A 72,089-nucleotide genomic window follows, 5' to 3' on the forward strand; every position below is an offset into this window, starting at 1 on the left:
TCATCCATCTAGCTGAAATGGTTGCTAAGATATTTAAGGTGGTATGCTCCACAAAAAAATGGCGACAATGATTTTTCGCGTGCAGGACATTTTTCGGAATTTAATTATTAATTAACCAAGAGGGATACGGAGAAAGTGAGCTCAAACGTAAGGGTAGAAGTACCCTTTACCGTAAAAAACCGTAAAAAACCGTAAAGGGTACGTTTTTCTAGGAGATTCCAAATTTTCACATGGCACATGTCTCAAGGCCGAAATCCGAATTTGAATATTCGCCCATTACGACAATGTAAAATCGAAATCGTTTATTCCTCGGAATTGTTTCGACATATGAAAATTCCAAGATAGCCAAAAAATCAACCAAAAAATTCTCTACCAAATAAGTCAAGGAATTTGTCGTACGATTATTGAAAGTTGGTCAAACAAATTCCTAAACTTTTTCCATAAGAAAAGCATAGAAAACGTTCAAAAAATAATAAAAAATACTGAATATCAATTTGTCGCTATGGCAACTATACCAAAGAATCGACCAAAAAATCTACTTTATGTCCATTGATTATCATGTTCCTCAGACGTTTAAAAACATAGAATGAAAGCGAAAAAGTTTTAGTCCCATAAGGCTCCCATGTTAATTCAAGTCGATATATCTCGAAAACTAATCGACTTTTTCAAGTTTTCAGATTTTTTCTCCCGATGAATTTTTTTTTACTTTTGCGTCCAATAAGCCAAATACCCACACCTATCACAGTTTGGGCTGCGAATATTGATGAGTCAGTCAGTGGTATATCGATTTGCCATTATATATTAGCTTAATATGTTTACCCATCCTTTTCTCCTATTCTGGCATCCGTTTTAAATTTCATCCAGTCACTAGGTAACAATAATAAGATAAACAAATCATAATTTGCGCCTGAAAATGAAGATAATTCATTGAAACCCGGGTCGCGCTCTGTAAAAAAGAATTGGTGTAAGTAAAAGAGTAGTTTCCTTCATCAAAGGAAACGAAAGGCATTGATTGCGATTCGTTACGCACCATTAGTGTATTCATAATATACAAATGATTTGGTTTTACAAATCACACTTTAGACGAATGGCAATGATCAATTTAACCTCATTTGAAAAAGGCCAGATTGGTGCCCATGCGATGCCACTCCACGTGACGTCACAGGGACCTAGTTTCTAATCGAGTAGATAGGAGTTTTACATCGTCTGAGATTACCAATGCGTGCACGAGGCACAGAGCTCAGGGAAACGTCTCTTAACCTCTTCCCTACGCAGGGCGTGATTTCACGGCCTGAATTTTCTGATGCTAAAGAAGGAAGGCCGGATTATCACGGCTTGACGTTTTCGAAGCAAAAGGCCAAAGGCCGTGTTTTCACGATTTCGCGGTCAAGCATGCCAAGTGGGTCCCAACCGCCATTAGGGTCTCTCGGCGTGAGAGGTCCAACCCTTTCCAATAGGGTGGTTTCCTATTATTTTTTTATTACCTAAATCCTGGTGGTAGTCGCAGGAGCTCGCTGGGTACGCCCGGCGCCAGCCGCAGGGCATCGGGCCATCCCATGGTTGCGACCGCCAGAAGCAGCCTGCCACGGTTATAGACAGCCTTTTTAAGTGGGTTGCTCAGGTTCTCCCAGTCCGCTGCCACCGTGAGGGTAAATTCAACATCGTGCATATCTCTGGACCTAAACTTAGTAGAATTCTTATAAGATTTGAGAGTAGTAAACAATTGTAGTACCTCGTCGTCTGCCGGCGGGTCCAATCCAGGTAAGGTTGTCGGCCGCAAGCCCTCCCACGTGTTGTTCTCTGCTGCTGGGGCTTGTGGCTGTAATGTTGCAATTGTTTCTACGAGCCGCTCGATTGTTTGACTCATCTGCTGAATTTGGGCTTCCATCTCAGGGGTAGATTCTTCGGACACTGTGGTTAATTCTAAAATGGTTCTCTCGTACTCTTCGTCAATGGCGAAGATGTCCTCAGATTGCGGGTCTCCTTGTGACCTGGTACGCATGAAGGCTTACGTAGCACTGGTTAATTTAGACTGAACACTTTTAAAACGCTGCTGCTGGCCCTGGAGACCCTCTCCCGCCTGAATTTCTCGAGCGACTGCCGTGCGCGAGCGCGCGCGCGCCTATATGCGGTGGTCGCCAACATGGCCGACTCCTACATATTAGGTTGGCACGGCCCGAGAGGGCAAGTCGGCAGGATTCAGGCTAGAGGGTATCCAAGACCAGGTCACGCTTTGTGACATAACTTCTTTTATTAAAACTTCACAGTACAGATCAATAAGAACAGGGTTTAAATGAAATACACAAGATTGACCTCGACGCAAGGCGTGTAGTGCCACTGTACTATCCACGTACATTTCTACCACTATGTTGGTTAGATTGAGAGCATTTAGTAAGTCTAGAGCTTTACGGAGACCTATTAGGGCTGCATAGATTTCACAAGCATTAATTGAGGATAGCACTGGTATAGGGAAATACTGATTGATATTCCATTCTGGAATCACAACACCGCCTTGCACTAATGTGGCATCTGTATAGACAATTACCGTGCCCGTAGGGCGCGGAAGTGACACCACTTTGTCGAAGAACTGTGAACTTAATAGTTTGAGCCACCATGAGTTGTCACGCCGGAACACCATAGTCACTAGTAATGTTGGGAGCCTTAGGACCCAACACACCCAAGCGAGATACCCCGCGGCCTTGGGGATATCTTGTTGTCGTAGTTTTGGCATGATCGGAATTAATTGGGACACTCTTTTCTTTGCACTGGTGGTTAGCTCTAAGGTTTGATGATCGGTGTCGATAAGCACCCCTAGGTATTTCAATTGCTTGGTAAGACCAAGGTGCGATTTCTTAAAATTAATAGTAATACCGAGGGTATTTGTCAGGAATTTAACAATGTCATTGGGGTAGAACACATCACACGAATAAAGCAACCAATCATCAAGGTAACAGATTACATGTACATTAAAATTTTCATAGATTATTGCGGCACAATCTTCTGCCCATCGTTGAAGGATGGCCGGGCTTAGTGAGTGGCCCATAGGGAGTCGCGTAAATGCATAGGTATCGTTCCTGTAGCGGATACCGTAGAATCGCCAGTGTTTACAATTTATTTGAATTTGGTAAAATGCTGAGGACAAGTCTAATTTGGCAAGATAAGCATTCACTGGGATTTTGGATAAGGATTTCCCCGGGCCCAGAAGGGAGAACTTCGGTGTCACATAGTATTTTGTCCAAGGGGACAAGTCGTAGATCATTCTCACTTCACTAATGGATTTTGGAATCAGAAAACATTTGAACGAGCATTTAATTACCCACTTCACAAGAATACCTGCATCTAAAAGGCCTTTAAGGTATACATTCATGGCTTCACTGGGCTTGGTTCGGAAGGAAACATACGGAGCGTCCGTTGGTTTGGGTAAGTGTGCACCGGTATAGGATATCACTGTGTTCACTTGGTTGTGGTAAGTGTGGGACTTAATAGGCTGTACTGCGGGTACAGAGTCAGGACTTACAGTTATTTCCGCGTCGATCTCGCCCGCTTCCGGCTCGGGTAGATTCTCGAAATCCTCCGGCTGCGGGTCGGGGATTCCTCGCGGGATCTGCCAGAGTCGGACATCACTGTCAAAGTCCTCTGGCTCCTCTTCTTCACCGTCGTCGAGGCCGCTGTCATCCTCCTGCGTGGAGACCTCTGACTGCGTATCGGGGATCGACTCGTTGTCCTCTGGTTCTGCGGAGTTGACCCACTGGAGCAGGGCATCTTCATCCACGCCGAGCTCCCTTTCCTCGAGTGCTCGAGCAGGTACCTTCCACGAGTGGGTCACTAAATGCCGGGATGGGCCGAGATGATCCCCACGCGGACAATAGGGTAGTTTACTTCATCAAAGAAAACAAAAGGCATTGATGGCGATTCGTTACCCACCATTAGTGTATTCATAATACACAAATTATTTGGTTTTAGAAATTCCAGTTTAGACAAATGGCAACGGTCAATTTTATCCTCATTTGAAAAAGGCCATGTTGGCGCACATGCGATTCCACTCCAGGTGACGTCACAGGGACCTAGTTTCTACACGAGAGGATAGGAGTTATGCATCGTCAGAGGCTACCAATGCATGCATGAGGCACAGAGCTCAGGGAAACATGTCTTAATAATCACCTATTAAAACTGGCTAAGGTCGGAAAGTTTTCTTCGCTTGATAAGGTATTAATAAACCTTTTTTAAGCCATGCGCTACCAGACAGGAGGGTACTCAGCTACCCGTTAGCATCCTGCGTCCTATCAGCGGTCAGAGCCTCGATCAAGGTCACCTACCAGGCGGGAGGGGGAACCAGAAATGCGTCGCACGGACTTTTTCCCTTCATTCCTACTTACGCGTCGCGTTTTCGCGCGCTGGAAATTTTTCACTTTTCATTTAATCGAGAAAAATAGATATCGTCATTTAAAAATCTAAAAACGTGAAATATGTACTCCAGGAGTAATAATCTTTCGATTTAGGTAATAAAAAAATAATAGGAAACCACCCTATTGGAAAGGGTTGGACCTCTCACGCCGAGAGACCCTAATGGCGGTTGGGACCCACTTGGCATGCTTGACCGCGAAATCGTGAAAACACGGCCTTTGGCCTTTTGCTTCGAAAACGTCAAGCCGTGATAATCCGGCCTTCCTTCTTTAGCATCAGAAAATTCAGGCCGTGAAATCACGCCCTGCGTAGGGAAGAGGTTAAGAGACGTTTCCCTGAGCTCTGTGCCTCGTGCACGCATTGGTAATCTCAGACGATGTAAAACTCCTATCTACTCGATTAGAAACTAGGTCCCTGTGACGTCACGTGGAGTGGCATCGCATGGGCACCAATCTGGCCTTTTTCAAATGAGGTTAAATTGATCATTGCCATTCGTCTAAAGTGTGATTTGTAAAACCAAATCATTTGTATATTATGAATACACTAATGGTGCGTAACGAATCGCAATCAATGCCTTTCGTTTCCTTTGATGAAGGAAACTACTCTTTTACTTACACCAATTCTTTTTTACAGAGCGCGACCCGGGTTTCAATGAATTATCTTCATTTTCAGGCGCAAATTATGATTTGTTTATCTTATTATTGTTACCTAGTGACTGGATGAAATTTAAAACGGATGCCAGAATAGGAGAAAAGGATGGGTAAACATATTAAGCTAATATATAATGGCAAATCGATATACCACTGACTGACTCATCAATATTCGCAGCCCAAACTGTGATAGGTGTGGGTATTTGGCTTATTGGACGCAAAAGTAAAAAAAAATTCATCGGGAGAAAAAATCTGAAAACTTGAAAAAGTCGATTAGTTTTCGAGATATATCGACTTGAATTAACATGGGAGCCTTATGGGACTAAAACTTTTTCGCTTTCATTCTATGTTTTTAAACGTCTGAGGAACATGATAATCAATGGACATAAAGTAGATTTTTTGGTCGATTCTTTGGTATAGTTGCCATAGCGACAAATTGATATTCAGTATTTTTTATTATTTTTTGAACGTTTTCTATGCTTTTCTTATGGAAAAAGTTTAGGAATTTGTTTGACCAACTTTCAATAATCGTACGACAAATTCCTTGACTTATTTGGTAGAGAATTTTTTGGTTGATTTTTTGGCTATCTTGGAATTTTCATATGTCGAAACAATTCCGAGGAATAAACGATTTCGATTTTACATTGTCGTAATGGGCGAATATTCAAATTCGGATTTCGGCCTTGAGACATGTGCCATGTGAAAATTTGGAATCTCCTAGAAAAACGTACCCTTTACGGTTTTTTACGGTTTTTTACGGTAAAGGGTACTTCTACCCTTACGTTTGAGCTCACTTTCTCCGTATCCCTCTTGGTTAATTAATAATTAAATTCCGAAAAATGTCCTGCACGCGAAAAATCATTGCCGCCATTTTTTTGTGGAGCATACAACCTTAAATATCTTAGCAACCATTTCAGCTAGATGGATGAAATTTTCAGGGTAATAGCATCATTAAAATAGTCAACTTTTGCAATGGTGATGATTCCGCTCGATCGATTCATGTGCGAGTTATATCGATACCAATCTCCTTGGATACGCTTTAATCGCTAATAACTTTTTTGTTAATCAAGTTTTGAACATGGAAGTCATACACAATTCAACTGATAATGTGTTTCATCCGACAAAAGTTAAATCAAGCGAATCGATTGATTAGACTCGAAGTTATGATTGATACAAGGTTGTATTCGATTGAGCCTTTTTTTGGGCTTATTTACATAGTTACGGGGATAAAATTTAACAATATGTAAGGAAAAGAATGAATTATGCGCACACATAAATTATTTAGATGAATTACGTTTCCTAATGAAGATACATCGATATGAATTTATACCTTTTTGTATTAGGCCCCCGTAAGAAATACACGCATCCCGTCTATCTACGTCACCAATATAAGAACATAGGCTAAATTTTGAAAGCGGGGATAGTAGAGAAGAGAGGGATAACATGTAGGATTTAACATCCAAGGACAGTTGACTAGGGATTAAATAGTAGATACCCATAGACTGGATTTCAAACCAATAGCATTGCGGATTTTACAGTACAGATGTCAGTATGATCGAAAAATCGATTCAATTATTATAGCAAATACACAAATTGGTATAACTTGAAAAGTATACCCGTTGGACCAATGAAATTTGGCGAATGTGCACATCTTGGTATTCCTCACAATGCCCAATAGAAATATGTTTTGTATGTAGTCTAACGTGCGATATATATCGAATCTACTTTTTCTTCAAATATATCGAACTGCTATAACATATAGGGTTTTACATCCAAGGGTATAGTTGACCAGGTATTACATAGTAGATACCCATAGACTGAAAGTTAAACCAATAGCATTGCGGATTTTACAGTACAGATGTCAGTATGACCGAAAAGTCGATTCGATTATTATAGGAAATACGTAAATTGGCATAACTTCAATAGTTTTTCCGTTGGACCAATGACATTTGGTGAATGGGTACATATTGGTATTCCTCACAATGCCCAATGGAAATTTCTTTTGTATGTTGTCTCACGTTCGATATATATCGAATCGACTTTCTCTTAAAATTTATCGAATTGCTATAACATATAGGATTTTACATCCAAGGACATAGTTGACCAGGAATCATATAAAAAATACCCGTAGACTGGAAGTTAAACCAATAGCATTGCGGATTTTACAGTACAGATGTCAGTATAATCGAAAGATCGATACGATCATTATAGCAAATTCGCAAATTGGCATAACTTGATTGCTATATAAGTTGGACCAAAGAAATTTTGGGAATGGGTATATCATGATATTTCTCACAATGCCCAATGGAAATATGTTTTGTATATGGTCTCACATGCGATATATATCGAATCTTCATTTTCCAAATTATATCGATTTGCCTTAACATTTGGGATTTTACATCCACAGGCATTGTTGACCAGGAATTATAGAGTAGATGACTATTAACTGGAATTATAATATACAGCATTGCGGATTTTACAGTGCAGATGCAGTTTAATCGAAAGATCGAATCGATTATTGTAGCAAATACGCAAATACGCATAACTTGAGTAGTATATGCGTTGGACCAATGAAATTTGGTGAATGGGTACAACTTGGTATTCCTCACAATGCCCAATGGAAACATTTTTTCTGTATAGTTTCTCATTCGATATATATCGAATCTGCTTTTTCTTAAAAGATATGGAATTGTTATAACACATAGGAATTTACATCAACGGGCAAAATTGACTAGGAATTATATGGTAAATGGCCATATACCGGAATTAAAATCAAAAGCATTGCGGATTTTATATTACAGATGCAGTATAGTCGAAATATCAATTCAATTATTATAGAAAATACGCAAATTGGCATAACTTGATTCGTATATCCGTTGGGCCAATGAAATTTGGTGAATGTGCACATCCTGGTATTCTTCACAAACCTCAATGGAAATATGTTTTGCATGTTTTGTCTCATTAGATATATATCGATTCAGCGTTTTCTTAAAATATGTCGAATTGCTATAACATGCAGGATTTTACATCCGCGGGCGTATTTGACCATGAATTATAGGGTAGATGACCAAACGGGAAGATAAATCAATAGGATTACGAAATTTTAACTTCACGTGTCAGTATACTTGATAATTCGATGATTACGGTAGCAAATATGCAATTTTTCGTATCTGTCTAACTATTGATGTTAAACCGAAGAAATTTTATGAATATGTTTATTATAGCATTGTTCATGCTGCACCAATGAAATATATTTGCTTTCCAAGCTCCCATTCGACACATATCGAATCTACGTTTTTGTAAAATATATCGAACTGCTATTACTTACCGAATATAACATCAACGGGGACAGTTGAACATTCTTCGGTTCTTTCTCCAATTCAAGTTTCATAACCGTATTAATATATTTATTGTAATCAATGCGTTTTGTTGTTATAAACCTTCCTTAGATCCAAAAATTGACACCATTGAGAGACATACATCGTCAGAGAAATCCGAACATTACTTCATTATTCGAGACATAATTATTGGGATAATCATTTCATTAGTCTCTGTTCGTTTATTTTCTAAAAATGCTGTTTTTAATTTCATTAAGTTTGCTGTATGCAAACATTATAAATCAAAAATAGTTGAGTAAATCAAGAGGTGATGCAATCCTAGGGTAATGGCTGAAATACGATAAATCGCTTAAGTTCATCTACCATACACTATATTTTTTTTATATTGCGTAAATCATTCATAATAAAACGGTTCCCCGAAGCATTGATCACCGTGGTTACTAAGATGGTCTTAAGTATTGTTGACAGTGAATGAGCGTATTGCCCGCATATTTCACTCATTTAAACGATATTTGGGGTGTTTCTTTCGCTTTTTGAACCACTTATGGGCACATGACTCGGAAACATGTGACACAACTTTGTTTCCCCCCCCCCCCCCTATTTACCCGCTTGATGAATTCAAGCGCCCAATCGACTCGTTCATTTATAAGAGTACTGTCCTTTCAATAATTTTTAAAATTTCCAACTGCTTCCTAGAGTCCTATTCATGGTAGTCATAGCAACATTTTAAAATACTCATTTTAAAATCGCTCCAATGGCAGTTGCATAATAAGTGTTTACAAAATTACTTTTTTCATCTTTGTTAATTTTTTTAAGCAATTAAACGTTCTTTCTTTCTGATTTTAAAAACTTCTTCCTGTCTGTCCCACGTATACACCAGTGCAATCGCTGCATTTCAATGAATACACTCCACACCTATCCAATTGGCCTATCTGATCCTTACATTTAGCAATCTGTCTGCTCAGGGTCAGCTATGAATTAAGACTGTGGGAGGGTTTAGGTGCAACTAACACCGGGGTGTGTGGGGTATGGTATACCCACCACGATAAGCGTTAGGTATGAGATTAATAAATAGGGTGGTTTCCTCAATGAAAGAAAACGAAAGGCATTGATTGCGATTCCTTACCCACCATTACTGTATTCATAATATACAAATTATTTCGTTTTAAAAATACCGGTTTAGACGAATGGCAAGGGCCAAATTTTATCCTCATTTGAAAAAGGCCAGATTGGCGCCCATGCGATGCCACTCCACGTGATGTCACAGGGACCTAGTTTCTATACGAGCAGATAGGAGTTATACATCGTCTGAGGTTACCAATGCATTCATGAGACACAGAGCACAGGGAAACATGTCTCAATAATCACCTATTAAAACTGGCAAAGGTCGGCAAGTTTTCCTCATTTCTATAGGAGAAGATAGGAGTTATACATCGTCTGAGGTTACCAATGCATGCATGAGGCGCAGAGCTCAGGGAAACATGTCTCAATAATCACTTATTAAAGCTGGCTAAGGTCGGAAAGTTTTCTTCGTTTGATAAGTTATTAATAATCCTTATTTAAGCCAAGCGCTACCAGCCAGTAGGGTACTAGGCTACCCGCTAGCAGCCTGCGTCGTATCAGCGCTCAAAGCCTCGCCCCAAGGTCAGCTCGCAGGGCGGTGACGGGAACCAGAAATACGTCACGCGGAGAGATTTCCCGGCATTCATACTTACGCGTTTTCGCGCGCTTGAAAATTTTCACTTTTCATTTAATCGCGAAAAATAGATATCGTCATTTAAAAATCTAAATGCGTGAAATACCTACTCCAGGAGTAATAATCTTTCGATTTAGGCAATAAAAAATAGTAGGAAACCACCCTATTGCGGAATTTTATAGATGAATGGTTCAAAATGGTGAGTTTTACGGCTTTCTGAGGGATATTTTATTAATCCTTACAATATTCTATTAGTAAATCAATCAAATTAAGTAAAATGGATTAAACAAAAAAAAATTCTGAGCTCTGGGGGGGGTTTATCCCCCAAAACCCCCCCTCGCTGCGCCACTGCGCAGGGTGACATAAGGTTTAAAAGCCATGCGGAATTTGTCCTTGGGTAATTGATGAGCCATTTTCCGAGGAAGTGCATTGAGGTACGTCACTGTGCACCACTTTTTCTTTTTATCCTCGTTCGCCGAAAGCATTTGGTTAACAGCCAATCTTCTCTGCGTGTGTGATATCCAGGTAAACTTATAATGGAATGCCATAAAGTTAATCAAGAGTTTGTGAATTTTGACCGTCAATTCGCTTTTTTATCTGGCCTCAAGAAACAGTGAAACCAAAAAAAAATCTTTCCTGGTGTACTTTTTTTTTTATTTTGTGTAGTGTAATTTACATGATATTGTAGTGTTTATTAGTTTTTGTGTAATTATGTTATTTGAATGGGATATTTTTAATACAGTATTATTCCTTAAAAGATTTTTTGTTAGTGCTCTCACAGAGTGTCATATTCCTTTCCTTTCATTAAGAGGCATGGATTCCAAATGATTTTCCGTAGGTGGCCTCATTTCATACATATGCCTTGATTGCCTCAAGTCAAGCCAAGTTGATTGGGTAAAATTAATATTGTTAAAATCGAAGGCCAACTATTTGCCGGGGACGCAATAGGGTGGTTACCTATTATTCTTTTATTGCCTAAATCGAAAGATTCCTGGTGTACTCCTGGCGTACGCATTTCACGCTCTTAGATTTTCGAATGACGATATCTATTTTTCGCGATTAAACGAAAAGTGAAAATTTTCAAGCGCGCGAAACCGCAACGGCTGAGTAGGAATGCTGGTTAAATCCCGTGTGACGTCATTCTGGTTCCCGCAGCCACCGTGTGAGGTGACATTGGGGCGACCATATGTGCGCCGCGGCGATGCAGGCTGCTAGCAGGTAGGAGACTACCCTGCTAGTAGGTAGCGCTTGGTTTAAATAAGGATTATTAATACCTTATCAAATGAAGGAAACTTTCCGACCTTAGGCAGTTTTAATAGGTGATCATTAAGGCATGTTTCCCTGAGCTCTGTGCCTCATGCATGCATTGGTAATCTCAGGCGATGTAAAAATCCTATCCACTCGTGTAGAAACTAGGTCCCTGTGACGTCACGTGGAGTGGCATCGCATATGCGCCAATCTGGCCCTTTTCAAATGAGGATAAAAATGGACCATTGCCATTCGTCTAAACTTGGATTTCTAAAACTAAATAATTTGTATATTATGAATACACTAATGGTGGGTAACGAATCGCAATCAATGCCTTTCGTTTTCTGTGATGAAGGAAACTACCCTATTCTTTCCCCGCCTTCTACATCTTTCTAACCACTACTTCACTCAACCCCCGCGTTAATAACACAGGCCAGCAAAAAAATTTTGTTTGAAAACTTTTTTTTATTTTAATAGCTGATCTTTATAGATTTTTATGTGCCGAATCCAAACCTGGCCTTAGTTTTTTGTATCACCCATATTTTCCAAGCAATAAGTATCTAATATCTAGTCTAATACCCCTATACGGTATACAGGGAAATCAATGAAGCACTGTGTTACATTATAAAATTGTTTGTATTTACTGTTCACTACATCGTGATAAAATTGTTTGTAATTACTACAGCGTGATAATACAGGGTTCACTTGTCAACTGGAATTAGTCTACATTTTCTTTCCCTTTTTTCCTTGAAGCTTTTTGTGTAGCTTTTTCTGCGATGAATCGCTTGCTGAACTTCTCGGTGAAGTACCAACGGTAATCCCCCATCGTCTTCGTTCATTAGACCTACCTTTTCAATTTTACTGTAACTATAAAAAAGCTGTTAAATTCTAAAAATATTGCTTGATTTCATAAATTTAACGGTAAAATATGAATAAATGGAGGGGGTGATACAACTTTAAAACCATCATATTTGGATTCAGCAATTTTAAAAACATAAGAATAAGGTATTTTCAGTAAAAAAGTTTTTTCATTGTTGGCCTGTGTAATCTTCGAGCTTCTTGCAATCCTATCTTTCCATCTCCCTCGCTTCCTGTCCCCACCCACACCTTTTCCCACAATATGGATTTCGATGATTGTTTCAATAATACTTGCCTCCCTCCCACCCTCCGCCTAACTGATAGAATGGGGTGTTGGCATAAATTTTTTTTTTGTGCTTAAATATTTCTTCATCGTTGAGAGGAAAGGAAGTGGCTTTAAAAAAAACATAGGTTTTAATGCAGTAAAATGGAGAAATATATTATTACAGCAGATACCGGTTAATTGGGTCACATCCGGACTTGTGCACTTTGCCTCAATTAAGCGGCTGTCCCAATAGGGTAGTTTCCTTCATCAAAGAAAACGAAATGCATTGATTGCGATTCCTTACCCACCATTAGTGTATTCATAATACACAAATTATTTGGTTTTTGAAATACCGGTTCAGACGAATGGCAAGGGTCAAATTTTATCCTCATTTGAAAAAGGCCAGATTGGCGCCCAGACTCATGCATGCATGAGGCACAGAGCTCAGAGAAACATCTCTTAATAATCACCTATTAAAACTGGCTAAGGTCGGAAAGTTTTCCTCGTTTGAAAAGGTATTAATAAACCTTTTTTAAGCCAAGCGCTACCAGCCAGCAAGGTACTCAGCTACCCGCTAGCATCCTGCGTCCTATCAGCGCTCAGAGCCTCGATCAAGGTCACCTCACAAGGCGGGAGGGGGAACCAGAAATGCGTCGCACGGACTTTTTCCCATCATTCCTACTTACGCGTCGCGTTTTCGCGCGCTTGAAAATTTTCACTTTTCATTTAATCGCGAAAAATAGATATCGTCATTTAAAAATCTACAAGCGTGAAATACGTACTCCAGGAGTAATAATCATTCGATTTAGGCAATAAAAAAATAATAGGAAACCACCCTAATAGGCTAACTATCCTGTACATGGGCATAAACAAGGTTGAAATGATAGATAGAAGACTAAGGAATGTTTATAATGCAACATAAGTTTGTCAAACTAATAATTTGATTAATAAATCAGCGAGTTTGGCTTATTTATTATCGTTTTAATGAATTATAACAATTTAGTTAAAAATATTTTACACAGCCTCGGGCGACGCCGAATGAATGTCTTTTACTAAGTCCTATTAAAGAAAAGTCCTATCCTCTTACGGATAGTTTAACAACAAGAGCTTTCAAAATAGGGAAAGCATAGGATCATTTATAAAAAATAAGAGTAAATCAAAGGAGGAAAATCTATAAAAATAGTATTCTGAAAACAAAAAAAATAATTTCGTCGCTAGTATGGAGTCTATGTCGCCGACTCATGGCCCAATAAAGCGGCATGCTGTCCCATTTAAGCGGAAAATGTTCTTGGATATTCCTCTATTGGGTTCTGTTCTTCAAGATCTGCTCCAATTAAGCGGCTGCCCCTAGTAACCGGTGGACCCATTAAATGGAATATACTGTACATGAATAATAACATCGCTAAATAGCCAATGAAATCAGCGGGAGAAGATACGTCCTGTGATTCGTCGATCGGTTGGTGACGTCATTTGCCCGTAGTTGCCCGTATGAGGCCTCATTGGGACTGGGAAACGAGTGAAAGTGTCGAAAACATGGCATTAGAGGTAACTTTTAATAAAGGAAATACAAATAATCTACCAAAAGTAGATTTATTTATCGTGGCTGAGTATTTGTGGGGAAATGACTGTTTCAGCATTCCGGAAGTTAGAGGAACGAAGGCACTTCAGTAAGTTACGTGATGATTTAATTTCCATAGTGCAATGTTACGTATGGATTTCATTCATTGTTCCGAATATTTTAAATGTAGCATTAACTATCTCGGAAAACCTCGGAGAGATCATGCATATGGCCAGTGGTGGGGGGGTCCGAACCCCTCCCCCACCCGAAATATAAAAACAATCATATTCCTTTATAAAATAAAATATTGAAAAATCGGGAATTTCCAAAATATCTCCTTGACAAATGAAGTTTTTTTCTATTATGAAAAGTGTTCCCCCCTGGTTATGGACCCCCCCCCCCCCCCCCGAACGAAATTCCTGGCTACACCATTGCATACAGCTACACCAAGCGTTCAAACTTCCTGGTCTTAACAGGGCCCACTAATTTTTATAACCCTCTCCTGTTTCCCCCCTCAACTCCCCACCCTCTCCCTCCCACTTTCTTATTCTTTTCTCCTCAGCCTCTGGTCATCTTTTGTCCTCCTCCTCAGTCACCGCATGTCTTCTTCCAGACGAAAATTCGAATCTTTACGTGTGAGTACTTATTTTATTTGTGTTTAAGTTTTTTGTAGCATTTCTATCGGCACTTATTTATATATCTTCATGGCAAAATATAAAAAAAAAACGATCATTATGAAGTTCAGGATTGTGAAAAAAAAATTTATACCTTATTTAATAAAAATTAATATTCTTATGATGCTTGGAAATTGAAAAATTACAAGTACAGTCAACCCGCATATACCCCAAACACCTGCGGCTCGACACAAGTAAATGTCTCTCACTAGCGGATATTGTCAATTTATTAACGGCTACGACGCTGGAGCGATTCTGATGCTATTTATTTTGATTTCAGCGCAGTTTCAAGGTACAAATTCACTAAATTGGAAATGCATTTTCAAATTTGTGACATTCTCAATTTTGAATGTATTCTCTCTTACGAGATTGCAATTTTTATTCACCGTTATCCAGTAATTAAGAGCCAGAATAGCATGAAATCAATGTTCGGGTATAAAATATTCTAAAATTTTCCCTATGAAGACCCCCGATTCCCGCAGTAAGGATAGCCAAATCAAGAGCGCCAGCCGAGGGCCCCCAATCCACCCACAACGATCCTGCAATGTTATCCCGTCCCTCGATGGAAAATAAAAATTAATGTTGTGATTTCGTAATGAATAGAAATCTTATTCCAACAAGGGATGCTAAATACTGTTAATTATCCTGTTATTTACATTTTTGCAAACTATTTATAATAATACAAATAGGGTACAGAAAAACAGTATTTTCTTTTGCGCGGGCAAACAAACAATGTACTGATAGTATGCGCATACGTTGCGCATATAGGTATTCGCTTCAACCCAAACATGGGGATCAAATTACGATTGTATGCGCGAGGCCCGTGGTGTCAACAACTGTATTTAACGTTTAATTCGGTGGTTATTTAGAAAGGAGTACCCTTAAAATACACTAAGAAGCATTAATTATTCTAAAAGGGAGGGCAGAGTGAATTGGTGTCCATATATTCATCGAGGAAATGTGATTCCAAAACTTCCTATTTGAACCTCAACGGCAGAGAGCATGACTTCAGAACTAGAATTTAAATTATGCAGATTGTGCCTATGCAAGAGCAGTCGTTTGATTGATATTTTCCAAGAAAATTGCACCAGCATTTTTTCCGTGGTAGAAACAATCAGAGATCTGCTGGCATTAAGAGTAAGTACCAGTGAGATTTTGTTGCGTGAGTTAATGGTCCCTTGTGTTTGGAAGTGTTTTGGCGTCTATTCTTCCTTAAGCGTGGGAGTGTTCGACTTTTCTCCTTAGTAATACACTTAAAATTGCTCTTCGGCCATGTGAATTGGCGAATTTTCTTAGGACATTCCCGATAATCGCATCATTTCACTGATGTACACAATTATATTTTTCGTCTAATTTATCGTTTAGAAAACAAGTAGATGGTAGAATTACAATGCTGGGTTTCTCTTTTCAGTATATTTTGTTCACGAAGTAAATTATTTTTATTATTTTGTACGGAGAAACAGGGTGTCTAGTATACGTGATGATTTATGATCAAATAAATGAAATTGGCATTTATTATACTTCACAAATGACTTGGAGATATTTCTATAACTCTCCGTAATTTCATTAATGCCTCGGAGTGAAGCGTGTACTAGTCACCTGTATGACAGGCGGTATCTTAGATATGATAAGTAATTCCCTGAATATTTCCGGAAGGATGTCTCATTAAGAAGAATTCTCTTGAAGTGCTCAAAATGTACCAATATTTAATTTTCAGGCCTAGGTTTTAGGATTTAAGTTGCTATGGCCGTTTAAGTTTACGCATCGAAATTTGCCATTTCACCGAATATCTGGTACTTCCTTGAAGCATGTAATTGTTTGATCAAAAATTTGCGAAGGGCAATCTTTAATCCACAACCTCTAATTTTAGATCAAACTTGCTCTCAAATGTTCTCATTTTCACCGTGGATTATCACCTACTACATAGATTTTCTTTTCGTGTGAAATTTTTCTTAGTCCTTTTAAAACATTCAAATAACTCGGACGTCCTAAAAGGCTGTCTAATAAATAACTTCTAGTGCCAAAGTTTCACAGAGAAAAAATCATTTTCCTCGACCAGGATTCGAACCTGGATCGCTCGAATTCGCGATGTTTGCTATTCCATCTTAGCTTCAATTGCATTTTATTTAGCTGTGGAGTTTTGTTGCCTTTGGATTAAAATGCTTTGAATAAAATTGAGAAGGCTTCAAATAAAATTGAGAAGGCCTTGAATGTCATCATCATTATTCGTCAACAATCCTAAGATAGGTTTGACACAGCTCTCCAATCTCCCTCTCTCCCATCCGCTAGCATTTTCATAGCGACGTATTTCTTCTCTTTTACACCCTGTATTACTCAGTGTCCTATGTAACTCATTTGGGGCCGTCCCTTGCCCTTTTTCCCTTCTACTTGTCCTTCAACGATTGTCTTCATCAGACCATCGTGCCTCAAAATGTGGCCAACTAAGTTGTCCCTTCTTCTGCTTAATGTTTTTAGGAGGCTTCTCTTTTATCCCACTCTCCGTAGCACTTCCTGGTTACTCACACGGTCAATCCATTTTAATCTTCATCATTCTTATGTATAGCACCACATTTTGAATGCTTCCACTCTTTGACTTCTCTGCTGCTGTCAGCATCCAAGCCTCGCTTCCAAAGAGAAACTCCATGTGTGGCATCTGATGAATTGTTTCCTCACTTCTATGCTTGTATTCTCAGCTGAAAGAAGATTCCTCTTGTTGTAGTAAGCCTTCTTCGCCTGCGCTATTCTACTGACTATTTCTTTCTTGCTTCGTCCATCATTGGTAATTCGGCTTCCCAGTTATGAAAACTCTTTCACCGCTTCAAGCTTATGCTTTCCTAGGTTGATCTTTGTCTTTGCCTCCTCTCTTTTACTGCAAACTAATATCTTAGTCTTCTTTTTGTTGATTTTCAGCAGGTATCTGGCCATTGTCCTCTCCATATCTGTCAAAGTCTTCTTCAAATCCTTCTCTGACTCGGCTATGACTGCTTTGTAGTCAGCAGCCACTCATTTGGCCCACGTGCCTTCGGAAAACCTTGAGCAGAAGACATGGCAACTTATTTGTCCGCAATCTGAGGCATTGTGGCCTGATAAAAACAATCGTAGATGGACAGGTGGAAGGGAAGAAGGGCAAGGGATGGCCCCGAATGAGTTACAAATAGGACAATGAGTAATAAAGGATGTAAAAGAGAATAAATATGCAGCTATGAAGAGATTAGCGGATAGGAGAGAGAAATGGAGAGCTGCAAGTCAAACCAATCTTAGGATTGTTGACTAATTGGAAGCATTCGAAATTTGGTGCTACCAAAAAGAATGATGAAGATGAAACAGATCTATCGAGTAAGTAATTAATTGCTAAGAATAATGGGAGAAAAGAGAAGTCTTTCTAAAACTAAGTTTTCTCCACAACGATTTTCTCCACAATTATAATGAATGATGGTCTGATGAAGACAAACGTTGAAGGACAAGTGGAAGGGAAAAAGGGCAAGGGACGGCCCCGAATGAGTTACATCGGACAGGTTATAAAGGATGTAAAAGAGAATAAATATGTAGCTATGAAGAGATTAGTGGATAGGAGAGAGAAATGGAGAACTGCGTCAAACCAATCTTAGGATTGTTGACTAGTGATGATTATCTGTTTTTCATTTATGTTAGTTTCAAAATTTTCACTTCTATGAAGTTTGACATAAACTGCCGTATACGAGGTGTGTTCAAAAAATATCGCGACTTTTGTGTTTTTTCAAAAATTATTTATTTATTCGTGAATATCTATGAGTTCTTGCCACAGGGTAGAACGGTCAATAAGGAATATTACCTGCAAGTTATGCGCAATTTGCACGAAGCAATCCGCCAGAAACGCCCGGATTTGTGGAAGAACAAAAATTGGCTTTTGCACCACGATAACGCCCCTGCTCACACATCGTTGCTTGTGCGCGACTTTTTGGCCAAAAACAACACACTAATGATGCCGCAGCCACCGTATTCCCCAGATCTGGCCCCCTGTGACTTTTCTTGTTCCCTAAACTGAAGAGACCCATGAAAGGACGACGTTACGCTACGATTGACGAGATAAAGACGGCATCGAAGGAGGAGCTGAGCAAGATTTAAAAAAATGATTTTTTGAAGTGCTTCGAAGATTGGAAAAACCGTTGGCACAAGTGTATAATATCTCATGGGGATTACTTTGAAGTGGACAAAATAGATATTTATGAATAAATAAATAATTTTTGAAAAAACACAAAAGTCGCGATATTTTTTGAACACACCTCGTATGTCTGAATATTGTCCCCACTTTTTTTCCAAAAATGCCTGTGACAAAAGTTGAGGGGGGGACTATATTGAAACCCATTTTTTTAATTTTTTCCCAAAACTCAAGCCTCAAAATTAGGGGGGGGGGGACTATATTCGGAGGAATACGGTAATATATTTCATTAAATGCAAGCTTTCTTCTGCATTTTATATGACACCATTTCTTCTTCATGTTCCACGTCTTTGTTGCAGCCTGTGCCGAACCCCGAGTTCCAATGGCTAGTCTGCTCAATGTGCCTCTTCAAGCTGACGGACTTTCGTCTTTTCAAGCAGAGATGCCTAGAATCCAAGATGACGTTCGAAAGCCGCTTCACTGGCGTTGTTTCTGCAACCAAGGAGGAACAGGTGAGGATGTAAATTGTATTTGTTCTCTTAAAACTTCCTTGCCCAGTTATAAATGAAAGTGAAAAAACTTTGTGAATGTCCACAGTATTTATTCAAGTGCGACGCATTTCAGCGAATCATCGCTACCATCATGTACAAATGCATGGTTTACATCAAGAAGCCTTATACAGACTGTCCCAAGGGTCGTGTGACATTTCATTGACTAAGATTTCAATTCTTAGGTTTTCGGACACGAGAAACCCGAAAATAACACTTTTATTTGCAAAAATTCAACCGTTGACCCAGTAAGGTCACCGTCAAGGTCATAAAGGTGGCAAAAGGAATAGCATACCAACAAAGGTGTCGATCCATGGGTTTTATAGGGTGCCCAAGTCATTGTTATTTTCCAAGTACCCGTATTATTCACTAATTGACCTTCGCTTCACTTTCACTTTGTGCCTTTCATTTCCGAAGGGTATGAAAAAATGGTGCATATCACTGAAACCTCTCTATAGTGTACCTCCATACATCAAATTGCCCAAATTTTGGTCCCCTCCATTGCGACGTGAAGAGGTTTTACTGTATATATCATTTTTTTCTTCTTCAGGCCATTGGTCCAGACCGCCTGATCAGAAACGTCTCAGTGCAAACAGATATAAAACTCGAAGACCTCCCATTCTCAGGAGCAGATGTGCCTGGCAGTTTGCCCTTCTATGCAGCTAATCATTGTGAGGTAAGACACATAGCATTGTGAAGTTGCAGCATACCTTTGCTCATAACTCTGACGTTTAGTTATGTATTTGGGGTTATCCCAATCCAAGTTTACATTGGCAACCCTGCAGAATGCCCTCGCTTTTTGTCCATGGGTGGTTATTTGATGAGTAAACTTGCTTACATTAAGCTGTTATATTATTATTATTATTATTACATAAATTGTTACAAGAGCTACGAGCGTGATGCGCCCACTCCCAGCGGGCTTCCCCCGCTCTTTTCAATGCAGGTCCACAGAAGGATAGGCGCGTTTCTAATTTTAAAATGTAGAAAAAAAAGGCAGGGTCTTATGTACAAATTTAATTGGAATGTTCATGTACAAACTGAGGTCAGAGGACCTCTTTAAACACAACATTGGAAGTAATTACACTATCCTCTGTTAAACGCACATGATGACTCATACTTAACGTATCAACAGGAGACTTTAATGTGGAATCAGCCACATTTTTGATAAAATTTATATAAAAAATGCGAGATGTTGTTGCAAATGAACAAATGTATCAGTTTGTGCGCCTTTAACGTCAGAAATATTTATCGGTTTTTGTTTTTCTTTGTATTTGTTTTTTAATCTCTGCATTTCTTCAGGGTTTTCTTCCGCGTCAGGTTGTTGGTTGATTGACAACAGTTTCGCTGGCTGTCCTGCCAGCGAAACTGTTTTCAATCAACCAACAACCTGACGCGGAAGAAAACCCTGGAGAAATGCAGAGATCAGACCATCGCCGCGGAAACCTACGCTCTAACATTTTTTTTTTATTATTCAAAAACCAATTTTAGGAAACAATAGCAATATTTAGGAATTAAGATATGCCGTCGCATGTTCTCTGATAAATTCTGTGCATTTTGGTACCTCATTTGTAGAGTTTGGTTGCGTATAAGTTGAGAAAAAGGTATCTATGCAGTACGAATAATATAGAAGATTAATCTTTTCCCTACTAAAGACGTAAATATGCTCCCTTAAATATGCTCTCTGACGTAAATAGGTTCTCTTAAGCAAATGAATGAATGCCGAATATATACTTTTTCCTAGCTCTCCCTCTTTTATGACGGTCGCAGGTGTAAGACGTCTTTGTTTCGGGCACTGCAGGGTTTAGGCTTTACCCTCAAAATCCGGGAGCAGGTACCTCGAACCCCTTGTCTTATATTACCCCTCTTAGCAGTAAGGGACTGAGGTCATAGAAATGTTTATCCTGTCAGGTTTTGAAATAAATATTTGTTCTTTTCTCAAGAAAAATAAACTAAGAATTGAATTATTTGTCTTTTGAGATGCATTTAAAATTTTTAAACGAAATTCTACAATAAATAGTAACTTTTTATCCTGATTTCTGTATAAACATCAATTTGGTGCATTTAATGCGTTAATGATGACCTTAGAACTTCGTTTAAAATTTGACAATGCTCAGAAAAAAATGAGGAATTCAACTCGAAGTTTGTAATTTACGTGCAAGCAACAATTATCCATATGCCAAATACGTATGAGCAATCCATAAGTTGACCGCGAACCAATGCCGCAGGTAGGGTGGTAAACCCGGAAAGGATGGAGCACAACTTCTCTCGGAGTCCGAGATAATGCAGAGTCCCAGAGGGGAGGGGTCGAAAAAGGTTGGAGCTGAAAGCATGTGATTATCCGCGAGACTCATCTTTACAAATGTCCGCCAAAAATGCTCCGTATGACTGGCCAATATCTCTTGTAATGCGATAATGTAATGCGATGTGCAGTGAGTCCTCGTTTAACGTCATTTACCGTTCCTGAAAAATGTGACGATAAACGAAATGACGTTAATCGAAACAAAATATCCCATAAGAAACAATGTAAAAAGTGAATATCGGCTCCTAGACCTCACAATTCCTACGCGAAAAAATTTTAGCGTATCCTATCTGGGGCATTTTTTACGATGGGAATGCCAAGCTATGGCATAAATACTAGTTCCTGTCTTCATCGATGACAATAGCAGCAGTGACGTAAATCCTTCTCCATTTTTGTATCTTCCCGCATTTGCTTTTCGGCTTCGCTATGGTGGTCGCCCGGGCGAGCGTTGCATGGGCATCATCATCGCTTATACATCGTCGCAGTTACAGGAACCAAAATTATTGTGAACACGGCAAAAAAAAGTGACGTCAAAAGCTCCGAGTTCTACACGGAAAAATTCCTTGAAACGGAAATTAGGTTCCTGAAAATCATTATGTCAAGTAACACCTTGCGCACCTACCTAAGAATTAATTAAGCAGAAAATTTGCTTTAACCGTAATCGCAATTAACAATAAACACACCGTTTTACACTTCGTTTAGACTGACTGTATTACCGCCCAAAAAACGGACAACCTACAACGCCCGCCGCTTCTCGTTTTTTTCTCGCGCAAAATTTAAAAGCCTTGACGTTATCGCAAAGCAAAGGTGAGATAAACGAGTGACGGTCTCAAAATGTTATCGCGAAATGACGTTAAACAGGGTGACGTAGAACGAGGACTCACTGTAATGTGATCCGGCCGAAATCTCTTGTCACTCAGACAATGTAATGGGCTTCTGTGAAAAGATTATCCCCAATACCTTTTGAATGAGTAGGCATATCGACTCGGTACCGGAGCCAAAACACCAGTAGCCACCCATGGCTCACACGTTTTCAGTGACAAAGTAGGGTGTTTATGAACATTTAAGTGTTGTAAAAGTATTGAGTGTTTCGCATAATTACTTTAATCATCTTTGTCATTTTTGTAAGCATTTAAATGTTCTTTCTTCCTGACTTTGAAGCTTCTCCCTGTCTGCCCCACCTATACACCATATGCAACTGCCATAGGAGCGACTATAAATTGAATATTTCTAAAATTATGCACCGTGAAAAGGGTGGTTTCTAATAATTTTTTTATTGCGTAAATTGAAAGATTATTACTCCTGGAGTACGTATTTCACTAATTTAGATTTTTAAATGATGATATCTATTTTTCTAGATTAAGTGAAAAGTGAAAATTTTAAAGCGTGCGAAAATGCAATCGCTGAGTAGGAATGCTGGGAAAAGCCCATGTGAAATCATTCTGGCTGCTGCCACATGAGGCCACCTTGGTGCGAGGCTATAATCGCCGCTACAACGCAGGATGCCAGCAGGTAGCAGAAAGCTATAAAGAAAAAATATTTACGGTATTTTTTTTATCCTATCGTGCGGTTTTTTAGGAAATTTTGATAACTGCGGCGGTAATAGAGGCATAACAGGGAGTAGAAAGAGTTCCGATCCTCTCTTCGCATACGTCATCGCTCTACGTTACTTGTCCTACTCACGAACAATTTTGTTTAATAGCTCTCGCAGGAGTATTGCAATAGAATTGCAGCCGTGGAAAATTTTAAGGCAAAACACGACAGGCACATAGCATGAACCTTCCCAAGAGATAGGACAACAATCGGGGCAATCTCAGCGCCTTAGGATAATAACCATGTCGTAGATTTAAGGCCCCTTGCACACACATCGATTTTGGACGGCCGGTAAAATATCGGCCGTCCACATTCCAATAGTGAACAATGGGAGAGCATTGGAGCTTGCACACGTACCGAACTGGCGCCGGCACCGGCTAAATGCCGGTTAGCTGCCGGCCATTGTCACTGTGGATCGCCGTCGCCGGCTCAAAAACATAGCAACTTATCGTTTGACTGGTAAAAATCCGGCGTGTGTGCAAGCATCGCTTCGCCGGTAAAATATCAGCCGATATTTTACCGGCCGTCCAAAATCGGTGTGTGTGCAAGGGGCCGTTTTTTTTCCTTTCCGGGACTCCTTAGGAAAATAGGAAATAATCAAGTTACAGGGGATCAATGGAAACGCGTTTCATCCCTACCCCATCTCACCAACTGACCTTTTCCGGTCTACCAGGTTCAATTCTCAGAGTTTCTGGAGGTCAAATGCTAGGTGAGTCACCTTCTGAGCTCGAAAATATATCTCGATATCTTTCAGCAATTGTATGACACGCACGAGGTTATAAAAAGAATTAGACCTAACGCGACGTATATCTGACAGCATTTAAGTTTTTTGAGCTCTAATTGATTGATACAAAGATTTATAGCTAAAACAAGGATACTAATATTCAACTTAGTCCTAACAGCACAATTTCGGAAGAAACAAGCGTAGCATAAGCGCATTCAAACAAGACGTGACGGACTGGAAACTTCAGGCAACACAAACTGCGTATATCGCATTGCTGTGCCTTCGCCTCTTCACTTTAAAGGCAACGACGTCACATGCAAGATCGGACGTGTTCTTCCCTTGCTCCTTCGCTCATAGCCTCGTAGCTTGAAATATGGAGCGCGCTCCTTCCCCTCGACCTCTCCTTCAGCGCTAGTCCAACAATGAACACACTCGTTCGAATTTTTTAAACCGCAGGTTTTGACACCAATATAATTTTCAGTTGCAAAAATCCTCATATTAGCGTCTGAAGATAATTTTTGAAAAATCAGGTGCTCAGAGTAATGGAAATTGCTCGGCAAGACAGATGCTGACGAATCAGGTATGTCCTTCAAAACTACGCGTTTCTATACGTTTGATAAGCGATTACTATATGCAGTATAAATGCCGCGGGATGCCCACTCGTGGCAGTAAATTTAGCGCGCGCTCCTGAGCGAATCGCCCCGCGCGATCTTTTCAATGTTCACCTCTGGGGTACCGACGTGACGGCGCAATGCTTACAAGAAATTCAAACAGGAGCATTTTAAAAATACGTCACTAAGGGAGAAACTCCCCTACCTGCCGCTTGATTTTGACCCAGGGTTTCAGATGACTGACTCGCGCTGTAAACCAAGGCCCCTCAGTTCCCCTTGGACTTGCGACCGGGTAGGGGAGGGGGGGAAGATAAGAAGTTTGTGTAAGAGGCGCACCCCCATTTTCGGCTGCAATGTTTGGGAAAAAAGGTGCGCCTCTTACACGCGCTTATACGGTATCCTTTGTTTGATAGGGTATTAATAATCCTTTATTAAACCAAGCGCTACCTGCTAGCTGGGTACTCTGCTGCCTGCTAGCAGCCTGCATCTTAGCCACGCTAATAGCCTCATGTGGCGGCAGCCAGATCCAGAATGACATCAAACAGGCTTTTCCCAGCATTCATACTAAGCCATCACATTTTCGCACACTTGAAATTTTTACTTTTCATTTAATCACGAAAAATAAATATCGTCAATTAAAAGCGTGAAATACTAGGAAGTAGGAAGTGAAGGAGTAATAATCTTTTGATTTATGTAATTAAAAAAATAATAGGAAACCACCCTATTTCTCCAAGAAAACTTGTAATGGAATACCACAAGGGGGTTGAGGAAGAATTAGTGAAATGCATCATTATGCAAGATTACATAAATGTAAATTAAATGTTGTTGCGGCTGATCTTTAAGCCGCCGAGTGCATCCATTGGGTTGCTGATGGTGGTTAGACCTCTAGATAATGACCTCAACCTCGACCTCAATAAATAAGTCAATGCATTTCCCTCTCTCTTCATTTCGAAATGACTAATTTGACACAATATTCTCTGAGTCCTCCTTGGCGGAATGGCTGTCAAAGGCATCAACAACAATTCACGTATTGTAGGTAAGGTATTTTCAGTTTTAGATGGAAATTTAATCATGGAAATTCTAAGATAAAAATCTTATTATAATTTAAATAACCTAATTTGTTCGTGCTTTTTACTGAGTAAAGAGCATACTAATGCCTACGTTTTTCACTTTAAAAAGTAATTCTTCTGCTCTTTGCACTAAGTTCCATACAACACTTACATATGTACTTTATATTACTATGTCATTTTTGAAAGTCATTTATTATGATCCACTATGATTCAACCTCGAGGTAGGCTATGATATAAGTGAGTTTACTTGTTGAATAAGCAGTCATGGACAAAAAGCAGATGAATTCCAAGGTGGTATGGGTCTATCCCTGGGTAAGATAGGCAATTTTAATTATACATTAAGCCTGTGAATATGCCGTGACTAGGCTAGTAACATTTTGGATGGGGCTGAAGTCCTGAAACCCCGTTTCAAAACGAAGGACATATCCAAGTCCTTTGTTTATTGTGTCAATCAGCTACTGTCGTCGTCAAAATGATGTGCCGCTGTACTCTGCAAATTTATGTCTGGACTTCAGTGCAAGCCGGAATAATGAATAATATGTCATTTTAAAGAAAATTTTATTCTCAATTCTGATTTATTTTTTGTTTTATGAAAAATTCAAAAATGTATACGCGCGAGTGCATTAAATGACTCCGCGCATAAATAAGAATTGAGAATAAAATTTCGTTTAAAATGAGGTATTATTCATTATTATGGCATGCACTTAAGTCCAGATATATGTTTGCAAAGTACAGTGGCACATCATTTTGACGCCGACAGTAGTCAATGTGTGCTTTGTATTTCGCATAAATATTAATGCAATTTATTTCATTTGTTCCCTGATCATAAAATTTGGTAACGACTACTCAGGAGGAAGCAATGAAGGGGTTGAACATTAAATCCCTTCTTCAAAATGTAAGTTGTTCTTTTTCTGGTCATAATAAATACAGCAGACTCCTGATTATCCAGCTGCGGTTTATCAGGTTTGTGGATCACACAGGCCAACAATGAAGAAAACTTTTTTATTGAAAATACCTTATTCTTATGTTTTTTAAAGTTGCTGTATCCAAATATGATAGAAATAGAAATTTTATTCACCTGCTAGGTCTTACATGATGTAGACATAGGCTTTGTCATATTATATCTACTCCTTAAAATACAGAGATTCAATGTTCATATTCCGTAGGATTTGAAATTTTCACGTTGGCAAATACAAACATGCAAAATTGCAAAATTACAATAGTATACAATTTATAAGTAGGTTTTGTGAATGATAATATTTGCAAGTTTTTACTAACTTACAATTTTACAACATTTTACAAATTACAATTCCTTTTGGGTTTTTAGAAAAAAAGAGAATTCATCAACAGTATAAAAAACTTCAATGAGTAATAAGGTTTTTACTTTCCTTTTAAATTGCCCAAGGATGGTTTTAAAGCTATCACGTACCATTTATTCATATTTTACCGTTAAATTTATGAAATCAAGCAATATTTTTAGAATTTAACAGCTTTTTTATAGTTACAGTAAAATTGAAAAAGTAGGTCTAATGGACGAAGATAATGGGGGATTACTGTTGGTACTTCACCGAGAAGTTCAGCAAGCGATTCATCGCAGAAAAGGCTACACCAGAAGCTTCAAGGAAAAAAGGGAAAGAAAATGTAGACCAATTCCAGTTGGAAAGTGAACCCTGTATTATCACGCTGTAGTAAATACAAACAATTTTATCACGATGTAGTGAACGCTAAATGCAAACAATTTTATGATAAAACATTGTGTTTCATTGATTTCCCTGTATACCGTATAAGGATATTAGACTAAACATTAAATACATATTGCTTGGAAACTATGAATGATACAAAAAAAACTAAGGCTAGGTTTGGATTCAGCACATAAAAATCTATAAAGATCAGCTATTGAAATAGAAAAAGTTTTCAAAAAAAATTTTTTGCTGGCCTTTGTTATCCGTGAACAACATGTATAAACTCTTCTCGGGATTCCGCGTGGGGAAAGTATGTAAGAGCACCTACGTTTCGGGTACCGACTCGTCACCCATTCTCACAGCTATTGAATTAATATTTGAAGTGACCATTGAAGCTCAGCATTAGGAGGGGCCGGATTGGTCGAGTCCCGACTGTTGTCGCGGAGGACCGTGGACCAGCGTAGACTCAGCTCTGGCAATCATAATTCTTTTTACACATCCTGTGCAGAGTACACCAATTGACGTGGTCCCGTCCAATCCGAGATATGGGGCACGTCAACTGACGTATTCTGCCGGTCGGGCTGGGAGTCCGTTCTCCGCCTCCTTACGTGACTAATATCCACTTCCATGGAAACCTATCTTTATTTTTCTTTCTTATTTTAAAGGCCAATTTTGATGGCTTAAATGAAAATCAGGCCCGCATTGAATGTGTTAAGAGTTCTATTCCAAGAGCTGGTGATCGAATATCCGGTGTCTCTGTTGACATTTTTATTCTCAAGTCTTATTTCAATAGCCTCCTTAGTTAAACGATCCCAGAATTGATTTGATCGCCATAAAACTCTGGTGTCATCCCACCTTATTTTATGGTCTTCACTCAGGCTATGCTCGACTCAAGCTGATTTTTCTGGATGACCAAGTCAGAAATGCCTTTGATGCTCTTTGAGACGAGTCGATATTGTTCGCCCAATCTCCCCCACGTAGACATTACCACACTGACAAGGGATTTTATAAACTCCAGGAGTCATAAGGCCAATCGGATCTTTTACACAAACGATCAGGCGGTCTCTTAAACTTGGCATAGGTTGATGGATGGTTTCGATGTTATACCTCCTCAAAACCCCAGAAATTTTGCCCGATATCATAGAAATACAGGTTTTAAAGGCCCTGGCAGTTGGCTGTAAAGATCTTGCAGCCAAGGAAACGTGGTTTTCGGAAACCATGTACAGTAGATTCCGTTTAAAGGGTCCACCGGTTAATTGGGGCAGCCACTTAATTGGGGCAGATCTTGAAGAACAGAACCCAATAGAGGTATATCCCAGAGTATTCTCCACTTAATTGGGACAGCATGCCGCTTTATTGGGCCATGAGTGAGCGACATCAATTCTATACTCTCGACGAAATTAAAATTTTTTGTTTCCTGAATACTATTTTTTAATATTTTCCTCCTTTGATTTACTCTTATTTTTCACAAATGTTCCTATTCTTGCCCTATTTTGAAAGCTCTTGTTTTTATACTATCCGCAAGAGGATAGGACTTTTCTTTAATAGGACTTATTAAAAGACATTCATTCAGCGTCGCCCGAGGCTGTGAAAATATATTTTTAGCTAAATTGTAAAAATGTAATAAATTAACTAAACTCGCTGATTTATTAATCAAATTAATAGTTTAATAAACTTATGTTGCATTATAAACATTCTTTAGTCTTCTTTCTAACATTTCAAAGTTTTTTATGCCCATATACAGACCTAATTGGAGCAGCCACTTAATTGGGGCAAAGTGCACAAGTCCCGATATGTCCCAATTAACCGTAATGTACTGTATTTCCCTGAGCAGTAGGAATATGAGTACAATCACGTTATTGACTCTAAAAAGATCGCGATCGGGTAAAGAAAGCTCTCATTGATTCCGGAAAGCAACCTAAAATAACAGAAAATGTGCGTAAATAAAAATAGATTGTTTGATTTACGTAAATATGTGAAAATTACAAGAAATTAGAGTGAAAGTTGTGATTATTCGTGCCGCTCCTCTCCATAATTAGCCAGGATAATCGGGAGTTTACTGTACCGATATAGCATGCATTTTAGAGCAGCAATACTAAATTGTCATGCAGTAATAATTAATTGTCATGACCAGTGGCACAGCAAGGGGGGGTTTTTGGGGATAAACCCCCCTAGAGCTCAGAGAAATTTTTAAGTTTAATCCATTTTACTTAATTGGATTGATATTACTAATAGAATAGCGTAAGGATTAATAAAATATCCCTCAGAAAGCCATAAAACTCACCATTGTGAACCTTTCCTCTTAAAATTCTGCGATTTATTTATCTCGCACCTATCGCTTATCCTGGTGGGTATTCCATACCCCCACACACCACGGTATTAGTTGCACCTAACCCTCCCCCCCCCAGCCTTAATTCCTAGCAGTGCCCCTGGTCATGACCTTACTTGCGTAAGTATCCTTGTTGAGAGAGTTTCTTTTTGTCTGGTGAAGAGAAATACAGTGAGTCCTCGTTTAACGTCACTAACCGTTCCTGAAAAATGTGACGATAAACGAAATGACGCTAATCGAAGCATAATATCCCATAAGAAACAATGTTGAAAGTGAATATTGGCTCCTAGACCTCACAATTCCTATGTGAAAAAAATATTAGCGTATCATATCTGGGGCATTTTTTACGATGGGAATGCCAAACCATCGCATAAATACGAGGTCCTGTCTTCATTGACGACAATAGCAGCAGTGATGTAAATCCTTCTCCATTTTTGTATCTTCCAGCATTTGCTTTTCGGCTTCGCTATGGTGGTCGCCCGGGCGAGCGTCGCCTGGGCATCATCATCGCTGAAACATCGTCGCAGTTACAGGAACCAAAATTATTGTGAACACGGCGAAAAAAGTGACGACAAAAGTTCTGAGTTCTACACGGAAAAATGCCTTGAAATCACTTTTTAGGTTCCTGAAAACCATTATAATAAGTAAAACCTTGCGCAACTACGCAAGAATTCATTTTGCAGAAATTTTTGCTAAAACCGTAATCACAATTAACAATAAACACACCGTTTTACACTTCGTTTAGACTGACTGTATTACCGCCCACAAAACGAACAACCTGCAACGCTCGCCGCTTCGCCTTTTTTTTTTGCGCGAAATTTAAAAGCCTTGACGTTATCGCAAAGCGAAGGTGCGATAAACGAGTGATGGTCTCAAAATTTTCGTGACGTTATCGCGAAATGACGTTAAACGGGGTGACGTAGAACGAGGACTCACTGTACAGAAGGCCATGAAACCAATTTCAAAACTTTTTTTTGCTCTCCAATTTCTGTTACCTACTGTTCATGAAGCATGCTTATTTTAGGATATTCTTTAAACTAGCAGTACCTCTGCATAATTTTATTTTCACGAAATGCTATGTTAATTCAATTTTCACTTAACACATGAAGGAGCGGACATTTTTTTGTCAAACTTACCCCGGTGGCCAGGTATTTTTCAAGGCAGGCAGTTTTTTTTTGCTGGCAACTTTAATTTGGTTTACATCTGAATAACTTTTTACGATATCTCTTTCAAATTTTTAGTGTTTTAAGATAAAATCTTATGTCATAATATGAATAAATAATTTTTAATTCATTCCTAAAATTAATCATTTTTAATAATGTCATTACAATGTATCATCGCATGTGGCATATAAAGGCAGGAAAGCAATTATTTAATTTACGCCCACTTTGTACAAAATAAACATTGACAATCCCGTAAGGGTCAATGCTTACTATTTGGTGAAATTTTTGGTCATAACTCGTTAATACTTAAAAATAACCCATGGAACGCACATTGTAAACCTTTTTTTCTTACTTCATTGGAAGTGCTCACAAAGTTGTGTCTCAAACATAATTTCCCCGAGAAAAATTTTTATCAATCACCACAGTTACGTTCTACAACCAGCTCATCTGAAAATAAAATTTTACAAGAGTAAACTAGTATTTTCCCTGCACTTGTACTGGTATTTAATTGTGTAACCTTTGGTCTACCAGGCAGGGTAAATGGTAGTTGTTAAGTTGGTGTTTATTTGTGGATTTTATGGGTGACTGGCAATTATACGTGTAAACGTTTGCTCTCTAGGTGTCTTTCAAGGATGACGAGCCCTGCAGTTACGATGAATTCATAACGAGTGATTTGTATGAGCCAAGGCACAAGATTCCACGGCTGGAAGTGGACGGAGCTCCTCCAAAGTCACCTGACGTAAGTAGGATTGTGTGGATAATCTTTCGCACGCAGTGCGGAACGTCCCTGAAAACATGTACTAAAGTCAAACAATTGAGTTTCCATTCTAATAGGGTAGTTTCCTTCATCAAAGAAAACAAAAGGCATTGATTGCCATTCGTTACCCACCATTAGAGCATTCATAATATACAAATTATTTGGCTTTAGAAATCTCAGTCTGGACGAATGGCAATGGTTAATTTTTACTGCATTTGAATAAGGCCAGATTGGCGCCCATGCGATGCCACTCCACTTGACGTCACAGGGACCTAGTTTCTATACGAGTACATAGGAGTTTTACATCGTCTGAGGTTACCAATGCATGCATGAGGCACGGAGCTCAGGGAAACATCTATTAATAATCACCTATTAAAACTGGCTAAGGTCGGAAAGTTTCCTTCATTTGATAAGGTATTAATAATCCATAATTAAGCCAAGCCCTAACAGCTAGCATGGTACTCTGCTACCTGCTAGCATCCTGCATCGTATCAGAGCTTAGAGCCTCGCCCCAAGGTCACCTCATTTGCGGCAGCGGGAACCAGAAGGGCGTCATACGGAGTTTTCCCATCATTCCTACTTAGCCGTCGCGTTTTCCCACGCTTGAAAATTTTCACTTTTGATTTAATCGTGAAAAATAGATGTCGTCATTTAAAAATCTAAAAGCGTGAAATGCATACTACAGGAGTAATAATCTTTCGATTTAGGCAATAAAATAATAATAGGAAACCACCCTATTATTGGGGAGCATGTATTGCATTCAATGATTGTTTATTTGGCTTTTACGAAACGTGAGAACCAAAAGAAACCACATTTTAAGTTATTGTAGTACAGTGGAACCTCGTTAAAGCGAGTACGGGCTATAGCGACACCCCCGCTATAACGAGAGATAGCCGATGCACCGTTAATTGACCCTATAATAAGCGTGTTAAAAAATTCGTTTTTACGAGACCCTTTCGGTGTTGGCTCTCGCCATAGCGAGGGTTTCACCGCCGGAAGACTTTCATCAAGACACCTTAACCTCTGTAATTGCTAGCGATCTGTTAGAAATGAAGTTAATGGAGTGCTCAGTCTCAAATTCATGCGGTAAACTGTCGTTCGATAAATATAATGATTGACGAAACAATGCTTTGCATGATTTTTATTCAGTGCGGCGCTTATAAATTGTTCGAATAGTTAGTCGTTGTTTGAGTAAGGAAATTTAGTGATGCAAAAAAACATCGCCTATCGTCTGGATTTATGCTTACGTTTATCGGATAGATGTTTATCTGTCGCCGCACCACTCCTGTTCCTGTATATCTGTTCGCAACAGGTATATTGTCTATTATTTGCTCCACCTCCGGTAAAGCGACAATTCGCTATAGCGAGTGTTTATTAGTGCACCGTGGGGTGTCGTTATATCGAGGTTGCACTGTACTTTTCAAACTTTTTTCATTGTGTGTGGCCTTCTAAAAAAGGGTGCGTCTTAAATGCCGTCAAATATGGTATTACCTGTTATTTTTTCATCAAATTAACTTTTTTTAAAGTATAAAAAATACAAGAAAAAGCAAATGAAAAGTAGGGATGGACGGATCCAGGATTTTTTTTCCGATCCTCGATATTTTCGGAGCCGGATCTTTCGGATCGGATATTTTCGGATCCAAATGCATTTTCAAATTCCTATTAAACGAAGTCATTATTAAGTTTATTCTGGGTACGTACAATCAAAGGAATGCTTTTTAGATATTCCTTCAAATTTTAATATTTTTATAAATTAAAAATCATTTTTATAGGCTTTCAAGTTGTTTTTTAAAACATCTTTACATGCTCAGGGCCTAAACTGTTACGCTTGGGTTTGGAAATGAAAATAGGAAAAATCTTTGGATACACCACTGACCAGTGGCGTTAGACAAGAATCGCATGCGACGGCACATTCGAAGTGAGAATCGGAACTCTTCCCATTAGGTATGGACGGATCCAGGATTTTTTTCGGATCCGGATTCGGATTGGATCTTTGATTTTTGGAGCCGGATCTCTCGAATCGAATATTTTCGGATCCAAATGTTTTTTTTTCAAATTCCTGACGCTGAGATTCCCCCGATGATTGCTCAATCTCTTGGGAAGAATCGAACTATGTGCCAGTCGTATTTTGCCTTTTTTTATTTTCCACGGCTGAAATTCTCGAACGTAACCTCTGCGAGAGCTTTCGAACAAAACGGTTCATGAGTAGGACCAGAATCGCATGCGACGGCGCATTGGAAGAGGGAATCGGAACTCTTTCCACCCTTATTTGCATTCACTGAAGCTATTATTTAAAATTGCGGATCCAGATCCGATGTCTTCCACGAGTTTGGATCCGATGTATCCGATGAAGGGCAATATCCGCGGTATTTGGGTCTGAGGTACCCGATCCGACCATCCCTAATGAAAAGTAATTTTTTTCATTGTCGCAGTTACTCTCCGACTCTGAGGTGATATGCGTGTGTTTGACTGTGTGCACTTGTGATCTTAAGCCTCCTCGTAATTTTGATTTTAGTGTTCTGACGATGTGATGGAGGTGGAGGTGACTCCGTGGATGGTGAAGGAGGAGGAACAGGATTCTGAAGATGACGAGGAGGAGGAGGAGAGTCCACAAAGGATACAAGGCGACAAGACTCAACAGTTGGAGGGCATTGCTCCAAACGCGGTAATTATTTTTATCACAGTTGAGAATTGTTATTCCCTTTATTAAGTTTTTTATTCGTTCATATGAATGACAAAATTTCAATTAATAGATTTTACAGCTTATATTTCGTCAGGAAGTCAACATTTAGCGAAAATCGGATCGGGAAAACAATGTTGCGTTTTCGCAACTTTGGCCGAATCCGGTATCTATATGCGGTTATGCAACCGCATTACCACACATGGCCGTCTCGTTGGAATATGCCGTTTTTACTTTCAGATATAATCCCACGCCTTTTTATGCCACGTATTTGATAGATATCGTCATATTTGATATTTAAAATTCCTAGATATTGTTTCCAATGAGTTGTTGCATTATTTTACCTTAATCCAATATAAAATAGATATGGTTTGAAAGAAATGAGTCAAAGCGAATATTTTTACAGAAGATAACGTATTTTCCAGTTTTTGATTGACATTTTTATCTCTACAGATTGAATTATAACAAATATTGACTGTTTACGAAATACATGAAACAGGGTTACCACTCAACCGTGAAAACCGTGAACAAGCCGTGAATTTTGTCATGAAACCTTTAAAAAGTCTCTCAAAATTGATTGTAGTACGACAATTGACAGATTAAAATCGAAATCTCCATCGTATTTCAACGTCATTCATGCGCAGACACTGTCCACGAATTTACATGCACACGCATATTCGAAGCGCAAGTATTGGTTCGTGTGCCATGATGACACATTGACCTTAACCCTTTGAGTGCGGATGGCATAGCATTGATGCCCAGCATAGGTCCTGCCAACGGGCGGGTGGCATCACATTAATGCCATGCCGGCCTATGTCCTTCAATCGCTCCCTACGCTCCTCCGCTCTGTTCTTTCTACTCTCACGATGGTTTCCCGCACGCACATTGGATTAGGCTACCTTGATATGCCTTCCGTTTTTGAAAAAAAGTTTATATTTTTTTAGTACATATTTTTACATTTATGGAGTACTTTTTAATTTGTAAGATTTTTCGCCATTACAAAAAAATTAAAATGTGATATTTTCTTTTCTCTTCTGAATATTTGTACTAAATGTTGCCATATTTGAAGGTTATTATCCCCGTTTTAGTCGTATTAAAATTTTTGTAAACAATATTTAGTCATAATCTTCCTTTCATCTCACCGACGAAAAATATTTTCGTATATCAAAATACGGTCACAATACACAAGCTAAACACAGTTGAATAATATGTTTCTCTTTTTATTATTGTTTAAACTTAATATTTAAATAATGCCGTTTTAACTCATAACATTCTTCCATAACATATTTGCAACTCATTTTCTGAACGATCCTATCAATAGGGGTTTGATTATATTGGTTTCGGAAAAAGAAATAGATTTTTTCGACTTTTTCTCATTTATTTCGTTTGAGTTTGTTAAAGTTACTAGGCTCGAATAATTACGTCCACCAATTCGTTATTCACGGAAAATATTGAAGGTTCTAGGAAAACTTTTATATTTATTTCATTTTGAATGAGAAATTAGAATTGGTGAAATCTTTGGGGAAAAAATGATCAAATTTCGGGGCTCAAAAAATACGAGTCGTTTTATGTCACCGCGGAATAGACTACAAGTCACTCTGTGTCTCCTGTTATCTCTATTTTTAGAAGTATTTTTGCCATTCTTATGAGAAATGCATGCAAATGCAAAGTATTCTGTTATGTGCATGTGGTGGAGAAGGTGAGCTCTTCCTGCTCAGTTTTTTCGACTCTCGCCATTAGTACAGTCTCTACTTCGGACATCTTTCGATTGCGTGCATTTTCACTCCCCTACAGAGATTTTATTTTTTTATAATATTACCGTATAGCCTTATTCTTTTGGAAATTTCAGTATTTTACATATATTTAGCCACTTACGTGGAATATGGGAGAAACCTTTATTTTTAATTTTATTCCTATTCTCAAACCCCAAGGACCGTTTATGTATCAGCCTTTGGTGAACTAGGCTTAGAATATCTCCTCGCAATGAAACTACCTCTGGCACAATTTACTCAAGTTTATGCATGGAACACTGCATTGAGTCTTCTCCGCGAAGGGTTTTTTTTTTAACTTTGAAGCAATTTACATATTTTACTTCAACCAAATAGAGGTATTATAATTAGAAAAGGCCGAACATAGGGATAATACTCGTGGGGAATGGGGGATATTTTTAATCTGGTATACCTAATGTATGATTGCATTAAGTATTACAAGATGGCCATCCATTCCAGATTATTGGAAAATGTAGGAAAATATCTTCGATGTTTCTTGTCTTCACACCACTTTTTCCCGAGACCGATTTCAACTAATTTTTCGTTGCATGCATTTTGGCAGGGACCCCGGAGTAGATGATCCGATACCAAGAGACCCCTTGCATAAAATTCGACCCCTTTTGAATTTATTCACTCAAAGAATGAAATAAATTTACTATCCGGGTAAAGAACTCTGCTTCATGAGTCCATGTTGCTTTGGCGCCACAAACACGGCATAACATTATATATGCTTTCAGGGCCTAATGGCGTCGTGCAAGATGCTATAATTTACACAGGGGCGAAGGATCCTGATGTTGGAGGCAGGGGACATGCAAACAAAGTCGTGCGAAAATTAATCGATAGATTTCATCTCTGTGGACACAGTTATACAGTCGCGAAGCCACGATTTTGAAATGAGGGGTTTTTGCAGGAGATTTTAGGGCCCTTCCGGAGGGTGCGGGGGCCATCTTACCCGTTTTTGGCGCCTCAACGGGGGTTGTAACCCATTACCCCCCCTTCCGTGGCAACACTGCTGAGTTTTTGCATGGAAAATTATAATAATCTCTTGAAATATCTATTGAGTTACTCAAAAAAGACACACCTCTGAAACTCTAAGGACAAACAGAAAAATAATACTCCTCACGTTCTAAGAACGACTAAAAAGTGGCTCTGATGATATATGATGTGCAGAAGCTCCAGGGCCGTGTTTGAAGCCTTTTTTCAAAGAATTCCACAATTATTAGTTAGTTTTTATAGCATTTACGCAAAATAAAATGTCAAAAAGATAAAATAACTTTCATATGTTTGCATGCAAATCTAAGTTACTGGTAAATTTAAAAATTTATAAATGTGAAAATTAAACTTCAAAAACTTTTATTTGCCCAAAATATGATGCATGGAAAGTGGATGATAACTGAGAATATATTTATCTTCTTTTATAATTCAATTCCGCCATCATTACAGAAATTATTTTAAGCTTCTTAGTTGCTACGTAAAGATTAGTTGCCCGTCGTCACCAAATGTGTGTGTAACGGGTTGCATAAATTCCGGAGCATTGTTTCACATGGGTGCGGATGGCATCACTGTGATGCCATTAACAAATTGTTTAATAAATAGTGAAATGAATATAAAAATCTTTTTTGTATTGAAATTGTTTACATATTTCCGAAAAATAAAGTGAATGCAGTGAAAAAAAATTCTCCGCCAATGTGAAACAACTCTGAGAAAATTTTACGCAATGAAAGGGTTAAGCCTGTACCAAAGACTGGTAACCAAAGTATTCATTAACCCTGGCGAAAATTCAGACACTTCTTAATTTTCCTGGCACCTGGGCCCCTCCATTTTCCCGCTGACAACCTTTAGCGAGAGCTGAATTTTGCAAACAATATGTGACGTCAGGAGAGATAGCACGTTCATTGCTGCATTTGCATTCATGGCGTCTGTTGCGTTCGTTAAATTTTTAGTTAACGTGCGACCGATGATCATTACGCGATCAATATTTCTGCCTAAAATTGTTTATCTAAAAATCGTGAATTTCACGACATCTAGACCGTGAAAACCTGGAAAAAACCGTGAATATCATATTTTAGATTGAGTGGGAACCATGATGAAAGCATTTCGGGTGCAATGGAACACAAAACTTTGTACATTCATTCCGAATTAGTCCTTCCTCACTTCACGAATCAGCGATATTACAGACTTCCACAACAAGATATTGGTCGAAAGAAGACCATTGGGCGTGGATTTGGTTCGGATATCATTGAACCAAAACATATTTAGATTAATAAAAAATAATTATGTATTACAGTTGAGGGCCTCAAATCTGGAGAGCTTGGAACCGATGGCTTTCTGGATTTCTGGTCTTCAGCACTCACAATAAAAGTGGTACGCTTTTTTATGAGAACTTTCATGCAATTAAACCATAACTCAGAATGAAGGATCTATGGTTTTCCCGGCTAATACAAGGGTTGTACCAAAAGTAAGGTTCCCATATTTTTTAGAAATGCAAAACTTTGTTTATTTATATTAATTTTCACATCGTTGAAAAGCTTACATTTTTGATTATTTTTCAACGTAGTCTCCATTTTTTCGACGCACTTTTAAAGACAGTGCTCCATCTTTTTTATCCCTAAGTTGATGAAGTCTCCTGCCAACCCGTTGAGGAAGTGTGTGACCTCTGCTCGGACTTCATCATCGCTCTTGAAGCGTTTGCCACCTAAGAGTTTTATTTCAGGGGTATAATGAAATACCCACGAATTCTCCGGTGACAATAGAGACCAATAACTCCTCCTCCCCACCCCCCTCCCCTAAAATTGTTGAAGAAAAATGCAAGCACAGTCAAGGTGTTGCTGCATGTGTCCGTCAGTCAGCATACGGGGGATTCAGCAAGCACACATCTTGCAATAACCTAAGGTTTCTTTTAAAATTCTTTCAATTGTGCCGTGGCAAGCTACAGGAATGTGTTCAACAAGTTCACGGACAGTGACCCTCCGATCTTTGAGCAGCTCACTGTTGATCTTCTGGACAATCCAAAACCGGCGGTCTTCCACTCCGTTCGTCATCGTGAACTTCCGTGCGGCCCTCAGCAAAAGCCCTGCAACATTTGCGGACGAGCTGGAAGGACATGCACTCTTCACCATAAAGTTCAGTCAGTTGCTGATGAATCTCCATGGGCGGTAACTTCCTTGCAAGGATAAATCGGATAACTGCTCTATCCTCACACTTGGCGGGAACGGGGATCATCACTTTCATTGTTGACGGTTGCTAAGCCAATAACGAGCGACAAAGTGAATCGCAGACTGGCGGACTCGAGAGTAGGGGAACCACAGTGCACGGCAATGTTGTGGGATTTAGCCTAGCACCTTCGCTCAACATTGTAGCTCATTGGGAGCCTTACTTTTGGTACAACCCTCGTAGACTGGAGGAAGAGTTCTTGGGTTTCCAGCCGGGTCCAAGTGTTTTTCTGCACCGACGTTTCAAAGGCTAAGTCTGCCATCGTCTTCAGGGTGAAACTTGCCGAATAAGTTATCAAATCACGACTGTAGCTTCTGCTGCATAAATTATAGGTGCTAATATACTGGATGAGAACGTTCAATAAATACATCTCTATCTTCATGCTCAATAGCTTCTACTGATAGCATTCAATAGGAGACGTTGTGATATCGGAGGTATCTCCTTGGTGTGATAAGTAGAGGTTTATTGAGATAAAGAGGTTCACTACAAAGAGATTGCTATTCACTGCCTTTGATGCACCAGGTGATGGATAACATTGTACATTTAAAAGGGCATTAACGAAAATAAGAACGTAAACAAAAATAAAAAGTTATCCTTATCACAAACAATGAAAATAAAATCATTTTTACCAACCTACATTTTATGGAAGTCTTCTTTGAAAGTCTTTCTACCACAATCTTGTACTGCCAACAAGACACAAACTACAGTCAACAGCACGTATCATCTTTTTTAAATGGCATTATGTGCACTTATAAACTATAAAATTAATAAAAACCACACTTTCGATGTAATATACCAAAAACAATAATTAATTTCCTACCTTATATTTCTCCGCTTTTCATTTGAATACGCTTTGATGTAAACAAATGTTTGTTCATGTGGAAAGAAGACGTAAAGAAATAAACATTTCAAGAATTACTTTCTAAATTTCCTACCTTATCTTTATCAGTTTTTCGTTTTAATTCCTCTATCTTCTTTTCCAATTTAGATTCTCTTGCTTGCATATACAAAGGTGTTGCTATGATTATTTGTTTGTATGATTGCTGTGCTGCCACTGGATTTTGGTGGCCATTTTTTGAACTAATCCCCATTCTCAATTTTAATTGAATAGACAGATAAATAAGTGGAAATTTATTGTTTTCACAATTTTTTCTGGGGTTTCAGACAATTTTAGAGGGGGTCTTCATGAGACTTTTTGTCCTATCTCGTCTCGTTCACCCCAAACATTTGTATGAGTGAGTGAATGAATGAATGAGTGGTCATTGAGGGGCTTTATAGTTTATAGATAAGCCCAGTGTGTCCTAGCATTAATGCAGTAATGCTGGTGATTTTTTGTCCAATTTTATTTTTTTATGAAGACCGCGGAAAAAATTGAGGGAGAGTGAAAATCATGCATGGATAATGCGCAACACGGATAAACCGCAGCCTAACAATCGGGAGACTGCAGTTATCAATTAATGTCTGCCTCGGTTGTGGCATGGATAAGTCCTCGCTTACCATACCGAAGGTTACGGGTTCCCGTCCTGCCTGGATAGATTGTCCATTCCAGGACATGAGTGTGTGTGATCGCCTGTTGTTGATTGTTTAAACTCCCGATGTAAAGGCCTCATGGTGCTATTGATGGGGGTTATAGGGTAGTTTCCTTCATCAAAGAAAACGAAAGGCATTGACTGCGATTCATTACCCACCGTTAGTGTATTCATAATATACAAATTATTTGGTTTTAGAAATACCGGTTGAGACGAATGGCAACGGTCAATTTTAACCTCATTTGAAAAAGGCCAGAGTGGCGCCCATGCGATGCCATTCCACGTGACGTCACAGGGACCTAGTTTCTATATGAGTGCATAGGAATGCGATGGTGGTTGGCGTAACATGGTGAAACTCCTTCATGATGCACAAAGGTTAAGAAAACACTTAGCTGTTTCACAAAATAAAATATATTGCGACCGGTTTCGATACAGCGTATCATCATCTGGCATAGGAGTGCATAGGAGTTTTACATCGTCTGAGAATACTATTGTATGCTTGACCATGTAGGCTATCATATTGTAGCGATAGAATTAAATATCTTATCACTACTTGCTTTTTTTTTAACTTCTTTATTCTTCAACTTTCTCTTTTTAAGTACAAAAGAATCAATGAACTTCCATGTCCCTCTTTCGTCCCCAAAAACATAAACAACCCCCTTTTATTGGTTATTTTCCATGACAACTTGTAAGTCGAGTTAATGAGGGTTTTCTATAACATTTATAACATACACGTCATGGCATGCATGATAATAGGCGATACAGATATAAAGGTATATAGGTGGTACACAACCGGTTGCGCAATGTAAATTAATATTAATAATAAATAATTAGTAATAATATTAATGTTAATAATAAATATTTAATAATAATAAGTGGATAATAATTAGTGGTGGGAGTCTGCTATAATGCAATTCACAAACAAGGTCTCGGAACGCATCTTGTTTATAATACTTATGTAGCGGACTAAATGTAGGGGGAAAAGAATTCGTTGTAAGTTTCTGTATTTCAAGAAACAAATTTATATTGAGGTTTTTAACATTACTGTGCATGATTGAATTGATTTTGTGATGTTAGAAATTATTGAAAGGTCCCTTGAATTTCAGGTGCCTGACAAAGTATTGTCGGCCGCGGTCAAGCCTGGGAAGGTGAAACTGGAGCGCACTTCTGGGAACGAAGAAGAGAGAGAAGGTGTCCCAAGCCAAGCAGACCAATGCAGTGGCAGCACAAAGGACAACGCATCAAGCACGGTAATGATTGTTTATCCTTGTTTGTAGTGGTAGCTTTCAGATTATATACATGTCAGCTATATTTTCTTTTGTCCTCTATATTATTTCTATTGTATAGATACCTTTTTCTCAACTTATACACAACCAAACTTACCAAAAGGCACAAAAGGTACCAAAATGCACAAAATTTATCAGAGAACCTGTGACTGAAAATGGTTGTTAAAAATAAAAAAATAATCGATTAAAAAAATAATCAATTCCGGCAAGATTGTCCTCATCCCAAGAATACAGTTGACGCCGTCGGATCCCACAATGCCTTTCAATTTGACTCGCAGACAATTTCCCATTAAGGTTTCCTATGCGATGACTGTTAACAAGGCTCAGGGTCAGAATTTGCAAAGAGCTGGCTTATTCCTGCCTGACCGTGTATTCTCTCATAGCCAACTTTATGTAGCACTCTATAGGGGAAGATCTTTTAAAAATATTTTTGTGAATATTAAGGAAAATGCTAAACAAGTACAGTGGAACTTGGTTAGTACGTTCCTCCTTAGTACGTTTTCCTCGTTAGTACGGCGATTTCCCTCGGTCCCGGTACTATCCGAACAAAATACAGGTAAAAGAATTTGGTTAGTACGTTTGAAAAAATTGCTCTTTCCTGGTTAGTACGCTCAATTGCTTGCTGTGACGCAACCCGCAATTCGTTCTCTAGTGTCTTCTTAAGGGTCGCAAACGTCTGAATTCATGATTTAATTTATTATTATTAGCCATTAACATTCTTCCATTCATTCCACATCTCTTTCTTCGACCGTAATTTATCCAAATGCATTTCTGAATTCTTGTGACGTGATGAAAAATATAATGCGGCCATTTTTTGGAAATGTCTGACTATGAAAAACTACAGCCAATAAGAAGCCCCAATTTTCCCCACCCCGAGCTCCTCACCTTCTGTTGCCTTTGGAGCTTGGGAGTGCCCACTGCTGCGCACAAAGTTCGTGAGTGGGCAATTGTTGCTATTGCACGAGTTATCATGATGAAGAAATGAGTCTTAACGGTATTAGACAATTCCCACATTATCTAAAGCAGTACTGCTCCATAAACTCGACGTCGTGCGTATTTACTTGACTACTGTTGCGGGAGCAGACGATCCTCTGGATCTCCACGCGAAGCTTAGCTTAAAAATACTTGATCTCGGAACGAAAGCAGACGACATTAGACAAATTTTGAAAGTAAATTTCAACTGTTTAATATAAAATTTTCTTGTAATTACGTCGTAATCTAATACACGGCGAATGATTTCATTCCCCGTGTGTAACGAAGAAATCATCATCATTCAGCATTATCATTCACTGTGTACAGTCATCATCATCATTAATATCAGCCTTCTGACACGGAGAGGGAAAGGAATATAAGCATTACTCGGGAAAAACCCTCTAATGGCCGATATGGCAGAAGGGGGGGGGGGGGGGGGCTCTTAGCAGGGCAAGTGCGTATCCCGAACACATACGATAAACTTTCTGCTAAAAAGAAAAGGAGATGCATATTGGGTGCAAGCAGCCGCGCTTCGCTCATTGATTAATGCTCACGATGCCAATATGACCCAAGGGGCTTGGTCCCGAATGGAAGAGTGCACAGGGTGACTCATATGTTTTCATCTCTCTGTTCACAATTGATCAGATATCGATGTATTTATTCTTTCACTGAAATGGAAACTGATTATAGCCAAGACATATCTTAGTTTCCCTCAGTCGCATAAAAGCTAATTGCTGACTTTATTTAAAATTAAAGTGAATATTTCAGTGCGCCTGAATGCACGCATGATAGTAGTGGATTTGCCTAGTGTTCCAAAAATGGAACACTGTTAAATAAAAGCCTATAGCTAAAACAAAATACATTGTTTCAAAATTTTCCTCTTATAGCACTATAGGTTATCTATTACTGAACATGCAGGGAAAAATTCACAACATTTGAGCGTAATGGCAAATAGTTATTAATATAACATTTGAGATGGTCTCAGAAAAACTGTCTTGAAAGAAAAGACCAATATATAGCAATACACTGACTGAGATGGGTTGGCCAAACAGACTGATTCTTTGCGCCCCGTAATAAAATATGTCTTTGGTTTTGAGGTTCAAAAAGAAAAACCGTAGCATTATGCTGTATAATGAGTCGTAATAATTAAATTAGAAAGTCGCGTCAGGTGTTCCAATAATGGAACACTAGGCATAAATGGGTTAAAACTATGTAATTCAAGCTAAGCCCAGGTCAAGTTGAGTCGTCAACAAGCACGTCACCTTGTGTGTAAATGAATCTCCAAGCAATTGTTCACTATCAGTAATGGCCATGCTCTTTTTGACAAACTGATTTCTCTCCAAACTTTTGCAATTTCATTTCATCGAAAGATGAGCTTATCAACAAAGTGTAGCAAAAATATTATTGATAACCAAGAATAAAATAAATATTTTTTTAATTATATTAATTATTTATTTTATGTATATCTTATCTAGTGTCTAGTTGTATGCAAAAATATTAATATAAAAAATCATATGCAGTACACTCCCGATGATGGGGAGAGACGACACGAATAATCGAGGAACACGGATTACCCAAACTTTCACTTAAATGTCTTGCAATGTTCATAATTTACGTAAAACAAGCAATATATTATCATTTATGCAGTTATTCTATTACTTTAGAGTGCTGCCTGGACTCATTTTGAGATTTTTTTGCCAGTTAGCAGTCTTTTTAGCGGCGATAACATGGTTGTACTTGTATTATTAATGCTCCATGTAAGGCCTGGTTTCGAAAACCAAAGTTTTGCAGCTGTGTGATCACAAATACTGAAAAGTGGTTTGCACGAATGCTTCAAGACCACTGCTCGACGCCGGATACTACACTGTCAGGCATCATGCCATGTTGTCGCGTCTCGCATAAGTTGCCCAGGTTGCAACTGCTGCGGGACGTGTATCCATGATCAGGGAGTGCTCCCGTGAATGCAGCTATCACGCAATCGCGTCCGTTTTATGAAGGGGATTTTAACAGAAATAATAAGCCTGGTGTATCATAGCATTAATGCAGTAATTCCGGTGACTTTGCATCCGATTTTTTTTTTTTATAAAGATCATGGAAAATGTGAGTGATAGTGAAAATCATGCACGGATAATCCGTAACATGGACAAACCGCAGGCGGATAATTGTGAGTCTGCTGTAGTATCATTCAAATTTAAACTAAATTAATAATTTACATTAAGAATAAGATTTCATATTTATTAACCCTCAAGCGTCTAAAGTACGCCAATCTTCGAAAACGAAGGATTTTGACATATGTACATTCTGGTCTAGAATGGCCTCGTGTATTATTATAATGTCATTTTGACTGTCCATAGTGCAAGTTTTCAGAGCTCAAAGTATTGTATCTAATGCACTGAATAGTAGAGGCCTTCACACGTCGTAGAAATCCATCTTACTGATTTGTGAATGAAAAACTTTGCTGTTTCTACAATTTGGAACTTTATTTTCCTGACTAGTTTCGATATACTGTATCATATTCATAGGACTAGCAGTACAAGTAGCGACGTTGCCGGTTATATACCAAAGAGGGGAAGCTATATACCATACTTGTACTGCTAGTCCTATGAATATGATACAGTGTATCGAAACTAGTCGGGAAAATAAAGCTCCAAATTGTAGAAACAGCAAAGTTTTTCATTCACAAATCAGTATTGTATCTAATTTATTTTTAGATTGGCAAGAGGAACCGACACCTATGGCATATAAATTACGCCCCGTGACCAGCCCTATACCTCGTGCTTTGCTTTTCTTGAATGGCCGCGTGTATTCTTACAATGTCATTTTGACTGTATACAGTTTTTAAAGCACAAATTTATGTTAGATCTGCAAGAGGAATCCAACACCCGTTCCGTATAAATTACGCCGCGCGACCGGCCGTGTACCACCTGTGTACCTCTATATCTGTATAACCTATAAATGTACAAGTTTGAACTACCTAATAAAAGTGTACCGGGACTAGCCACGGTGATAACTTTTTACGGAGTCACCCGCAATGCACAAATAGTGCGAAAAATCCAGAGGAAAAAATCATTCACCTTGACTGGGATTCGAACCCGGATCCCTCGATTTCCGGCCGAGTGCTTTAACCAGTTAAGCTACCGAGGCGTCATTCTCCCCTGTGGAAATTTGTGGACTATACCGGACAAGGTGGTATGGACTGCTGAGCATATGATGCGACTAGCAGTCCAGGTCATGCGCATGGCGCCACAGCCGGAGAGCAAAGCCCGAACTTTGAACACTAGAGGTGTTCGCTCTGGACTTATTTAAGTATACCGGGACTAGCCACGGTGATAACTTTTTACGGAGCCACCCGCAATGCACAAATAGTGCGGAAATCGAGGGATCGGGGTTCGAATCCCAGTCAAGGCGAATGGTTTTTCCCTCTGTGGATTTTTCGCACTTGAACTAATATCTACAAGTTAAGTTAAATTTTAACAGAAAACGAGCGTCAACATGTAAATCAGTGGCGTAACTTGGAATATGTTCTGGGGAGGATGAGATGGCCTGGGGCGAGAATATAAAAAAAAAATGAAATGCCTGAATATACATTTTACATCATTTTGGCACTAGAAATTTAAATTCAAGCAGGTGCAGTTATTATATTTCAAAACTAGGCAATATTTTTAAGTAGCTTTTCTATTTCTCTGATGTTTTGGGCCATTTGAAAATGTAGTCTTACTACGTATTAAAACGGTCAAAGTATAAGTTCTATTATATTATTGATTGATGTTCATTTTCTTATACTCCCGTTAGTAGATGCCAGCATTTTTTAGCATTGTGCCTGAACGATATTGTTATCATTTCAATGATTGAGACATGTTAATTTTCGTTTAATGGGATATTCCATTTGGGAAAATTTCTCGTAAATTACTTGATCTGCGATTAAAACCAAACTAATTTTACTGTGGATTTCCTAATGTTTAGCAAGTGTGTGCAATTGCATGTGTACATCTTACGGTATCTTAGTATGTGGTCCATTGCATTGCAAGTATTGGTCATCGATTATTTCCGAAGGTGGTTGCTTAGGGTGAATTGTTCATAGAATAAAGTGAAGAAAGTAATTAGCTGTTTACTTAGTAATGGGCTCCATCAAGCGAGTGTGTTGGTTAGTGCCTTAGCACTTAAAATGCAGGAAATGTCAATATGGGCTATTACAAATTAAATTGATTTTTAATGAAAGTTTTTGGAGAAACTTGATAAGTTTCGTACATTTTTATAGATCTATCCCCTCATCCCCCGCCATAGGTACGCCACTGAAATAGATGCATATACAGTGGACAAAGTGGTGGGAATTTATTAATTAACTCTTAGGTGCTCGCTTGTAGTGGATCATGGTCCCTTTCATAGTGGTGAGGGTATTCCCTATCGTACCCTTCCATCCCTATCCCCACCCCGGGTATCTTCGACTGGCTCCTTAATCGCGGCGGCGCAAAGTGGGCTGAAATCGAAAAAAGCCGGACAAAACTTAAAAATCGATTTTTTTTTTGTGTGGAAATTGAAACTTTGCACAGGTGTTGTCAATACATTAGTGCATTTTTTAATGCAAACCGTTTTTCATAGGTTACTTCTTTAAACAAATTACTTGGCCTCAAAGTTAAACAAATTTTGCAAAAATTGCCCGCATTGAATTTTTCCCGAAATCCAGCATGTTAAAACTAATTTGCCACACATTCTGTTATAATTCAAGAGAAACAAAAATTTACAATATTATTATGCAATTTGTTATTGATAATTTAGTAGTATAGAAAATGTTTTCCAGGGTTACGCTTTCCCTTTTCCCTACCTATACCCTATCCCCAAACATCATTGAAAGTGTGAAGTATGGAGGTTTATGATGTAAAGAGGTTCACTACATAGAGGTTTTACTGTATTATTATCCTCATCATTCAGAAGTGAGTTGTAATCATTTATTTCTGTTCAATTTTCTTTCAAGGCACAGAAGCCATCTAGCTTGCCTGTACCTATCAACCTCTCCAGTGAGGAACCCCGCTACCATTTACTCCCAGATCGAGCTCATGGATCCTCCAGCAGCGCCCCCTGCTGTACAGAAAACTGCATTCACGGGAACTCACACTGCAAAGGAAAAGTTCTTGACCGAACAATGATCGACCTCACCACTTCTCCTGAACCTAACGATGTGAGGACTCCGGGCACAGATGGTGCAGCATCGTATGGGAATGCTTCGGAAATCAAAAGTGGTGCTACGGTTGGGGGTGAGATTTCTGGTGGAACGACTGCTGCGAGCGGTAATGTATTGGGAAGGCTTCAAGATTTTGCGAAAACATTGGGACCCGGTATTCTGTTACCAATTGGGAAAGCCATGCCTATCGCTGGTACCTCCCTCAGCGGTCAGACCGGTAAGGAATCCAATCCAGGTGAGAGCTTTGTGAAATCTTCACCTGCAGTTAGTTCGCCAACTGCTGGAACCGCTAATGTCCCCACTGTCGGGAGTGATATAGGTGTGAAAACTGGACAAGTTACCAACAGCAATAGTGATTCTTCGTCAGTTAATGTTAGGAGTGCTAACATTGCGGGTGTTTTGGGCAATGTAGTGGTGAATCCAGGACAAGTTACGGTTGGTAACAGTGGCCTCTCGGTGACTGATGCAAAGAATACCAACAATGCGGGTGTCTCGAGTAAGGCTGGGGTTAATTCTGTACCAGCTACGGTTGGTAACTCTGGTCCTACAGTGGTCGACTCAGGGAATGCCAACATTACGGGTGTTTTTGGTAACCTACAGGTTAATCCTGGACAAGTTACAGTCAGTAACAGTGATGCTTCTGGGAATAAAATGTCAACGGGTGTCGTTACTAAATTTGTGGTCAATCCCGGACAACTTACAGTTGACAGTGGTTCTGCAAAGATTGATGCGGGTGATGCCAACTTAGCTGGCATTGTGGGTAATACAAATGTTTATCCGGGACAGAGTAGTGTGGGAATCAATGCTCAGTCCATTGATCCGAAAGGACTTAATATTTCATCGTCGCAAGCATATATAGCCCTGCCTAACGGCTTGATAGTTCCTTTAATGATCAACCCATGTATGTTAGGTAATATGGCACCCTCTACTATGCCGAATGTAGTACCGACCCTCAGTGTCCCAGTGAACTCGGTGATTGGCAGGAACAGTGCTACCCCGGAAACAAACAGCCCCCAACCACCCGCAGTACCAAGTGTCTCTCCATCTGTGATGGTTAACAACCCACCGGGGAATCTTACATTCCTTTCTACCTTTTTACAATCATCTAATAGTACAGATGTTGCTGCGAACCTTGGTAAAAGTGGGCAGACTTCGTCATCAAACTCTGTTCATACCCAGTCTGCAGTGCTAAGCGTCTCACCATCTTTATTGGTGAAAAATCCACTGGGGAGCCTTACCTTCATGTCTGCCTTGGGGAATGCTGTCACGAAATCGTCTGCAGTGACAGATATTGTCACTAATGTCGATGAGAGCAGGCAGCATTTGTCCCCTAGCTTCATTCGCACCCAATCTCCTTTGCCTAGTGTTGCCCCATCTGTTACGGTTGACAATCCACCTGGGGACATCTCGTTAATGTCTGCTGTTGATAATACTGTTGCACAATCCTCCGTTTCCACAGATATCGCGGCGAATCCCGTCAAGAGTGGGCAGCGTTCTTCGTTGAACTCGGTTCACGTCTTGCCTGATGACGGCAAGCGAAGTCGGACGAGGGAACTTGCGGAGGAGAGTGACCCAAAGAAGAAGAAGGTGGCGTGTTTGTGTCGGCACGTTTGGACACAGACGGAATCTTACGGCCCGGGATCTCGTGCCGAAAACGATCCGCCACCCGTGGGGATTGAGCGGAAACAGCTGATGTGGATGAGGATTTCCCCAACTTCCTACAGGGATAAGCACACGCAAACGGGCGTGGACGAGAACCTCCATCTGGGGAAGGTTTGTCACGCAAGACCAACCCCCGCTTTTGAGCCCATTCACGGCTTGAACACCGGACCGTTTGGGGAAGGAGGTGGATCGGAACGGACGGATGATCCAGGAGAAATCTCAATCTTGAACGCCGATACGCGCATATATGTCGATCCAATCATCACTCTGCCTGGGGTTCATCCTGAATACGATTGGGATAAGGCATCTCGTAACGTGAGGGCGAGACTGATGTCGGAAGTCATGAGGGCCAGGGCGGCTCAAGTCACGGCGCAAAATGTGGACGAGAGTGCATCTACCTCCAAGGATGGAGGGTGTTTGGGGAACATGACTGTGCAAGGTGCTGAAGCTAGCGAGGGGTTCACGCTACAAAGTGGAAGGGGACGCGGTAGGAGAAAGAGTTCTCGTGTTCCTGACGAAAGACTTGCGTCAGATGTCAGAAGCAATTCTGTTCCTCAAATCGATGCCAACAATTCTTCATCTTTAGGCCTAAGTCATGCCAGAGTAGTGGTGAAGGAAGAGGTTGAAGCTGAAAAACTGTCTGAATGTACCGAAATTGTTGACGTTGTGGGCGCTATCACCGAAACTGCTCAGGAAACTGTCACCTCAAAATTAAACCGTACCGATTCATTATCCATGGACGCAAACTGTACCGAAGTCGTGGTTAAAGCAGAAATCGAAAGTGTAACAGAGACGATCCAATCGCAAACTGTAGCCGGTGGTGTAAACCCAGTAAAAACATTTCAGTCCATCAATGATGAGAGAGGGATATTGGGAGTCGTACCCAATGTTTCTTCGCAACGTAATTCAGACAGTTCTCTGCTCGATCGAGGAGGAATTGGAAAGGTTTTTGTCAAGGAAGAAGTCCAGGATTCTTACGAGCAGGAATCGTTTCAAGCTTCAAGTGAACAGTCACGAATCAGTGAAGCCAGAAAAGATAATATTCAGTTTGGTAATGAAGGACTGGAGTCGGGAAGCAGAGATGAAATCGCAACCCATTATGACGCAAGGGATCTTTCCCGTGAAGGCCATGCCCTTCCAGGAGTTGCAGTGAAGGAAGAAATGAAGAACGTAGCTGAATGTGAAGATGTTTCTGCTGCAATTGAAGAAGTCCCTTCAGAAATTGATGCCACTGGTTTCAGGTCAGAATACTGTCGGGCTGGAATTGCAAACAACATAAATCGGCCGGTTGGTGCAGGTTATCCGAGCATGGAGGAAAGCTTAAGAAGCGTTCCAACTCCCAGTGTGCAGGTCACTTCGCGTACCGAACCTGGTGGTTTTATTGTTGAAAGTTTTCACTCGACTAATGAAACGTTTCGACCCAATATTGGAGCCGATATTTCAACTTTGGATCAACGCAACAATGCCGCCCCCCTTCACGTGGAGAATACTTCACAAGAAACAGTGTCTACCAATGCAGAGGCATTTGTCAAAGAATGGGCATCGTTGAGAGGTCAAATCAATGTTGATAGGGGTGAAGGCGCCCAATCTGTTGATGAGATACTTGCGTCGAAACCTAATCCTTTGGAGAATGCTTTACAAAGAGGAGAGACAACTAATGGAGAGACATTAGTTAAAGAAGAAGTCCAAAACACGGGCGAAGGGGTATTGTTGGGAGGTGAAATCGGTGTCGATAGGAGTGATGGTGCCCTGTTATCTGTTAATGAAAGACTTACATCTGAGCCTAAGTTATCTCCGCAATATGAATCAGAAGATGATGACTCCACTCACGAAGACACTGGTTTCAACGAAGATATCCCGGGTGCTGATGAGGAGATTTCAGCGCAAGATGAGGACGCGGCAGTGTCCACTAATGACGTGAGTGTATCCAAATCCCCAGGATTGTGTATTGCTGGGTCTGTAGGCTCGAGCGATGGTTTATTATGGAAAGAAGGGTCGAAAAAAGGATCTAGAAGGGAGAATATTGTGCTCTACTCGAACCCAAACAGTGATTCAGGCCCACCACGTAAACGGGTGAACGTTTCCGCTCTGATTGGAACGAAGAACACATCCAAGTATCGGGTGTCCGTCACGAGGCCCGCCGATCGATGTTCCATGGCAATTTGCGGTCGGGTACTAGCTTCCTCCCTGGGTACTTGGCAGCCACCCTACACAAACCTAGAGGAAGACCTGGAATGTCTCTCTCAGGGTAGCGACAGCAGTCTTTCAGAAAAAGCTATCAGGAAATCATCCAGGAAAAGTATCCAAAATCCTTCGAAAAGCACAGACCAGAGTTTACTATCGAAGGCTCTGCAGAATGTGACCACGAACACTCCCCAAAGTTTGTATGCATCCCCTTCGTGCTCTGTGCTTGCTGGCGGGAGCGAGGGTGTGCTTTTCACAGATGAAAACCCTCTCGTGCAAGTCAATTCTGCACAAGACGCTGACGCAACGGCATCCAAACCTGTTGCGGCAGTGAGTACGTCTCCGTTTGATTTGAAAAGTGTTGACTCTTGTATCAGGATTGCGGAGGTCACGCGAACTTTCAATACAAATATTTACTCATCGGTGGATTCAAATAGTTCCCAGCTTGAATCTGAAAGTGTGGTTGGGGTGAATACAGTGCAGAGTAATGAGAGAAATGCCTCTCAAAGTGTTGACAAAATTAATCTCTCATCAGTAGGTTTTGATTTTACTCGTGAACTGTACGTCAGGCCCAAGGCATCGCCACCTTCATATACAAGTGATGCGGAACTTACCGGTGACCACGGTACGAGTGCAATGCAAACTGAGGAAGTATTATGGTCTCCATCGTTGGAATCTAGTAATGCTAACCAGACTGGTAAAACTGTTGGGTCAAAGGTGAAGAAAACTGTTCGTCTATCCGGTGGCACGAATCCAAAGAAAAAGGTCAACGAAAAGAAGAGTCAAAGAACAAATTCTAGCCGTACCCCTGGTTCCACTCCAGCCGTCAGGTCCGGCCGAAAAAAAAATGTTTCTCCGGGTAAGGTACCAGAACAAAAAGCCAAAAAGATGCGCTCCGAACGTGTGATCTCTCCTCAACCTGACGGCAAAAGAACTCCGGTGAAGGCAAACCCTAGTTTCGCACAGCAGAGGAAGAGCCTTGATGATAGCTTGGGCAGCCTTGACGATCTAAGCGTATCGACTTCAGATGAGGAGTCTGGGTTGTCGTCCGACGATGAAAACGTGTTGAGCAGAAGTGGGAGGCGATATAATTTTCGGAGAAAAGAAAAATCTGTCAAAGATACGAGTGAGGCTCTGGACAAAGAGGCCCTGGATTTTGAGCAGAGCGATTCAGAAGAGGTGGATGACAGCGATAAAGAATGGGAGATGGAGCTAACGGAATCGGAAAAAGAGAAGCTTAAGGTTATGTGCCCAGAAAGGCAAATTGATGATTTGACCGAAAAGGGCATGGTGTTTCTGTATGAAATGGAACTGCACAGGCATCATTATGACCCTAGACGAAAGCAGACTGAGGAATCAGTTCCCGATACCTCTTGCCCTTCGAATAACGATGCAGATATGAAAACCACAGCCGTCCCACCACATAAAGAAAAAGAAATTTCCAGTGAAACTTGCAGTGTTTCTCAGTCACTCAAGAAACACCCGAGTGAAAATGCAACTCTCATTCAGAAGGAAGACAAAAAGTCTGAATCTTTGAATTCTAAAAGTCGTCCCAAACGTCCTCCAAAGTCGTCTCAGAAGCAATCTCATGTTGTTTCGAGTATTGTTAGCGATGAACCGCGTCCATTTCAATGTTTAGAATCTCCTCTGCATTTGATGGAAAAGCTGTGTGGTGCCAAATCAAGTCCTGTTGCTGATGAACTTTGTCTATCTCAATCTTTGCACACTGGAAAATGTATGGAACCTGTTCCATATTCATTACACAAGCAATCTAGCATCAATTCGAGCATTGTTGGTAATGAACAAAGTTTGTCTCAGTTTTTAAACACTGGAAAAAGTCTAAATCCTGTTCCACATTCATTACACAAGCAATCTAGCATCAATTCGAGCGTTGTCGGTAATGAACAAAGTTTGTCTCAGTTTTTAAACACTGGAAAAAGTCTAAATTCTGTCCCGCATTCATTACACAAGCAGGTTAGTGTAGTTGGGAATGAAGATAATTTGTCTAATTCTTTAAATACGGGAAGGTATCTGGAACCTGATTTAAATTCGTCGCGGGAGCAATCTAGTGTTGTTTTGGGTCGAGTTGGGAATGAACCGTGTCTGACTCCGCCTGTAAAGGCTGAAAGTAGTGAACAACCGAGTCTGTATTCATTCCAGCAGCAATCCATTGGTGATTCAAATCTCGTTGGAATTGAAGTTGACTCATCTCAAACTCTAAATGCTGTAAGCTGTTCAGAACCTCCTACACGTTTGATCTACCAGCAGTCTGGCATAACAAGCCTTGTAAGTGATGAATTGTGTCCATCTCAGTTTTTAAACACGGAAAGACTTCTGTTTCCTCCAATGTCACCGGAGCATTTAAGTGTCGACTTTAATCCATTTAGGAGAGAACATGCTCATCCGCTCTGGAAACAATCTACTGAAAATCCAAGTCCCGAAGGTGACGAATCATGTTCGTCTCCATCTTTAAGCTCTGCAAAACCGAAAAGATCGAAGAAACGTAAACCAATTCTCATAAATTTGTCGGATGACGAAGAACAAGAGACAGTGGTTACCAATGAGAGTAAATCAAATAACCAAGATGAAAAATATGTTAGTTCAAAAAATACTGTGGTTGAAGTAACTCTATCTCCATAGAGATGCTATTTAAGGGTGTGAAGTCTGAGATAATTGTGGTCCTGGATGTTTTAAATGTTGGAATGTGTCTAGAAAATGATGGCCATACATAAAATAAACATTAAAGTGACAATATTTGATCAGTTGGGAGTGAACTGTGGCCTCCTTAATTTTTCAACACTGGACGATGTACCCAACCTGTTTCGTATTTATTCCATAAGCAATTTAAGAGTTATTTCATGTTTTTTTTTATTTTGAGCAATGTTTGTTTAACTTTAAACTCGGGAAGCGCATGTTGAGAACCTCTGCAATTTTTATTCCACAAGTATCCTGTTAATAACGATGCCAGTATAACGAAATATTAAGTATAACGAAGTGTCTCGTTATAACGAGCCTCCAGTTTAATGGACGTATTTCGGAGGTCAGTAGGATTTCGTTACAAAGACATTTCACTGTATTAATTCTAGCCTAGTCAAGAATCAACCACTTCCATCCCTATCTTCCAGCTGTGGGAAGTGTTCCATGTTTGTTCCCCAAGTAGTCTAGTGTCGATTCGAGTTTCTTTGAGTGTTAACCAAGGTGTCTCAATCTTAAAACCGGGCTTCCCACTCAACCGTGAAAACCTTAAAACCGTGAATTTTATAATTTAGATGGAGTGGTAACCCTGTAAAACCCTAGAAGATATCCCAAACCTGTTCTGTATCTGTTTCCCAAAGCAGCTTGGTATATAGTTGAGGACCTCAAATCCAAAATCCAGAAACCCGGAAAACCCGAAATCCAGATTGCTTTAAATTCCTCTGCGTAGTGTTTTGACTTGCCACCTCGTGGCGCCACTCTCTGAGCCTTGTTCTGGGATGAGTGGGAATTTAGCATATGGACATATGCTAAATACTATGGACATACGCTAAGAACCTAGGCAGGGACATGGAAGGATCTCAAATATCAAATACAAGAGCCTGAGCACATGTATATATTAATTAATTAACAATATATAGAAGCATTTGCCCAGATTTACTATCTGACTAAGGAAGGTATCGATAGATATCGCAACGTCTACTAGCAAATGCTATCAACGAATTGAGCTTGAAGAAAAAGATGTGTTTATTGCTCGTTCTCATCCATTATATAAACACGTATAGTTTATGCTGCGGAAGCTACAGTCGTTATTTGACATATATTGCATTAAAATTCTCAAAAAAAAAGTACCTATACCATTTTTCTACGCGCTGATGGCCAGAAATCTAGAAGCCCTTTGGTCCCAAGCTTTCTGGATTTGAGGTCCTCAACTGTTTTTAGAGTGCGAACTATGTGTAAGATGTCACGTACCTGTTCCACATTTTCTTTGCAAGCAATTTAGTGTCAGTGTGAATCTCTAAATCTTCAGCAATGCGCAACCTGTCAGGCCATATATAGCTCCTAAACCAATTATCACAGATGTACCAGATGAAGGAAACCATCCCATGAATATCAGTGGCATTCCAACATCAGCCCCGAAATATTCCCTGCAGAAAGTAGTCCAGTGTCAAAACAATAACATTTACGAACAAATCTCACTCGTACCATTTTCAAATGACCGAGCGTCCGCAGAGAACCAATCATGGTGTCTACATTTATTACTCTTTAATTGAACGTTTGAGAAGAACGGTATTATTCTAAAATCTCATTTTTCGTGAAATTTAAAGAAAAAACTTTTTAACTAAGAAATTTGAAGGTTTACAGAAAAAAAACCTGCCCTTTAAAATATGCAAATAATTGGACAGTAAATACTGTCTTAGAATGGGAATAAACACAACGTTTTTGTTTTGTCTATGTCTATTTACTATGATGTGTCGTGGAATATTATATTTCTCCCACTCAAAACAGTTTTTACCAAAAATATGAATAAATAACAGCTTCTTTAATTACTTTTTGAGGCGTAACTCTTTTATTTAGTATGCAAAAGGGAAAATGACTATGTTACGGTGTTAGGAAACATTTTTTAATATATAGATGAGCATGCCTGGAATGCTATTTTTCTTCCATCGATTGCAAACTTTAAAGAATTATTTAAACAACAAATAGATCGGGAACGTTACTGTTCTTTACTTAAATGATAGCGCTATGATTCAAACTACAAAATGCCTATCCTAACTATTTTTTGGAACATAATTGTTTTTCTTCCCAGACGTTCAATTCTTTATGCAACCTATCTCACTTTGTAATTTGCGTTCTGCAACAATTGCCATTACTTTAGGATATAAAATTTTCACATGTAAATAATGACAATTATGTATATACTGGTGAATTTCACTTTCTAGAAACTTTTTGATTTTTAAATCATCCATTTGATTGTTTAAAAATCAAAAATTTGCTGTAAAAAGATGCATATTTATAGGATTTGTTGGTTGTTGTAAAAAGATTTGCTTAATGCTTGTTACAAAACCTGTTGACGGTTGTAAATAGTCCTATTCCTATATTTAATGTAAAAAATGATTCTAAAATGTCCCCATTCTGTTAGTTGCGTACACTTGTCTTGTAGGTAAATAGAGCCACGGTTATCTGTTGTATGAATGTCTGTTTGATGTATTATCTGCGTTAATATATCCAGTCGTAAAAAAATATATTGTCTGGACACTACTGCTAGTTCTAGGAGACTTCTTGAAGGCTTAGACTACTCTCCATTGGACACAGCTCTGAAATAAGTCTCGATAAATCCAATCAAGTAATTTTTTACATGCTGTGTCAGTTATAGCTCTTCCAGAGGAGTATATTTCAATGAGTATGTACTCCAGTCAGGGAAATTCTATGGTAAACCACATGTGATTAAATTTTTGATCATGTCAGTAAAAGATGCCCGCAAAAATCAGCATTACCTTCAAGTCCGGTTTGGGATTACGTGGACATGTTGTCGATCTTGCCAGAAGGTTCTTAAAGCACATGCGTACTGAAAGCTATTCACATGTAATTTCAGCCTTAAAAATTTTATATCAGGGTAATTAAATTGTGAGATCAATTATTGTGAGATCAAGGCAGGGCAATGTAGGGATCTCAAATATCAAGCCTGAACGCATTTATAAATTAATTAATCAACAAAAAAAAATACACTCCCAACTATCCGGGCTACTGATGGGGATAATAACGGCACTAATAATCGAAAAGCACGGATAATGTTAACTTTCACTTTAATTTCATGTAATTTTTACAATTTACGTAAATCAAAGAAAATGTACTATCATTCACGCACATAGTCCGTTATTGTAGATAGCTTATTCTTCCCAACCCCAATATTTTTTGCTGTTATAACGTGATTGTACCCTTATTCCGACTGCTCCACATAATACCTGGTTTCAGAAAACCTTGCGTCCGTGGCTGTGAGATTACGGATTCTGAAAAGAGATTTGAAAGAGAGAACAATGCTGCAAATCCACAGCGAGACATCAGGAACTACACTGTCACTGTGTGAACTCGTGGAAGGATAATCCGAAACATGAATAAACCGCAGCTGGATTATCTAGAGTTGGCTGTATTTGTACCTTCCCATCAAAGCTATTACTGCCAGTGTTTTAGTAAAAGTGTGGTGTTATACTCTGAAAATTATGGTGTTGCTAACAGTTAAATTGTTGTCTTACGAACTGAAAAATGGATTCTGTTATTTTCCTTACAGGAACAGCGTTGTTACATGAGTGTATATAATTTAGAACACACATGAAAAGTCTATCATTCCAAATTTTCTCGGAAGGAAAATGTTGGTGATATTGCACATAGTATATTTCTCCAAAAGTGGTCCCCCTCCGAGTTGTGAGGCTTCTGATTTGGGAAAATATTAAAAAAATGGAAAGGAAGCCTTGTGTAGATTGTAGTCCTTACTTTTTCCATGGGCATTTTTGGATTAAAAGGAGGGACTATTTTCAGACAAATACGGTAAATTGTGTCCTCGGTGAATTTTATGTAACATTTGCAGAGATGGTGCTCTGTTGAACAATAAATGAGAGAGAAAATGAATAAATGAATGAGTGTGATAGTTGAACTATAAGTATCAAAGAGTGGGTGATGAAATGTGTTATTTCTCCATAGTGATGGGGAGAAAGTGATTATATATTGTACAGCCTATTTATTTCAACCAAACTTACTTGTAAATATACTCTTTTTCGTATATTTTTGTACCTCATTTCTTTTGAAAAATCGTCTTGTATAGATTATATTTAAATAAAGATTTAAAAAAATTAAACAATGCTGAAAAAATCTGTTGTTTTTTTTCTGAGTTACTCATGCCCCTACAATCATGCCCCTACTAATTTAATTTTGAATTACTACGCCAATGTTGCAGTGTGTACGGTGACCAGGAAAATCTAGAATTTTGGATGATTTTTTAGTGCTTAGAATTATAGAATCAGTCTATGCTGTTTAACCCGAATCATTCCAAAGATTCTGGAACATTGACACTGAACAACCATACACTGAGTCTAACTAAAACTTGTAAATTCTTAGGGCTACAAATTGAAAATACTGGGAACTGGTCCTTCCACGTAAAAGACTTGTGTTCGAAATTGTCCCGAGTACTGTATAGTGTGAGGTTCCTAAAAGCATCCTTACCTCACAAGGCGATGATGTCAGTTTACCATTGCAACTTTATAAGTAGAGTGACTTATGGTATTGTATTCTGGGGATCAACTGTAACGCTATTAGATACAATTTTCAAGATGCAAAAAGAGATTATAAGATGTATAATGAGTAAGCCTTATACTTATTCTTGTAAACCCTTATTCAAAGAACTGAATTTGTTAACAGTGCCTTGTATATATATATACCAACTATGTTTACTGATAAAAGAGAATATTAATGATTTACCAATTAATAATGATGTACATGAGCACCTAACTAGGTCTCATCGCCACATCCATGTTACCCTCCATAAAAAACGTATAACAGCAAAAAGTCCCATTGCAATGGGATCAAAAATATTTAATTTCCTTCCCAAAAGTATTAATTTGATTAATTCTAATAGGGAATTTAAATCTTCTTCAAAGAAATTTTTAATTAATAAGTGCTACTACAGTGTAAATGAATTTTTAAATGACAAATGAACTCTGACCATTTTTACATTTTTAAGTGTTATGTTGATTACTTTGACGTGTCTTATATCTATGTTGTATTCATAAGATCCTTGGACAAATAAAAAATTTATTATTATTATTATTATTATTATTATACATTAACCCCTTGTGCTGTAATGAAGAGTCTATCTCGTCATGAACTTCTGATGCCAAAATCACGCAATGACGCGTGTATCTCGTGATCTGATTTGCATAATTTTAGCACTATTTAGAGGAACAATATGATTATTTTGAAAGCTTAACAATTTTAAAAATTTCATAGTATACATGAATAATTCATATTTCATGAAACATGATGCATTGGAAGGATTGAAATGATTTTATTCGAGTAACGATAGCTGTGTTCTACATGTTTAATAATCACATTTTATTATACGGTTCTACGCTCAGTACAAACAGGGTAGTTTCCTTCATCGAAGAAAGCGAAAGGCATTGATTGAGAATCGTTACCCACCATTAGTGTATTCATAATATACTAATTATTTGGTTTTTGAAATCCCAGTTCAGACGAATGGCAAGGGTCAAATTTTATGCTCATTTGAAAAAGGCCAGATTGGCGCCCATGCGATGCCACTCCACGTGACGTCACAGGGACCTAGTTTCTACATGAGAGGATAGGAGTTATACATCGTCTGAGGCATACATGAGGCATACATTTCTCTCTTCAGTAGAGGGCCTATCAATATGAGTATTAAAATTTATAATAAATTACCTAAATCAATCAAAGACGAAATCAGACCTGGCCTTTTCAAAGCAAAATTAAAAAAATATCTTTTAGATCATTGCTACTATTCAATTGATGAATTCTTTGAGGATGCCTCGCAACTAATGTAACATATGTATATATATATATATTGTGAGTTACTTTGTATTTTTGATTTGATTTTTATGTTTTCCTGACGGGTCCTATATATGTATATTCATATCTTTTCTGTGACCAATAAAATATTATTATTATTATTATTATTATTACAGAGCTCAGGGAAACATGTCTTAATAATCACCTATTAAAACTGGCTAAGGTCGGAAAGTTTTCTTCGTTTCGTAAGGAATTAATAAACCTTTTTAAGCCAAGCACTACCAGCCAGCAAGGTACTCAGCTACCCGCTAGCATCCTGCGTCCTATCAGCGCTCAGAGCCTCGCCCAAGGTCACCTCACAAGGCGGGAGGGGGAACCAGAAATGCGTCACACGGACTTTTTCCCATCATTCCTACTTACGCGTCGCATTTTCGTGCGCTTGAAAATTTTCACTTTTCATTTATTCGCGAAAAATAGATATTGTCATTTAAAAATCTAAAAGCGTGAAATACGTACTCCCGGGATAATAATCTTTCGATTTAGGCAATAAAAAAATAATACGAAACCACCCTATTACAAAATATCATTTCATTACCTACCGTACAAAAGAGAAGCACAAAAAAATAAAGGGGGAATGGGAGCACAATATTCAGAAAATTAATCGAAATGGACTAATGTCACACTCAGTGTAAAGGTGGTGGTGTTTCTATATATGCAAGACCTAACTTAAGTGTTACCAGTCTGAATCAAATTCATAGTACTGATAAACCGTTTGAATGCTGTGGTGCCATTCTGAAAATTGGTAACTACAAATATGTTATCCTTGGTGTGTATCGATCACCTAGTAGCTGTGAATTTGAATTTTTTGAAGCCCTTAATGATGCTCTTACATTGGCATCTACTCTCAATACACAGGGTATCTTATTATATGGCGATGTCAATGTTGATCTATTAAGTGTCTCCCATGATAAATGTGACTTGACAAATCTATTTCAAAGCTTTGGGCTTTCTGTGCTGAATAATGATCCTACTAGAGTTACTACTCAATCTGCCACCCTAATTGATGTTCTTGCAACTACTCTACTGCCCTCGTGCTTGTCAACTACAACTTTTAATATTGGGTTTTCTGATCATATGGCATTAAATTGCTTGGTCAATTTTCTGTTTATTGTTCTAAAAAATAAGCCTAAACTTGTAAGCAAAAGAATCTTCAACATTGCTTCCAGAGACACTTTCTTGCAACTAATATCTGATGAATCTTGGACGGATATTTATACAGCTTCTGGTGCAAATGAAAAGTTTAATCTCTTCTTAAATACGGGATACTTATTACCACTGAAAATCAACTGATCCAGACCATATGGAATCATATAATATGGCTCTAAAAAGATTTAAACTCAAGGTGGTTGAGCACAAAAGGGTAATCAATGAAAATTACATTTCTACTTCGAAAAATCGTTCCAAAGCAACTTGGGAAGTTATTAAGAGTAATACTAAGTCTACCTCACATTGTGTCAACAACACAACTATTAATTTCAATCATCAGTGCACTCCTACAGAGTCAGTTTAAAAGGTCCATACCACTCCATTGCCACTGTGTACAATAAGATTCCTATCACCATCCGTTCCATTTCCTCATCAATCCAATTCAAAGCCAAACTGAAAAATATGTTAATTGAAAAGAGCTACTACAATCTAAATGAGTTTTTAACCGGTGTTGTGTATTAACCTAGGACCTCAATCCCACTGATAGCTGCGTGTTTGTATAGCTCGTCTGTATCGTATTTTGTTATATGTTAGCATTTTATGCTGTATTAACTTGACGAAACTCATGGATGTATTATCCCAATGAAGTTAATAAATATTATTATTATTATCGAGTTAGCACTGGTATTTTTATGCTTAGAAGGCTGGCCCCATTTCTATCTCTTTCTACCCTCAAACTTATCTAAATGCTAATGTTCATGCTCATATATCTTATGGTATTAAGTTCTGGGGAATTTCACACCATGCAAAAACATTATTTTCTCTACAAAAGCAAGCATTGAAAGCTATGGTTCAAGTGCCTAAGAGGACTCCTGGTAAACCGATCTTTTTGGACCTAAAAATATTAACACTTCCTTCCATTTTTATCTTGAATTGTACCATGCAATGTTTAAATGCATCCTGAGCATTTTCCAAGGAATCATGAATGGCATGACTACCACACTCGCTCAAAATGTGACGTTCACCTCAAAAGTCACCATCTCTCTCTAGCTCTCAAGGGACCTCATCACACTCCATCCATTATTTTTAATAAACTTCCATCTGAATTGAAAAGCTGTCCCCCTTCCCTATTCAAAGTTAAATTACGCAATTTTTTTAGCAGGTAAAGCCTATTATGACATTAGCGACTATTTAAATGAATCTATGTACATAATTTGCATTATTGTATTTATGTAATTTGTATTATAGTGATTTTTGTGACGAAACCATTCAATGTATATTGCCAGTTTGGTGAATAATTATTATTTGGTCCCCCTCACCCCTCCCCCCCCCTATTAACCTCATCACCACCCTATCAAATGAAGGAAACTTTCCGACCATAATAATTTTAATAGGTGATAATTAAGACATGTTTCCCTGAGCTATGTGCCTCGTGCATGCATTGGTAATCTCAGACGATGCATAACTTCTATCCTCTTGTGTAGAATCTAGGTCCCTGTGACGTCACATGGAGTGGCAAGGCCATAGCCAGAAAATATTTTTTGTTTATGGAATAGTAGAGAAACATAAAATTATTTTATAAATATACATATTTATTATAAACCCTTAAAGGAAAAGTATAAAAATCTATATACAGTGGAACTTGGTTAGTACGTTTCTGAAGGGACCACGAAAAATGAACGTACTAACCAGGAAAACGTACTAACGAGGAAAGTAAATAGTAGCAGTCGGGGTTATTGCAATCAGTGAAAAAGTCGTCATAATTACAATTACTATCGGTAGTTCTCATAGGATCGCCTTCCTGAACTCTTTTCACATTTAAAATCAAGAAAATGAGCGCTACATTGAAAAACAATACCATGTGAATAAAAATCGCAATTTTTCATAGATTTCCGAAGACGATTCCATGATTACGGCGTCTATCTCCCGTGATTTATCCTATATATATGTACAGAACGAGGACGAGTGAAGCTCAGACAAGCGAAGACAAGTCATTTTTCTTTCTCACAGCGTACTCGGAGAATATAACAACAACCCTGAGTAAGTCAACTGGTTTTTTAAACATCATAAAAATTGGGCAAAATTATATTGACTTTCAAATTACGGCAACAGCCGTAGACATTTGCTTCCGGAATGATACCATTTCGATTGTAAAATCGATCGATATATCGACTGATGACACGCGAGATTATTAGATTACGACGTAATTACAAGAAAATTTTATATTAGACAGTTGAAATTTACTTTCAAAACTTGTCTAATGTCGTCTGCTTTCGTTCCGAGATCTAGTATTTTTAAGCTAAGCTTCGCGTGGAGATCCAGAGGACCGTCTGCTCCCGCAACAGTAGTCAAGTAAATACGCACGACGTCGAGTTTATGGAGCAGTACTGCTTTAGATAATGTGGGAATTGTCTAATACCGTTAAGACTTATTTCTTCATCATGATAACTCGTGCAATAGCAACAATTGCCCACTCACGAACTTTGTGCGCAGCAGTGGGCACTCCCAAGCGCTCCAAAGGCAACAGAAGGTGAGGAGCTCGGGGTGGGGAAAATTGGGGCTTCTTATTGGCTGTAGTTTTTCGTAGTCAGACATTCCCGAAAAATGGGCGCATTTTATTTTTCATCACGTCACAAGAATTCAGAAATGCATTTGGATAAATTACGGTAGAAGAAAGAGATGTGGAATGAATGGAAGAATGTTAATTGCTAATAATAATAAATTAAATCATGAATTCAGACGTTTGCGATCCTTAAGAAGACACTAGAGAACGAATTGCGGGTTGCGTCACGGCAAGCAATTGAGCGTACTAACCAGGAAAGCGCAATTTTTTCAAACGTATTAACCAAATTCTTTTACCTGTATTTTGTTCGGATGGTACCGGGACCGAGGGAAATCGCCGTACTAAGGAGGAAAACGTACTAACGAGGAACGTACTAACCAAGTTCCACTGTATATAAAAGAAAGTCGAAAATCGTGTTAGTTAGAACACTTATAACTCGAGAACGGCTGCACCGATTTCAATGAGATTTGGTTCTTTGGATTCGTCTCAGGCGGGGTTAACATATAGGCCATTAAAAAAGGATATTTTCACAAAAAAAATTCATCTCTTTCATATGGACATGCTTTTAGGAGTTATAGTAACGCAACAATTGATAAGTCGGTCAAAACTACAAATTAAATAATTTGTTTTGTTTTTAACCACTTTAATAACTGAATTTAGTAACAATATAACATTTTAATTACTAAATATATTCAAAATATTAATTAAATTGAAATTAAATTTTTAAAATTTAATTCGAGCTGATTGTAAGCCCAGCCGTGGCCCAGCTCGAGTTGACACTTCACTACCGTGTTTGTAAACAAATCTCCAAGCAATTGTTGACAAACGGTAATGTCCGTGTTCCGAATCAAAGATGGTTGATTTAGCGAGCAAGAACGAAGATGTGGATGACTAAAACGAGGTAAATTCAAATAGTTCGTACACTGCATGGATTTGAATCTTTTAAATGTGTAACAAACGAAGACGAAATCACCAACTATCTATCTGAATATTTTAAGTCCTTGGACGTACCTGGCTTACCAAGGCACGATTTACAGAAAAATGTAGTTTCTGTGCTCATGATCTTTCGAAGCCTAAACCAACCATAACTATCCAACGGAACGTGTGTGATCATTAAAAAATTGGTGATGAATGTGATTCACGCAACTTTACTCAAAGGAAAATTCAAAGGTTAGGAAGTCCTCATTCCGTAGATTCCATCATCTCAACTCATATGCCCTTTTGAGCTTAAACGTATCCAATTTCAAATTCGTTATGCATTCGTGATAACGATTAAAAAATCGCATTGTCATTCTTTCAGTTTTTGTGTTGTTTGTGATCATGTGCTAATGAAAACCCATGATTTTCTCATGGTCAATTTAGCGTGCTATGTTCACGAGTCGATAAACCATCCTCTGTATTTCTTCCTTCGCTTCAAGTGCGTAGCTAGGATAGGGGGTTTTGGGCGCAGCTAATACCACGGGTCTGTAGGGTATAGAAAACTTGCTAAGGTAAGCGGGAAGTGTGGGGGCACTTCCCCCAGACATTTTTTAAGATAAATGGTTCAAAATAGTGGGTTTTGTGGCTGTGTGAATAGTTAAATATGTTTTGTTTGTTAGTCATCCGTCCCCCTAATATTAATAACAAAATCTTTCATAAAAAAATTCTCTAAGCTCTTGGGGGGGGGGGGGGTTTATCCCCCAAAGCCTCCCCTCGCTGCGTCACAGCTTTGCTTCGCTATATTTATTTAGCTTCATCCGCTTCATCTTGCGCCTGATACAAAAAAAAACTGTTGTTTATCTGAAGGTGGTTGACGCAAGACATTAAACCCGAATGTGTTGGGCTCACCGTGGTGCGTTTACGCATGCAGTACGTTTACGCAGTGCATTTTTTCCAAATAGAGATACTAAAACTGGCGCGCCTTAAGTCATTTAATGCGAATGCTGCTTCATAGGGGCTTTTCTTGCACGATTTTGAGCATCAGTCAAGCGTCGGTCTGGGGTTGTGTCAACCTGCCCTCTGAAAGGGCCAAGTGTATGCAACAGACTTGGACCTAAAAACATTTTTTTACAGCTAATAACGCAAATAGCCAACAACTGAATGCGTATAATTTTTATTTCATAAACTGCTTTATTAAACCACAATGCCCAAAATTTCTTAAGCTAAAACGTAAGAAAATTTGTTGAAAAAAATCCGCGTAAACGTGCTCCGATTCACCCTATGTAGATTCAATAAAGAAAATGTCTTTCTGACAAGCAATTTTGGTACTCATTTACGTAGTTTTATTTAATTTGTATCCTTATTTTATTATAATAAATTAAACATGATTAAAAACGATACAGCCGCTCTTGATTTATAAATGGTGTAAGTAAACTGTAAGGTCATTGATTGTTAGGCGGTACGAAGTTCGCCGGGTCAGCTAGTATCATTATAAAATTGAATTTAGCCTTCTAGCTTTTTTTTTGCAGCGAACAAATGAATTAACTCCTCAGTGTCGATGTCAATTCTGCAGTCCCAACAGGAGGCTCATAAGTCACTCACCTCTCTACTAATTCACAGCACTATTATTTCACACACTGCACTACAACTACACACACTGCACCTACAAATTCGCTTATATAATTATTGACTTGAGTGGCATTAGACTACTAGATGTCCCTGCGCCGCTATGTAATATCGTCGTATGAGCACCAAGCGAGCATAAAATATTTAATTTTTTCATTTCGGGGGGGGGGGGGGGGGGGAGAGGGTTCAATCCCCCTCGATTCCCCCCCTGGCTACGGCCTTGTGGAGTGGCATCGCATGGCCATGTCTCACAATATCACAAATCGTAATCAATGCCTTTCGTTTTCTTTGATGAAGAAAAACCTATTGTGCGTGAATTTTTGGGGAAATTTTTATCAAACCTGGAATTTCAAAATCTTTTATTTCAAATTCATCTCATGAAATATTTCGCCAGTTTATCGCCCTTTTTAAACAGAGGTTTCATTTTGGTAATATTCCATCCGCCTCCACCATATAAAACTCACCATTTTGAACCATGTATCGTTAAATTACGCAATTTATTAACCCATTAATCCCCAGCGTTGCGTAAACGCAACATTATAGAATCGTAATTATTAGAAAAAATCTTTGCGTCAGGATATTTTTTTCTCTGGTTTTCTGAATTCCTGAAATACCTTTTGTTCTTATTCAGTTATTTTTGGAAAAATTTTCATTAAAATAATAATTTTTATGTTACTTCGAAATTTGCCTATTTTGAAGAGTTGAAGTACTACATATTGTAAATCATTTTTTACAAAGATTTATTGAGTAATCTTACTACAGGTAATGTTTTCTCTTAGTACGAAGTTTCTTTATTCATCATGGTTATTTTTGTCACAAACTTCCGTCTTTACTGGCATAAATATGGTTGTTGTAAATAATGTTGCATTTACGCAACGATGGGAATTCTCTGGTAGACCAGAGGGCTTTTCTCAAAGCATAACAAAACTCGTCAGTATGGCTTTTTATCGACAACTTAGTCTTTTGCAGGCAGTTTAGATGCATTTTTGGCACTCACAGGTTGTGAGTTTACAAAGTAAAGGGTGAATGGTATCTTGAATTCCAACATGGCCATCGGTACGAATTTTACATCGAACACCCTGGTACTTCGTGGAGTCAAACTGTTGCGCGCACACGTGGAACCGATACAGGGCAATGTCACTCCCGTGTCGTTGAGTGGAAGGATTACTTAATAGACGTTAAATTCAGCTTCTGATGCATTCAGTTTCAGAGATGGCAGAATGAGAGGGTGAGAAACGTATTAGTTGAAGCAGGATTGTGATGGAAGTTGGAGTGTTCCTCTATTCACTCATTGTAATTTTCTCCGTGCAATCCTGAGTTACCTATTTTTTCTTTTATCGCTTAGGTGATGTAAGGCTAATAATCTAGCTTCAGCTGGATTCGTACCAGTTAGAAAGTCCTCTGAAATGCGTCTTTATCTCTCGTCCAGTAATCCTATCAGTAATACAGCAGTAGTTTTTGCTCGGTGTTTTGCAAAATGATTTATCCAGCTGTTTCATTCAGATTTAAATGTGAAGAAAATTTCCCGTTATTTCTACGCCTCAGACGTATACTTCAGAAGAACCGTCAAGAAGGTACCTGAAGAATATAAATTAACAGGAGAGGTGATAGGGTATAATATTTTCTAAGCTTTGGAACTACAATGGGGATTACATCTTCTCAGTATTTCAAATATGGATGATTGCAGTAGGCAATTCAAGGCAAATCACAGTTTACTCAAGTAGTATCTAAAGAAAAATCGTCCAGTTAACGCGCACGCCCAGGCAAAAAATGCAGAGAACAAACAGGTTCATCTAAATGTGAAAAAATAGAATCTACATCCGTAGTAGTCCCAAATTTCTGCGTGAAAAAAGTGATAGAAACACTTGTTACTCAGTATGGAGGCCACTCACCAATCTGTCACTTATTTCTCAGTCGAAAATTACTTGATATAATTTTGAGCTACTCAAATAACTACGATGAGGAGATAAATAACCATGCATTTACTCAGAGTAAGGCAGATTAAAAAAATATAATTGGAATCCTAATGTTGTCGGGATATCATATATTACCGCGCACTAAGTTGTACTTGACAAGCTAAGAGGAGATGTCTGTCGCAATTGTGAGGCAATGTATGATGCGGATTCGGTTTGATGAATTACCTAAATAAATACCGACAGCTCTCCGATAATTCTCAACTACACAAAGTGATAAATTTTTGAAAGTCGGATCTATTCTCAACAGACTAAACGAAAATTCCATTCAGTTAGGAATTTTCCTAACAAATGATTCCATATTTCAGGTGGCACACAGCTAAAATGTTATTGATTGGGAACAATTCAGAGTAGGTAATACATTGTGGTGTCTGGTCTCTTCTACAGGCTATTTTTATCAATATTTGCCATATGGAGAGGCGGAACTTGAAAGTGATATTTCGTGAAAGGTGTTCACGAAGATTCCCGAGGAAAATCGAAATATCATCAACGATTACAATCAGGGAATGGGAGGGGTAGATTTACTCGATAATTATGTTGCATGTTACCATATCCAGATTTAGGGCAAAAAACCTCTATTCCGAAAAGGGGTTGATAGTCCAAAGGTGATTCCGTGGTGATTTTACGCCAGTCACGGTCAAAGCAAACCATTTGTTAGAATTTTGGTCTGAGATCGTAAAATTTTACTGAGGCAAGTAATCGTTTCCAATACAATGCTGATGAATATGCTGATTTGGCATAAAAATCGGTGCCCGCTGGCGGGACACATTAGGAAAAATGACATACCAAGAGATGCCCGTGAGGGGAGAATTGGGCATTTCATCCGCAAGCATACTTATAACTCCCGGCAAAGATGTCGAGTGTGCAAATCAAAGATAAGTTATGTTGTGAAAAGTGCTACGTTTAATTCCACGCTGAATATTATTGAACATTACATCAGAAAAGACGATAAAAATAAAATACGCAACCTAAGTTTTAAAAAGTTATTTTTTGATTTTATTTACCGGGGTTTTCCCAGCGTTGCGTAAACGCAACATTATGTAAATCACATATCATGATGAATATAATATTTTTTTCTGAAAATTAATCTTAATTAGGCCAAAATAAACCGTAAAATACGAAATAACCAAAGGTAAAAGCCCTATATGCAGTCTGGGGAATAATGGGTTAATATCACACCTACCGCTTATCCTGTTGGGTAGTCTACACCACCACCGGGGTGTGTGGGGGTATGGAATACCCACCAGGATAAGTGGCAGGTGCGAGATTAATAAATTGCGGAATTCTAAAGATAAATGGTTCAAAATGGTGAGCTTTACGGCTTTCTGAGGGATATTTTATTAATCCTAACTCTATTCTATTAGTAATATCAATCCAAATGAGTAAAATGGATTAAATTTAAATATTTCTCTGAGCTCTGGGGGGGGTTTAACCCTCAAAACCCCCCCTCGCTGCGCCCCTGGACAAGAGTACACTCTATTCTACAGACCGGACGAAAGAGAGTTGTCCGATGACATTTAGAAGGGTCTGAATAGGGGTAGAGGGCAAGGTTGCTAGGTAAGAAAGGGAAACGTCCACATCACACGTTAGCGTTACTGACCTCGTAGTGCCATTCCAATGGGAATTACTGTCCAACCGTAGATTGAAAAATAGACTTAAAATATTATGTTCATTCGAGAGCAGTTTATTTTCCGACGAAGTTAACCATGTCTTTAGAACGCCTCTTGAGTGTGGGGGGGGGTATGGTATACTCACCAGGATAGGCAATAAGTGCGAGATTAACCCTTTCGAGACGGCGGAGTTTTCGTCTTAGCACAACTGCTGTACTGAGCCCCAAGAGGCTCTTCTTTCTCGTGGTATGGACCATTTTTGGAGGACATTCGTTAAGAAGGGTCTTGCGGAAACTTTTTCGACCCCTCCCCACTGGGACTATGCATTATATAGGACTCCGAGAGTAATTGTGCTCCCTCCTTTCTGGGTTTACGACCATACCTGCAGCATTGGTTCGCGGTCAACTTATGTATTGCTTATTTGTATTTAGCATATGGATAATTGTTGCTTGCACGTAAATTGCAGACTTTGAATTGAATTCCTCATTTTTTTCTGAGCATGGTCAATTTTAAAAGAAGTTCTGAGGTCAATATTAATGCATTTAATGCAGCAACAATTTCCATGTTGATGTTTAAACAGAACTCAAGATATAAGTTAATATTTATGGTGGAATTTCGTTTAAAAATTGTGAACGCTGCTCAAATGACTAAGCATTCAATTCTTACTTTATATTTCTTGAGAAAAGAAGAAATATTTATTTCAAAAACTGACCCCAATTGGAAAATTCTTATAAGTCTTACAGAAATTCTTATAAGAATTCTGTAAGACTTATAGGATTCTATAAGTCTTTCAGATTTCTTATAGGATTCTATAAGTCTTACAAAAATTCTTATAAGAACTCTGCATTTCTTAGAATTCTATAAGAATGTTGTGAGGGTTGCATACCTTTCGGATTTTTCTCCAGCAGGCATGTCACCATAACTTATGTTGGCAATTGATAATTATTTAAGCAATTCTACATAAGATAATTTTTGGAAATTATGTATAACTCTTTTTTAAGTAATGTTCTGCTAATTTTCTGGTGTTTTCAGCATGGTATTTGACATAAATGGTTCCAATAAGCGGAGGCTTCTTTAATGTGACTTGCTAGTATATATATCCCTGAGGGCACACGAAAAATTGTAGACTTGTAAGATCTGTCTGTTTCGAGTCTACAGACCGATGGAAGTTCGATATGGGCCATGAATAAGCACGATGAATACTACGATTGCATATGTGGCAGGATACGGTTCACATGGTTGCTAGGGATTGCTTTTATATGTTAATCATTCACTATGTCTTTGTGATAGCAGTTTAATAAAATAAGTCGAGCGCTTCTAACAAAAATAAGGCATTGACCTCATTTGGTAAGTCTTACAAAACTGGCATTCCTAAAATCATGTTTACTTAAACAGACAGTTTCGTGGAATTTTAAACTTTTCATCATTAATTTAGATAGATCGATATGTATATTTTTTTCAGATTGTGGCATATCTAGTATAAGAGGAAGTTTTAATGAAAACAGTGTTTCAATGGACAAAGTGAGTGATTTAGACCTCTCTGAAGAGAATGAGATTGAATTTGTATGAGTAAACCTAAATAACATCTGCACAATTATTATTT

General features: G+C 38.8%; 1 protein-coding gene across 2 annotated transcripts; it reads left to right on the forward strand.

The window, feature by feature from the left end:
* Window positions 1–15,488: 15,488 nt before the first annotated feature.
* LOC124172654 lies at window positions 15,489–58,911 on the forward strand. Of its 2 annotated transcripts, XR_006868236.1 has the most exons (8): window positions 15,489–15,828; window positions 19,189–19,341; window positions 19,928–20,053; window positions 31,468–31,587; window positions 34,121–34,270; window positions 41,903–42,046; window positions 48,027–55,222; window positions 55,962–58,911. XR_006868236.1 is itself a non-coding variant. In XM_046552104.1 (7 exons), the coding sequence occupies exons 1-7, from the start codon at window positions 15,694–15,696 to the stop codon at window positions 54,717–54,719; spliced, it is 7,521 nt and encodes a 2,506-aa protein (XP_046408060.1). In that variant the 5' UTR covers window positions 15,489–15,693; the 3' UTR covers window positions 54,720–58,911. The 2 variants fall into 2 exon arrangements, 1 of the variants encoding a protein (XP_046408060.1); XM_046552104.1 differs by having other exon boundaries at window positions 48,027–58,911.
* Window positions 58,912–72,089: the final 13,178 nt, after the last annotated feature.

The sequence above is a fragment of the Ischnura elegans genome, assembly GCF_921293095.1.
Source record: "Ischnura elegans chromosome 13 unlocalized genomic scaffold, ioIscEleg1.1 SUPER_13_unloc_2, whole genome shotgun sequence".
NCBI lineage: Eukaryota > Metazoa > Arthropoda > Insecta > Odonata > Coenagrionidae > Ischnura > Ischnura elegans.

Coding starts and splice junctions, on each gene's coding strand:
- LOC124172654 (XM_046552104.1), top strand. CDS start 15,694: ATGACTTCAGAACTAGAATTTAAATTATGCAGATTGTGCCTATGCAAG. Junction 15,829..19,188: donor GAGATCTGCTGGCATTAAGA/GTAAGTACCAGT, acceptor TCTTTGTTGCAG/CCTGTGCCGAACCCCGAGTT. Junction 42,047..48,026: donor AGGACAACGCATCAAGCACG/GTAATGATTGTT, acceptor TTTTCTTTCAAG/GCACAGAAGCCATCTAGCTT.